The 72089-nt window shown below is 34.8% G+C and overlaps 4 protein-coding genes across 5 annotated transcripts; 1 reads left to right on the plus strand and 3 right to left on the minus strand.

The window, feature by feature from the left end:
- Positions 1-11516: 11516 nt before the first annotated feature.
- LOC136227369 (respiratory burst oxidase homolog protein C-like) lies at positions 11517-20465 on the plus strand. Its single transcript, XM_066016014.1, has 11 exons — positions 11517-12514; positions 12608-12656; positions 13749-13862; positions 13942-14367; positions 14652-15035; positions 15113-15208; positions 15512-15627; positions 15726-15828; positions 15920-15990; positions 18176-18711; positions 19902-20465. Exons 1-11 carry the CDS (start codon positions 11766-11768, stop codon positions 20009-20011), a joined length of 2754 nt encoding a protein of 917 aa, XP_065872086.1. The 5' UTR covers positions 11517-11765; the 3' UTR covers positions 20012-20465.
- Positions 20466-20989: 524 nt separating this feature from the next.
- On the minus strand, positions 20990-26204 carry LOC136227378 (uncharacterized). Of its 2 annotated transcripts, none has more exons than XM_066016032.1 (12): positions 26037-26204; positions 25812-25940; positions 25573-25696; positions 25358-25491; positions 25088-25232; positions 24675-24748; positions 24304-24544; positions 23665-23763; positions 23319-23464; positions 22960-23067; positions 22394-22482; positions 20990-21781 (listed from the first exon to the last, which is right to left on the minus strand). In XM_066016032.1, exons 1-12 carry the CDS (start codon positions 26103-26105, stop codon positions 21283-21285), a joined length of 1857 nt encoding a protein of 618 aa, XP_065872104.1. In that variant the 5' UTR covers positions 26106-26204; the 3' UTR covers positions 20990-21282. The 2 variants fall into 2 exon arrangements, with proteins under 2 accessions (XP_065872104.1, XP_065872096.1); XM_066016024.1 differs by having other exon boundaries at positions 24675-24853.
- Positions 26205-38506: 12302 nt separating this feature from the next.
- LOC136227399 (germin-like protein subfamily 3 member 4) lies at positions 38507-41093 on the minus strand. Its single transcript, XM_066016049.1, has 2 exons — positions 40881-41093; positions 38507-39386 (listed from the first exon to the last, which is right to left on the minus strand). The coding sequence occupies exons 1-2, from the start codon at positions 40975-40977 to the stop codon at positions 38770-38772; spliced, it is 714 nt and encodes a 237-aa protein (XP_065872121.1). The 5' UTR covers positions 40978-41093; the 3' UTR covers positions 38507-38769.
- A 123-nt stretch (positions 41094-41216) lies between these two features.
- On the minus strand, positions 41217-50033 carry LOC136227387 (inositol polyphosphate multikinase alpha). The gene is made up of 4 exons (XM_066016041.1): positions 49914-50033; positions 49594-49672; positions 45331-45459; positions 41217-42560 (listed from the first exon to the last, which is right to left on the minus strand). The coding sequence occupies exon 4, from the start codon at positions 42494-42496 to the stop codon at positions 41570-41572; it is 927 nt and encodes a 308-aa protein (XP_065872113.1). The 5' UTR covers positions 42497-42560; positions 45331-45459; positions 49594-49672; positions 49914-50033; the 3' UTR covers positions 41217-41569.
- Positions 50034-72089: the final 22056 nt, after the last annotated feature.

Raw genomic sequence — 72089 nt, forward strand, 5'->3', positions numbered from 1 at the left:
AACATGTTTGACATTGACTTACATGTAGTCTTATTAAACTCATTGAACAACAAATTACTCAGCGCCCTCTGAATGATAAAACCTTCCGCTCAATACTGAGTAAAATAGAATATGTTCCATGAGCTGACCTATATCTGAAAACTGACCTTAGACTTACTCGGTCAAACCTTTAAATGTTTAGAGTAAAACTAAGTCAGTAGCTCAACCCTTACGGGGGAGTTTGCTAAGTTAGATTAGGTCAACTATCATGGGGGAGCTCAACACTGAGTTCCTCGCTGAATAGTTTTGCCAACATCAAAATGGGGGAGTTTGTTGAAACACCTTTCCACATAATTTTGATTTGACAAAATTGTTTAAGTATAATTGAAAACATATTCTAAACACACTAAGTTTAAATGCTTTGATTTATTCTACTAATGTGTTTGTTCATTGTTGAGTTAAATTGTTTATAAGACATAAGGATTAAAAGGCCCAAGCCCAATACAATAGTCAAAGCCCAAGTCAAACAGTTCAATACAACTCGGCCCGCGTTTATCAAAACGATGTCGCTGTGTACCAAAACGCAACACAGCAAGAGAAGGATATAGAAGACCTTCAGGGAACAACTTCGGAACGAAGCTGCTGAGTTGGTTCGACAAAGCGTACAAGATAGCAGCTGGCTAAGGAAAACTTCCAGACAAAGTATTTCTACTTTGGGTAAAGTTCAGACGACACAGTATTCTTTCCAGTTGACTTTACCATAAAAGGAGAGACATTCTGCCGAGCTGACCAAAAGCTGACCAAGGACAGAAGATACACAAATCTGATTGGCCGAGAGCTCTGAGCAAGTCAGGATGACAACGACAGGAAGCCGTTTCCCTCCAATGGTTATTTCGAAATTCGAAATGACCAATGCCTCAAGACGTCTCTATAAATAGTGCCATCAGAAGCTTCATTACACACAGAACTTGATCAAGCCATTACGCTGACCAAATTTCTACACAAGTTCTGCAAGCAAGAAGCAAAGCAATCTTACACTACATTTCATATATTTGTGTAAAAGTCTAGAGTGATTATTCAATCATCTAAGGTGTCTTAGCAATCATTGTTTAGGACAAACACTTATCATTTCTAGAGATTAGAAAGGAGAGGCTGAGTACTCGGTTATAGTACTCAGCGAGAGATTAGGATTGAGTAGAGGTATAGAGGAAGGTACTCTTGTTATACTCAGTTGCTAAGATTGTAAAAGGTTTGAGGCTCTACCTTTAAGGAGCTCAGTAGAGGATTCGAAATCTCGGAACGTGTTCCGGGGATAGGACGTAGGCTTAGAAGAAGCCGAACCTGGATAAATCTGCTGAGTAACGTATTTCTTACCTTAAACTCCTTATATATATTGCTTGCTTAAATAACCAAAAACTGACCAAGTAAAGAGGTCAAGCTGAGTTGTGCGCATCGAACATCTGAGCTCAGGAATAGACTTTAAGTGCTATCTCCTGACTCAAGTCAAGAAACTGACCTAGTCACCAGTTAACTAAGCCAATATCTTACTGATTACTCAGCGCCGCTGTTAAAACCTTTTCTCTTGAGAAAAGAAGTCTGCCCTAAATATTTAAAAAGTTTAAATAGTTCCTAACCCCCCCTTGGAACTATACTTGTAACGTTATAAGGGACCAATAGGTTGTTCTAATCTCAAACTTTCCAGAAATTTAGAGAGAGAAACTCCTTTTATAGTGAGAAAGTGAAGAAAAAGAGAAGAAGAAGAAGAAAAAGAAGAAGAAGAAGTAGGAGGAGAAGAAGAGAAAGGTATGTTTATACACCATCTTGTACAAATTATTTCATAATTTTGGAAGCTGATTTTGAGGGAGTTGAAGGATGAAAAGTTTTGAGTTTAGATCTTAGGTAACTCCCAAAATTTACTGCATGCAATTTGGTTAAGTATTTTAGGAGATAAGGTATAATCTATTAGACTAGCTCTAAGTTGAATCCTATACTTGAAGCAGTTTTTGTGATACGTTTTTTTAAGACTTTAAAGACTTAATTTGGAGAGGTGTTACAAATAAGAAATGTTCATATATGTGTTAGTTAGTGTTCTGGAAATTTTGGTTATTATTGAATTTGTATGTTAGGATATAACTAGGAAAGAAGTTGATATGTGTTGTGTTGCCTATATGTTGACACAGGGTCAGTTTATAAATTCGATTATAAATTGTACAGAGATTATAAAATTCTGAATTTTGGATATAGTATACTCTTATTTGTCTAGTTTAAGTAGGAAAAATAGTCATACCATTTGGAGTTATATCTTTTGAGTTATGAGTGATTTCGTGGAACTGGTACAGGCAAATTATGATTAAAGTAAGATCCAAAGAGAAATTTTGTAATAAATTATGTATAATTGGACATTCTATAAAACTTTAGTATGGTATGCATATATGAGTCTAGGATAAAATGAAATTAGAATTAGTTCATTTAGAGAAGTGAAAGAGGAGTTATAAGGCTTTTAAGGTTAATAGGTCATACTAGTATAGGTACAAATATCATTTGGTGGAAACAAGTGTAATGAAATGGAAAATAAAAAGTAATAAGTAAATAATTTTTGGGTTTAAAGAGTGTGTAAATTATATTGAATCATACGCTAAATTATATTATAGGTGCTCATAATATTGAAGATATTCCGGAGGAGGGTACAAGCCGTCATCGAGAAAATTAGCGGCTTAAAAGTGAGTATAAACATGATGTGAAGTTAATTCTTAATTGTGTTTGTGATTTGAGAATTGTGGTGTTTGATTGGATACATATTGATGTGAATTGTTGTAATTAACTTGAATAGATATGAATTGATACTTGTTGAACATTATTTGTGATAGTTAGATTTAAATGAGTATGTGTATAAGTTAAATGTGATACGTGTTGAACATTATTTGTGATAGTTGGATTTAAACGAATATGTGTATATGTTAAATGTGATGCGTGTTGAATATTATTTGTGATAGTTGGATTGGAATGAGGAGTATGTGTATATGTTAAATGTGATTTCATTGATATAGAACATATGTACACGATTGCATGAAACATAAATGGATGGCGTTGTGACATACCGGTTCAGTCACTGTTATGACTACTTGAATTTATATGGACTACATGGACCTATACGGTCAATATATGGACTACATGAACCTATACGGTCAATATATGGACTACATAGACCTATACGGTCAATATTTAGACTACTTGGACCTATACGGTCAATATTTGGACTACTTGGACCTAAAGGGTCAATATGTGGACTACTTGATTACATGGACCGAAACAAGATTATGTTATACCTGTTACCTGTTATTTGATCCCGGGTAGTGACTGGCTGGTGGTGTCACAACATTAATAAAACGGTTCATTCATTTGCATTTGTATGACTTGGGTGTGAGACTTGTTTACGTGATTATGTGTGATTGGTATTCATTGAATGTTTATATTCACTGAGTTGCGACTCATATAAATCGCTAAATTTTCCAGCTAGTTGAAGTGAAGGTTAGACTGGGACTTTAGACGCTTAAAGAACTGTAGATTCCATGGATGAAAGATCGGTCTGCTGGGTTCCGTCTCACAATCTCTCCTCTCATTATAAGCATGTAGAATAAGTAAACTTTTGGACTATATAAGTTTATAGACTGTATGTATAGAGATATATATATATGTATATATATATATTAACATGTATATGTTTGATATACCTACGAGTATAAGTTGATAATATATGCTTTTATCTAATAAATTAGTTTAGAAAAAAAAATTATACGTCTAGGGTGTTACAAATAAGGTATTCCCTCTCTAAACTGTAACCACCAATGTCATGTGGACCAATCAAGGGAGACTCCGAGATCATGTACATTATACTATGGCTTACGCCTTGATTTGTGGAACCACAATTATGGTCGGTACAACCTTTTTAGGTTGACAACATGCTTCCATCATTGAACAGCTACCACGTGGACTCAAACTCATTTAGGGTGAATAATTTAATCCATGTATAAATAAAAGGTACATAGTACACTAAAAGGTATCATTCTTCTTGCTCACTTAAGCTACAGTCATTTTAGTATCTTTCTCCTCTAGATTTATTGACTTAAGCATCATAGTATGGTCGCTGGTCCCTAGACCCTCCTTGATTTTTTTTCTATCTTACCTTAGACACTAGAAGGATCCTAAAAAACTCACTTCAGATTATCTCACATCACTAATATTAAAACTCCAATACGAGTTGATAAATTTCAATATTAAAATAAAAATATTTAGTGTTTTAAATTCTTACTAATATATTGTCACTAGAAACTTGCACTCAAATTTTTTCAGCCATTTCAAACTAGGGATAAGTACAAAAAAAATGCCTGTGGTATACGCGTTTTGCGAACTCGAACCTGTGGTATTTTTTTTTTTTGCAAACAGAGGCAAAATTTACTAACGGTGTTAAAATTCAAAGAGAAAAGAGTTAATTTGGTCCTTATATTTATTTATTTTATAAATTAACCCCCCTAATTATCTAATTATCACAAATAAAACCCCAAAATCAAAAATAAAAATAAAAAATACATTCTTCTTCTTCTTCTTCCATTAATTTCTTCTTCTTCCATTAATAAGGAGAATAAAATATTTTTCTCTCTCTCTCTTCTTTCTCTCTCCTTCTTCCATGGTTCTTCTTCTTCTTCTTCCATTAATTTCTTCTTCTTCCATTAATAAGGAGAATAAAGTATTTTTCTCTCTCTCTTCCTTCTCTCTCCTTCTTCCATGGTTCTTCTTCTTCTTCTTCTTCTTCTTCCTCTCTCTCTTCTCTTCTTCTATTTTTTTTTTCGATTCCAGATTTCCGAAATCGGAAATCTGAAAATTCCAGATTTCCGAAATCGGAAATCTGAAAATTCCAGATTTCCAAAATCGAAAATCTGGAAATTTTCAGATTCCTGGAAATTTCCAGGAATCTAGAATTTCCAGATTTCCTTCCTGGAAATTCCAGATTTCTGGAAATTTCCAGAAATCTAGAATTTCCAGATTTTCGAAATCGGAAATCTAGAAATTCCAGATTTCTAGAAATTTCCAAAAATCTGGAACTTCCAGATTTCGGAACTTAAAAAAAATAGAAGAAAGAGAGGAAGGAGAAGAGAAGAGAAGAGAAGAGAGAGAAGAAGAAGAAGAAGAAGAAGAAGAAGAAATTAATGGAAGAAGAAGAAGAAGAAGAAGAAGGTATTTTTTATTTTTATTTTTGATTTTGGGGTTTATTTGTGATAATTAGATAATTAGGGGGGTTAATTTATAAAATAAATAAATATAAGGACCAAATTAACTCTTTTCTCTTTGAATTTTAACACCCTTAGTCAATTTAGCCTCTGTTTGCTAACGGTTTGTAACACAGACCTCTGTTTGCAAAAAAAAATACCACAGGTTCGAGTTCGCAAAACGCGTATACCACAGGCATTTTTTTTGTACTTATCCCTTCAAACTATTTCCACCCCTTTGAGATCAAATTGTTATACAACGTGTCAAGTAAAAATATTAGGTGAAATTAAGCAAAGCTCGCCAATTTAGGCATATTTCTGAATGGAATAATTGAAGTACATTTTTTTAAGTAATGGTAACTTGGTTCATTAATGGAGGTTAAAGTACACATTGATAAAAGGCAAAGAAGTGACTATCCATAGGTGATTGTTAAAATGAGAGTTGGATACTCGAACATCAAAAGGGATATTTGTTCATTAAACATCTAAAAAAAATACTTGGTAGTATCGTAAATGAGCTAACAAGGATCTAAAACCAGACCCTTAAACCGATAAAGAGTCTCCATATTCTGTACTTCGGTAGTAAATCTATTGAGAAGTCCAAGGAAATATATCTAAAGAGCATGCTCGAACAAACCATAGGAATCCCTAGAGACACACCCAACCCTAAAACTGAAATGATTGATAAAACATGCATTACCAAAAATATATTTTAGCCAAAGATTAGATGGAGACGACCAATGGTAGAACAGAGGTACTGGAGCCGAGAAATAAAAATGCGCCTACTATTAAAAAGGATGGAGTATTTATTTTCTCATATCTCTTTCCCACGGTCTACAATCTTTCAAGCTTCTGGAAGACCTTGCTATAGACAAAGTTTCTCATCACATGCTTGAAAATGATGGATATGCTCTTTTACAAAAGATGTCAAATATGTCCTCATCGTGAAACACACATCCGGACTAAGGAGATGTAGATATGAGAATAAGTGAAAGATGAAAGAAAAGAAAAGAGAGATTAGAGAAAGAGATCGAAAACAATTTTGATGAGGAACAAATCACTTATAGTGCAAAGGAAGCACCTATGGTGCAAAAAAATCCATTGATATAGGCACAAATTTGAGAGAGAAGTCGGTCTGTATCTTTCTAACCTATCCTAAGCTTTTTCGCTAATAAATAATTGAAGTACATGTTTTAGTGGACAACGTAATAATAAAATAATTTAGGGTAAAATACAAAAATGGGTTAAATGGGAGGTCCATTTACATATTTAACCATTTACTCAACCTACTACATATCTAGACTGATTTTGTGTGACTTTTCCATAATACCCTCAATATTTACGCGCGTCTGTCTCCCTCCCGTCTGACTTCGCAGATTCGATCTTATGTGAAGCCTGCGAAGCTAATGTTTGGGTTTACTTGATGAATTTAATTAGCATATGCGAAGCCTGCGAAGCTAATATTTGATTTAGTTGATGAATTTAATTAGCATATGCGAAGCCTGAATGTGTTTTGAAGCTAATTCGCGAAGTGGTATATAACAAAAAATACCAAACAACAACATATTCTAACATTAAAATCATAATATTATCAAAATTTACAACAAGGTTGCCACAATAAACTCCTAACAAATCACTTCATAATACATAGGCTCCTATTCAATACCGATGGATGGATGTGTCTCACGGTACAGAACAGGATTGCCACAATAAACTCCTAACAAATCACTTCATTATACATAGACTATTATTCACCACCGATGGATGGATGTCTCATGATACATAGGCTCTTATTCACCACAGGGATGGACGTGTCCCACAGTGTAAGCTCTTATTCACGACCGATGGTTGGAAGTCCAGGCCTTTTGGAATGGATATCTCTTATGGAACCCTAACACGTCCAAGAATGAATATTATGTATTCAACCACCTTCAGAAAAATTTAATCGTGTTAGTCAGAAAAAAGGAAGATTTGGCTTTGCGAAACGATGATTCGCTAAGTATGCGAACATAAATGTACAAGGAAGATGGTGATTTTACTTAGCGAAACAATGATTTCGCGACGTTTGCAAGGTGGAATGTGACGCTCTGACTTCGCGAAACAATGATTTCGCGGAGTCTACGAGGAGAAATGTGACGTTCTGACTTCGCGAAACAATGATTTCACGGAGTCTGCGAGAGAAATTTATCGAATTACCTCGCAAAATTCGCGTAATCATCGTTTCGTGAAGTGAAATCGATAAATTTCTCCCCACAGACCTCGCGAAAATCGCATATGCTAAGTGGATTTATGGGAAAAACGCAGAAAAAACAGTATATACTTATATTTTTCGATAAAATCAATATGATAAACTGGGGAAAACGATGAAAATAACGTAGAATTACCATTTCTTCGATGGTCACAAGAAGAAAGAAACAAAGAAACGAGCAGGAAATGGAAGATGGAGAACCATGGCTTCGTTTTCTAGGATTAGGAAGTTGCAGAATCAAGAGATGAAGAGAGAAAGAAGAGAAATACATTGTGATTTGGAGAAATAGTGCAGATTTCGTGCAATTTAAAGGAAGATAGGAAGATCAAAAGTCTTGGAATCATTAATAGAGGAGTTGCCAACCGTTTCGCGCAACCAAGCAGAAGAGGGGAGAGACCGTTCGCGTTTGGGGAAGTGGAAAGGTTAGGGGAAGTGGAAAGGTTAGGGGTATTATGGGAAAGTCACACAAAATCAGTGTAGATATGTAGTAGGTTGAGTAAATAGGTTAAATATGTAAATAGACCTCCCATTTGACCTAGTTTTGTAATTTTCCAAATAATTTAAGCAAAATTCAATATTTTTATATTAATATTGAATTTTATCAACTCGTATATGGATTTTAATATTATTACCGTGTAAAACATTCATATTAATATTAAAAGTTATTACTATAATATTTTATTAATCTAAAAGTATTAAATAGTGCATTTAAAATATTAAAATTATATTTTTAATTAAATACAAATGAAAATGAGGAGAAAAAATAATGATAAATAAATATATAAAAGTGCATTTCTAGTATAAAACTATTATAGTATCAAAGTGTAAAAAAAAAAAAAATTAAAGTTAAGGTAACATAAATGTAATTTATTTCTAATAAGTAACAATATATTTATATTTTAAATGGACGTAAAGATTAAATTGCTAAATATAATAAAGCTTAAGAACTTTGTAGTATATTTATTGGTGGAGCCAAGAATCCACATATCTTTGGGTACGATTTTAGGAGGGTTTTTAGCGTAGTTTTTACGTATAAGCGAGCAATTCTCGCATTTATATACTTTTGTGTGAGTTAGTTAGAAATTGTATATGTTCTATTTACTTTTCGTTGTTTAGGCTCGTTTTCTGATTACTTTAGGCAAATATGGCCAAATTAGCATGTACGTTAAATTTCAATTATCTTTTATGGCTAATTGATCCGCCAAAAGTCGCATCAAATGGAGTATTTATTCAAAACAAGCGAGTGACGGGTCAATTTAGCCTCAGAACTAATGTTATTTGGAGTTTACGTGCGTATGCAGGTTAAAACAGGAACGAGTTCGGGCGAAAATTGCGTTTCGGAACATCCGGCAGTCGCACAAGGCGTTCTGGGCACTCCCGCTCGTCGAAACTGACCTTTTTGGGCCAGATCGATGAGCTGGCACTGTATTGGTAGACAGGTTCCCTAAAAGGGATTTTTCTTCTCTTTTATATTCTGTCTAGCCTCTGATCCATGTTATGAATCATAGGCTCATTGTATCTTCGTGACAATACTCTTCATCTTTAATATATATTATAGTTTTGTTTGTTCAATTGTTTTATTGCTTAAATATTTGTCTTACGCTTTGTCTGATTGGTTTAACTCATTCGATAATCCCAATATTAAGTTGGCACATATTGCGAGCTGAATCTGACCTAGTCAGTGCCTATAGGATTGACGATCCTATAGATGATTAAGCCCAAATTGCTGAGCCTTAGAGCTAGTTTCGATTTTACAAGGGAATCACGAACTAGGTACCTCAGGAGGATAGGTAGGGTTAATCGCCTCGGACACAAGTGACTTAGATTAGGTTTTAAATCTGTTGTCTAAATAACCCATTTTCATTATTATCGTATCACCTCATGTCCTTTCGGGCAATTACATTGGTAAAAGATCACCTAGGAGTAGAATAATTTAGATAGGAGTAGAAGTAACTTAACTAGGAGTAGTTTAATTTAATCAAACCAAACTCAAACCCCCCAAAGCCTAGATAACACCTGAGACCCAGTAGTTCGGTACTTGCAAGAATAAATCCTGTGGATTCGATACCTGGACTTGTCCAGATTTTATTACTTGATAACGACGGGGTATACTTATCCCTCAGTGAGCCTTCTGTACAGGAGGCGCATCAGTGGAGTCGAGAATCCACATATGGAGAGTGACTAATTTTAGTCTTGTACCGAGTGTTGGAGAGAAGTTTATAGAATTGAGGAAGATTTTTAAAATTGAGCCCATTAAAGTTGGACAAAAAAAATTTGGTCTTCAACACTTTAAAACTTCATCGTTTTAGTGTGTTGGAGGATAATTTTTTTTAAAGGTGATCATAATAGACATTTTTTATTTTTTATAAATCCAATGCTAATTTCTTAAAGATGATAAAACTTTTATCTTTTTATTTTTAGTTATAAACTTCTTATAATTTTCATAGATTAAAATTTAATTCAAGAATTAAGTTTTTTTTTTTAGTTTCTAACAACTTAAAACTTCGTTGTTTTTTATGTGTTGAAGGCTTAAAAATTTAAAGTGCTTAGCTTAAAAGGAGTAAAAATCTGTAATATTTTATAAGTCGAATACCAATTTCTTAAAAATGATAAAACTTTTTTTATTATTATTTCAGTTATAAATTTCTTATAATTTTCATAAATTAAAAAATAAAGTCTAATCTCAAAAATTAAAAAAAAAGATTTTGGAAAAATAACATGACTAAATTATACCATTAGTATTTGAACTATATCCGGTTGACAGTTTGGTACATGGACTGGATTTTGTTCACAAAATATATCTTAAGTAATGGTAATTGGACAATTTAGTACGTTTAGTCAGTCACTAAATGGACAACGCAAATTTTGACTATTTTTAATTAAAATTTTATCTCTCTCTCTCTCTCTCTCTCTCACCCGTTGGCTCAAGGCTGAAGACTTCCCTATCCTTTTTCTGCCCATATGATTCAGTTCGAGCTGTTCCTAATTCGATTGTCCAAAACAGAGTGATTCCTTTCTTCAACGACATTAAAGCAAACTGATTTATGATTTGATACCTCGTGGATTGGGAGTTCGTCGATTGGAGGAAGACAATGAACTGGTATAGGCTGGTAAGCTCGGAAAGTATAAACTTGCTCTGTCATCGCTGGAGAATTAATAGGTCGAACAGGAGCCGCTGAATCATAAATTTGATGCTCTAGTTGAGTAACAGGGGTTCGTCGGAAACGAGCATGAATAATTCTTGAAGTGCGACCGAGTAAAGAAATAACATTTTGAAAGCTACTGATGGTGAAATCTGTTACCGCATAATATTATATGTTCCCATCAAAGAGGAGGAGATATTGAAGAAGTATTGATGTTGAAGGTGATTTTGTTTAAAGGTACTAACATGCCACATCATCATTTTAATAGTTAACTTGTTGTAACATATCATAAATATTATGTTGTCTAGTCATACCAAGTTTGAATATATTATTGAGACAAAATGTAATGAGGTACTAAAATATGAATTAAAATATAGTTCATGTATTACTAATGTAATTTACCACATAAACAGTGCATAAAAATAATGATAATACAGTTATTTAGAAAATAAAATTTTAAATAAATAAAAGCTTTATAAAAATAATAAGAGTTTTACAGAATTTAATATATGAAATTGATATAAGATCTGCTTGAATTTTTAGTTCAATTAGTTTTATGAAATGGTAAAAAAAAAAAAGTTCAATTGAGGGTTCGAGTCCCGACCACCTCATTAATTTACAAAATAAGCTTAAATACTACTCCATGTAGGGCTATAAATGAACCGAACTGCTTATGGTTCGAACTCGTTTATTTTCTAATGAACTGGGGTTGCAAAACTCGAGCAGAATTTGAATAGGCCAAAGCTCGGGTTGATTATACCTAACTCCATGTTTCATATTACATTATTACATGGAGCTAGTATTTTAATTGTCATTGGAATTACATAATTTAAATGCATTTTCATACTTTTTCTTTTCTGTACCTCTCTCTTTCGCAATATTTATGTCACAGATGCATTAACTGAGAGAGAGCCCTTTTATCTTTACTGCAACAACAGACTTCTCTCTCTAATCTCACTTTCTCTGCTCAAAATCTGCCGGAACTATGCTTTAAACAATAATCCATATGTAAAGATTCGACCTTTTCGAGTTAAACAATCTATCTCTACTCTACATAAGAATCTACAAAACCCACATATAAAGATTCAACCTTTTTGAGTTCAGAACCCGACAATTCAAATCCAAAACCAGATGAACGACATGGGTAGTCGTAGAGAACAAGAACACCATCATCAGCACCACCATTCAGACACAGAGCTCGTCGGAGTAGGCGAAAGAGTACCTTACAGCGGTCCATTAAGCGGACCACTTAACAAAAGAGGAGCTAAAAAGAGTGCTCGATTCAACATTCCGGCCGATCAATCAACTTCATCTCAGCAAGACGAACAGTATCTCGAAGTTACTCTCGACGTCCGTGACGACGCCGTCGCCTTACACAGTGTCAAAGCTGCAAACGGCGGAGAAGAAGATCCGGAAATCACACTGCTCACTAAAGGTCTCGAGAAGAAATCGAGCTCTAACATTGTGAGAAATGCTTCTGCTAAAATTAGGCAGGAATTTAGGAAACTTGCTTCTTTTTCTTTAAGGGCTCCTCCTCCTCCTCATCTTCGCCGTCTTGACCGGACTAAATCGGCGGCGGCTCATGCTTTGAAAGGGCTTAAGTTTATAAGTAAGACGGAGGGAGGTGGGGCTGGCTGGGGTGCGGTGGAGAAACGTTTCGATGAAATTACTGCTTCTACCGGCGGATTGCTTCCTCGTTCTCGATTCTGTGAGTGTATCGGAATGAAGGAATCGAAGGAATTTGCAGGGGAGTTGTTTAATGCACTTGCTAGGAAGAGGAATATACATGGTGATTCCATTGGTAAAGATGAACTTCAGGAATTTTGGGAACAGATTTCTGATCAGAGTTTTGATTCCAGGCTTCAAACTTTCTTTGACATGTAATTTCTCTCATTCTTTTTACTTTTTTTTTTTCCTTTTGAATTATAACTTCGGAGCTGAAAACTTAAATTCACAATGAAAATTAATTCCAGGGTTGATAAAGATGCCGATGGAAGAATCACAGAAGAGGAAGTTAAAGAGGTAAAGTCATTTTCTGTCGGTGTAATTCAACCATATTCCCGGAGAAAAATATATCCGATCGGTTAATTACTGCTACTTGCACACATTTCTGTTTTTTTCCTTTTGATCCATCGGGTTTATTACTCTTTCAATTTTTCCCTGCTGTTTTTGGTATTTGCTAATTTATCCCTATCTTGTGAAATAATAAAGTTTTACTTCCTAATGGTTTTTTTTTTTTTTTTTTTTTTAAGAACTTCCTAATGTTTTCAAACAACATGATTTTACTTCCTACCTATTGAAATTTTTTAACGCCTTGATTTGATTATTCTTTAACTACTATGTCGGACTTCTAATCATGTTTGTCGAAAAATTGCATGGATTTTGGCAAATTGTTTCAACATAGTAAACATTTTATGCCGTTATTCATATTTTTTTTATTGAACTTATATGCGGCAGACTCAATTGTTGTCATTACGAGATATAGACCCTGTTTGGTAAAGAGCGTTTTGGGATAAAAAGAGCGGTTTTGACCAACTTTAGAGGTTTGACCACCGAAACCGCTGATTGGAGTGTTAGGTGGAGAGAGTTTTGGGATGAAAACGCTAATTTAGAAAAAGCTCCTTTTAGGAGCTTTTTCAATTAGCGTTTTGCAATATTAAAATTAATGGACTTCTTTAACCCTAATAGATAGACTCCATCTTCTCCTGCGCCAAAATCAATGCCCTTATTCGTCTTTTTGCACAAACCGCTATTATCAATCAGCTAATTTTTACCAAACATGTCTACACAAACAGCTAGTCAAACATCAGCTAATGTAATCAGCTGACAGCTAATGTAATCAGCTAACAGCTAACAGCTAATTCCCAAACAGGGCTATAAATTTTTTTATACATAATTCATGTTTGGAAAATCCGATATGACAGTTAAATAAAAGATCAAATAACGGTAGATCATTCCATTCATTTTTTCCTAATTAAAAGCCTTAAAGAGTAGAATTTTATCATTTGGCAAATTTGTACCTTTATCCCCAAGTGTATGGTAGAAGTTCTGTAATGTAATGCTATTAAAATGAAAGTATCAGTGACTCATAAATTTGATGATTTACCTATACAGATTATCATGCTAAGTGCTTCTGCTAATAAACTGTCAACCATCCAAAAACAAGCAGAGGAGTATGCAGCTTTGATCATGGAAGAACTTGACCCAGAAAATCATGGATACATCATGGTACATATTTTTATGGTCAATTTCAATTTCAATCTCAAACTTTACGTAAAATGTCATTAACAATCCTCCAAAAACACAGATAGAAAACTTGGAAATGCTCTTACTGCAAGGACCAAACCAATCAGTAAGAGTAGGAGAGAGCAAAAACCTGAGCCAAATGCTTAGCCAGAAGCTGAAACCAACAATAGATGACAATCCATTAAGAAGATGGTACAGACACTTGAAGTACTTCATTCTAGACAATTGGCAGAGAGTATGGGTTATGGCGCTGTGGATCGGCATCATGGCTGGCCTATTCGCCTACAAATACGTGCAGTATCGAAACAAAGCTGCATTTCAAGTAATGAAGGCTTGTGTTTGCATAGCCAAAGGAGGAGCTGAGATCCTAAAATTCAACATGGCTTTGATTCTATTACCAGTTTGCAGAAACACTATAACTTGGCTTAGGAACAAAACCAAGTTAGGAGTTGTGGTTCCTTTTGATGACAACCTTAATTTCCACAAGGTACGTGCAGTGGCGGAGCCAGGATTTCATATCTGTGATGAATGCACTTAGCTACCACTTAAACCAACTGTGCAAACTTAATTTTGTGTTATATATTCACATCCTATGTTATAAGTACTAATTTAACTATTTTGGGAGACTGAACCACTATTCCTCAGGCGTGCTGGCTCCGGTCTGTCTCCGCCCCTGGGTACATGCCGGAGCCAGTACTGAACCGGGGGTGCCATCCGCCTCTGTTGTTGACAATTCTATCCTTGTTCTGACAAGTTGTGCTTATTTTTCAGGTGATAGCAGTTGGAATTACAATAGGAGTAGGTCTGCACGCAATTTCGCACTTAGCATGCGATTTTCCTCGGTTACTTTCAGCTAGTGAAGAAAAATGGAAGCTAATGGAGCCATTTTTTGACGATCAACCAACAAGTTACTGGCATTTTGTGTGGTCAGTAGAAGGAGTAACTGGGATAGTAATGGTGATTTTAATGGCTATAGCATTTACATTAGCAGCACCTTGGTTCAGGCGTAACAAGCTTAAATTGCCCAATTTCCTTAAGAAATTGACTGGTTTTAATGCCTTTTGGTACTCTCACCATCTCTTCATCATTGTCTACACCTTGCTCATTGTGCATGGTCAATACCTTTATCTTACTCATGAATGGTACAAGAAAACGGTAAGCAATTATTATCCCCTAATCAAAGGCATAATGACCTTCACAATAAGGGTTTATTAATAGTGTGCTTTTTGCAGACTTGGATGTATTTGGCTGTTCCTCTTTTGCTGTATGCAAGTGAAAGATTGACAAGGGCACTGAGGTCTAGTATCAAGCCTGTTGCCATTAAAAAGGTAAACAACTCGATTCTCAACATAGAGAAATTCTACTGTGATCCGGGACTAACTGGTTGCGAACCATTTTAGAAGGGGGGTGAAGGGTCTATTCAGGAAAATTTTAGGATTCAACCAATGAAAAATGGGAACAATCAATGTATTGTTTACGCCACTTTCAGACAATTTCAATCAATTTCAGTCAATTTCACATGCATTAAAAATTGCTGAAATTCACTGAAACTAACGGAAATTGAGTGAAATTGACTAAAACTCGACATATTACACATTATTTTTGAACTAAAATTCATTTATGGATTGAAGGTGGCTATTTATCCGGGAAATGTGTTGGCACTTCACATGTCGAAGCCACAAGGGTTCAGATATAAAAGTGGACAATACATGTTTGTGAATTGTGCTGCTGTTTCACCATTTGAATGGTAAGAATTACTTACTACTTACTTAATTCCTTAAATTGAGCCCTTTTGGTTATAAGTAATGAAGGAATTGGCAACTACTACTACTACTACTACTACAGGCACCCATTTTCTATAACTTCAGCTCCTGGAGATGACTACTTAAGTGTTCACATTAGGACATTGGGTGATTGGACTAGGCAGCTCAAAACTGTTTTCTCCCAGGCACGTCTCTTTCTCTATTTTTATTACTTTTCTGCCCTTTTTGTGGCGATTATTGTGGCTGATTTACCTTTTTTTTTCTTAATTATTACAGGTTTGTCAACCACCTGATACAGGGAAAAGTGGACTTCTCAGAGCTGATGGCTTTCAAGGAAACCACCCAAAGTAAGTCCTTTTATCTTGCGAAAAATCAAGTTAAATACTTATTTAGTTCTTACTGCAAAATATACTTTTATATTTTTAAAATACTTTCTAATATTTCAAGTCACTTAAAGTATTCATATATTTTAGTTGGGAGAAGATACACTGGAAAAGTGTTTTGTCAAATTTCGAACCGATTAATATGCTAAATTTTAAAAAAAAGATCAAATTTAACTCTAACGTTCTAAGGGAAGTGCATATTTAACCTTAACATATGAAACAGTAAAAATTAACCTTAACGTTTATAAGCAAAATCAACTTTACATTAAGGTTATATTTGCATTATTTGATAGGTTGGAACTAAATCTATAATTCACTTGAAAACGTGTGAGCTTATTCCAAACAATTAAGATAAAATTTTAGTAATTTGGATGGAAAGTCCTAAGAGTTGATAAGAAACAAAAGTCAAGCAGAGTCATGCTTTTTAAAAAATGTATTTATATTATATTTGGCTATAAATAAATAAATAATTATTTAATAAGACTAATGATGAAAAGGAAGGTCATGTTTTCGTGATGAGCATTACACAAAAGGTGAACAGTTGTAATGTAATCGTGGTTAGTTGGGTACAATTATGTCATTGCACTGTGCTACTTGCTTTTAATCATTTGGTTTTATCTATACTTTATTTTATTTTTGGATTGTTGGTGTTTTATAATAGGTAGAAATTGAATAAATAATAGTAAAAAGCATAGGCGCAGAAATAAATCATGTGAACAATAATTTGTTTGAAATAAAGAAAGACAGACAACGACTAAGAAAGTGGACCCACCATCCAATTGCACTAGTTTGGTTTCTTTCAAAATGGGTGTGTTTTAAATTATTCACTCTTAGTTTATACTCTCATTTGTCTGTCCGGATATTTTAATACATTATACTACATCATAACCAAAGGACAAATTTCATAGGATTGACAACCATATACTTAATATTTATATCATAGTAGCCATTAATAGATTTTTTTTAGATTTAGTATGAATGATAAGGAGTTCACATCTTGTTTGGTGGGGTTTAATTCATAAGCAATCTGTAATTTTTAGACTTCCTATTTTTATCCGATTGCATTCAATAACTATATATTCATTGCATTCAATAACTCCAAAATTTCAATCCCATGTAATTATTTATCTATATATATTCTTTTTATACATGACGACACTTTAATGCGTAATTTTTATTTTCTACATCCAACAAATTTTACTGAGAAATAAAGGGTTATTAAATGAAATTGAATAACAACAAGGATCATTGCCTTGAAGTTTTGGGCAAGTAGAAAAAACAAAAACAGATATATTAGGGGAAACATTTATCGTAGATAAAGACATCTAACCAACACATGCACATGGCTTTATGACATGGAGATACAGAATCATGAATTGTATATCCAAGGGTGAAAAATATTCCTAAAATGCAACTATGCAGTGGCGGATCCAGGAATCGACATTCGGGGGGCTGATTTTAGTCCGATTATTGGGAGTAATTTTTTGAAGTCCAGTCTGTTAGGGATGTAATTTTTTTTAAGCTTTTAACACACTTAAACTTTATGGTTTTGGTATATTAGCTAAAAATTGTAACATTTTCACACTTTTGTTATTTTTAGCTATAATTTTTTTATAATTTTCATAAAATTTAATTTAGAAATTAAGTTAAATTGAATCTCAAAATAAGAAATTGATTTGTTTTATAGAAAAGAGATAATAAATTCTTAAAAAAAGAGATATAATAAAAATAACTTCATATAAAAACAAAAAATGAGTTTGGTGTGGTTTGAACCCATGACGTCTCACTTTAAAACAAAGCTCTTAACCAACTCAACTACTTAGATAATACTACATAGGTTAAATATATACTAATATTTGGGGGGCTACACGGGACAAAAATAACGACACTCAAGGACGGAGCCGATGGCCGGGGGGCTTCGGCCCCCCCGAGCTCTGGGCTGGATCCGCCCCTGCAACTATGCCCTTTAATATTTTTTAGGATGCAATTCTACTTTAGTTAAACAGTAAATCCGTCTAGAATTACCGTTTCTTGAATTGAAATTCATCAGTATTCACTTAAAAAGGGCAAAACTGACTTAGACCAAAACGATAATGATGAAACTATACATTTTTCTTTGTTTCTGAACAATGGTGATGAACACATGCAGTTTTCCAAGAGTGTTGATTGATGGTCCATATGGGGCACCAGCACAAGACTACAAGAAATACGACGTGGTATTGCTTGTGGGTCTAGGAATAGGAGCAACCCCAATGATAAGCATACTTAAGGACATAGTAAGCAACATAAGGGCAGTTGAAGAAGAAGAAGAAGAACAAGTAGAAAATGGGACAATGCCAAAAACACCAGATGCACAAAAAAGGAACAAAGAAAGCTTCAAGACAAGAAGAGCCTATTTCTACTGGGTAACAAGAGAACAAGGGTCTTTTGATTGGTTTAAAGGAGTGATGAATGAAGTGGCTGAACTTGACCAAAACCATGTGATTGAGCTTCATAATTATTGTACTAGTGTGTATGAAGAAGGGGATGCAAGATCTGCTTTAATTGCTATGCTTCAATCTCTTCACCACGCTAAGAATGGGGTTGATATTGTTTCTGGCACTAGGGTTATGTCCCACTTCGCTAAGCCTAATTGGAGAACTGTTTACAAGAGGATTGCTCTTAATCACCCCAATTCTAGAGTTGGTAAGTCCTTTTTTCTCATGTCTTATTTTTCCAAACTTAGTATACTACTTCTAGAAATTTCACTATATGTTTTGCTTACTACGTTATTTGGGTATCAGACTAACAATACAATATCAAATCAAGTTACACCTCAACCAATAAAATATTAACACCATGTACTTATATATTTTAGTTAATTATTTATATAAATTTTAGATCTCAAATTATAAACTTTAAACCTAAAATTTGACGAGATTTTAAATTATTGGTCCAGACATATAGTACAAAATTCGTCCTTATTTGCTGATCTTATCTTCTGCACTTTAATTAGTGGTGCTTGTCCTAAAGCGTGCATAACTTTTACACATTAGTATTATCTTAAGAATTAACAAACATTAACGGACACTATTTTCTATACCATCACAATTAGAGCTTGGCCATTAACTTTTTTTTCTTAAATGGTTGATGGTCTCCTTTAGGCTTTAGCTAAATGCAATTTTTCCTTGTGTGGGCCCAGTTGAAAAGGAAATTAAAAAGGACGTACCCCAAAAGAATAATAATGCTTCCTCTTTTGTGATGATAAGAAATCATAAGCAAAACGTGAACATTCACATGGATTCTGATAAAATTTAAGTTGTAGGATACTTTGAATCTCCATTTTAGGATTTTAATCAGTCTAGATTTAAGGGCGAGTGACCAAATTCACGTGATCATCAGGATCCATGTGAACACAATCATTCAAATTTTGGTAGACTAAACTTCTAATATTTCATTTCAATAATATTGAGTTTTTGTTTTTCTTTATCACATGAATCCCTGATCAGAAAAAATCAATTTTAATTATAAAATTCAGCTAACACAAAACACAATATTATTCATTTGTTTACATTTGAAAATTTAATTTTTAAATGTAAAAACTTTATTTCGAATCGTACAAAAATTAATTTAGATATAAATGAAATGAGTAATATTTTTTTCACTTTAGAATTAACAAACATGAGTTTAATGTGACCAAAAACAAATAATAAAGAGTCTTATATCTTGAAACAAAAGATTCAGAGGTTTTCTGATTTTAGCCGAATTAATATTTTGTACATACTCTATAGGTCATTATTTACAGTAACTACCAAGAAAAGGAAAAAAAGAAAATGATGGGTTCATAATTAATGAAAAAAAAGAAAGATACTGATATTTCTGCTCTATAATTGCAGGAGTCTTCTACTGTGGGGCACCAGGGCTAACAAAAGATTTGCGCCACCTAGCTCTGGATTTCTCACACAAGACAAGCACCAAGTTTGATTTTCATAAAGAAAATTTCTAACTTTCAAAATGGATAACGAGAGGAAAAAACAACAGCCACACACCCACTCCCTAAAGTCTTTTGATCTCCACTAGTATCATATTAATATAATATCCCACTTTCTTTCTGTCAAGTTACAAACGCTTTTTTTGGCTCCACTTTGTTGACCTCTTAAGCCATCGAAATATTATTTCTTTATAATTAAATTTTCTGAAAATTCGATAAGTGCTGGTGGCGGAAGATTAGTGTGTTAATTGATGGAAAGAGGTTGCCCCACCACATTGTGCTAGATTGGCTAAGGTAATGTGGGTTTCAGTATATGCAGTGCTCATCTTTAGACTGTACATCATCTTTTCTTTTGTAGAAAATCTTGTAATATTTCAGTTTTGATTATTTGAAAATTGTAATTATAATGTTCATATTTGGTATTGGGATTGCCAGCTATAAATTAAACCATGTTTTATTTAATTATTTATCCTATCATATTAAGTATCCGTTATTCATATTTTTCTCACCATTAATTATAAATCCAAATTCTTGCCTTTCTATGAACCTACAACAATTACAAATAGGCAAAAAGCATCCCAAATTCCTGCGTCATTCTGAACTCATGATTTTTTCATTTTAATATACTATACTCCTGATTTTTATTTTTACTTTTGTCTTTGGTCACATTAAGTCCCTTAAAACTATAAAACTCAGCTTTAACCATAAAAAGAAAAATATTTACCTGTCACCTAGAGAGATAGCAGGATGTATATTTATGGAGTCTGAACTTCAGAGCAACAGCAACTCACTTTAGAGCAACTCTCTTCAATCGCCGGTCAATTTTCACCAATCTCTGCTGCTGCCATGCTTGAATAAGGAACACATTGCATTAGCATATTAGTTTTTGTTGGAATCTGTCACAGATGAAAATACATTTGTCCTGATGTTTCTCTGAGCTCATCTGAAGCAAACTAGTACAACAACAAAGCCTTAGTCCCGAAATGATTCGGGGTCGGCTAACATGAACCATCATATAAAACCGTGAAATCAAGTCGTGTCAGCAAATAATGTTCTGAATTCTGATTGTATATCATTAGTATTATGATAAAAACTAATAGCAAACCCGGGCCTTACTTCCTTACTTCCATACAGCACTACAAGAAAATTAGTAAGACAATAACATGCGTCTAGGATATCATGGAACGTACGCAGTTCCTAGTTTCAGCTTCCATCAAGAAAATCTTTAGGTATTTTACTGCTGCAATAAGTAAAATATTTGTTGCAAACAGGAAAGCAGCCTTCATTCATTTATGTTTCCTTTTCAGCCTCTGGAAACTTGGTTTCATCAACTGGCTTGAGGACAAAGTTCGGTCTGTTGAGTGGTTAGGCTGGAAAGGGATGAGAGGTTTTTTGGTTGGCATACATGTCGGTGAGCAGCTGCTGCTTGCAATAACTGGAGAAGTTACCTTTGTTTTCAATTGTTTTGGTACTTCCAGCCTCTCTAATATCCTTGAAGTTTTTATATCCAACTGTTTATTACTCTCTGGTGACACTATAACCATCTTAGGCTTGGAAATAGAAGTTGGAGAAAATGTCTTTGGGACTTCACTAACAACCAGCTGCTCCCATTCGTCTGCAATAGATGCTGCGGTTTTTTCTTTCCTAATCATGGGATTCAAATGTAGACATTCATCTTCGGCAACTATAGTATCTATTGCACAATTTGATCGTACAATTACTTCTGGAGAATTGGGTTGGTTTGAGTTCTCAGATGTTGTCTCACTTCGTTTAGGTGGAATAGACCTGGAATAGTGCAAACATTGGAATGCATAATCAAACACAAGTCCAACAATGATTATGCTAGTCATGAATATGAAGATAGCTAACCAAGCTCAATTTTTAACTACAAAAATTCTGAAAGTTACTGTACAAACAGAGGATGTCATCCCCATCTTATTAGCAACGCAAGCATATATAAGATCTTTTAAAACAGAAAAGAAGATGAACTCAGGATTCTACAGTAAGAAAAACTGAGAAAATCAGTTGTACAAGAGGACAGACTGGATGGACTATTTTGAACAATCCCGAAATTCACCTCTAAATTTTTAATCAATTAATTTGTCCACAACGGATGACTACAGCCTCAGTTCAACTATTTTATGGATAAAATATGCTAATAACCCTCTTCTTCGAGGAAGAAAAATACTGATAGAAAATTCCTGTTTGAAATTGTGAAATTTAAACAAAGGAAAGTACTCCCATTTCAACAAACAACCTCTTAGAAGCACTTAAAATCCCCAGTTCATGTTATAAGTTCTGAGATATCGACTTGGGACATGGGAAGATAAACATGTACTCGTGCACCTCAATTGTAGGCTAAAGCTAGCAAGTTCAACATTGGTAAATAACTATTACCCGAATTGCAAGCTTTCTTTTACGAGCAAGTTAAGATTTTGGTGGAGGCCTCTCTCATGCAGGAAAGGGTTGTAGTCTCTCAATTCAATCTGTGGGAAGCCAGACAGAAAAGAACTTTAAAGAGAAATTGGGAAAAGGAGAGATTAAATACCAATATACTAAGGTTGTAACGGTTTAATCTAGCAGATAATGCTCTATAAGCATCTATCTTGAAGTTTATGCCATACTTGTCACAGTAGGCTTCTGATTAGTCTACTGCATGATTCCAGAGTCAATAAATCTTGTGTAATAGCTCCATAGAAAATCTTTCTTATCAAATGTCTTTAAAATCTCGCTTCAAAAGTAATAAGCAAGAGTCAAGTCCTTTAATATTCTAATTATTTGTCATATGACATGATTTCTTCTGGCTGATTACTTTGAAAGCAAAACTCAAGCAATTAATGTTACAGCATGATAAAATTAAGGCTCTGCAACCTAATTTACATTCAAGCTAAATCAACAAATAATAACCCAAACAGAAGATTTCCAGAGCAAGAAGTTAGGAAATAGGTAGGAAAAAATTTAACCTTTAACAAACAGGCTTGACAGGACCTCCATATGTCCTCGGAGACAGAAGATTCAATAAATTGGTTGACATCCGGCATAGGCAAGATTTCCTCTAAACCTGCCAGATGCTGCGATGTTCTAGAATAATTGGTTAAAGATGGCATAAAGAAGAGACATTAATAGAAAAGGCATAAGCAAATAGTCTATAACGAAGAGAGAGCCACGAAAGAAAAACAGATTTAAATTATCTCATGAGCCTCACACAGGCAAAAGGACTAAAATTCAAAGGAAGAGTTTGTATGAGAAATTAATAGCATCAGTTGCTTAACGAGAAATGGATATGTAGTTTAGTCAATGGAAGGTAATTATTGGCATTCACCCTGAGAAGCATCGGTCCATTGTCTGACGGAAGAAGAATGTAGTAGCAGCAAAATGCTGTCTCCTTCATGGTTTCCACATTGCAATATGAAGAACATACCAGTCCCTGATCCATTGAATGCAAAGTATTGCAAATCCCTTGAAAAACTGCCAAATTATATCTTAATTTAGAATGATGAAAGAAACATTATATTGTAAGGAATTACACAAAATAATACCCAGGACAAGAAATGAGATAAAGCTTGAAGACAAATTTGGTGGGAATCAGGAACTAAGAGATCCTACTTCTTTATACATTGACAGTCGAAATATAAAAGAACCAAAGTCAAGAGAGGCATTCCACATACGCTGACAATTCAATTCGGACTGGTACTTCTCCTCTGAAGTAGTTTCTATCTCATTGCAAATGGATGGAACTACAATATATGAGGTCCCAAAAATAACACCTGTTTAAAAAATACCAATGGTGGAAGGCCATTAGTGAAGCAGTAATTATTGTTTATTTTACTTATTTACCTAATATATCCTGCAACAGAAAGGGGAAAAAGTTACGCCCTTAATCAACACATAGAGAGGAGGGGCAGAATATGAATAATGGTTCTAATTATCCTCAAAGTCATATAACTCTGAAAATAATAATACAAATAGTGTATTGTATTCTAAATGTGTTGATAACAGGAAAAGACTTGCGCATGCTTGTAAACTAGGAAAACATAGAAGTAGAAAATCCATAACTGAGTTTGTTACCATTTGAACATGAGGCAACAACGCATCCAGCTCAGTGGTATTTGATTGTTTATACTAATATGCTGATGTATGAGACTCCATGATGAGGAAACAAGATTAAGAATAAACGTCAGGGTCCCAGCTATTAGACTATCCTAACAACTGATCTGGGTTATATAGCAATAAAACGAAATGGATAAGCAACATAATATATAGGAAAATAATGGCAGGGGCCAGATGATAGATTTTTCATAAAGTACCTTCACTTAGAGATTTCAAGCTGGTCCTTTCCATAACGTTGAATTCAATTAGTGAAGAAACTTGATGGAGCTTCATTGTGCTCTGGAAAGAGGGCATAAACAAGATTGACTTATCTCCAACTTTCACAGAATTTTTTATCACATCAGCTGTTTCTAGATCATTTCCCGTGACTGGACAAGAAGGCCTCTCAAGTTTATCTTTCACTGCATCATTTACAGGAATACCGTGACACCTGCATGTCTATAATAACCAGAGTACACAATTTTGTTTCAGCACAATCAGGGGAAAACAAAAATCACTTAGAAAATGGAGATAAACAAATGTCATTATACATTGCAGGAAAGGAACATGAAGCAAGACTTATTAGTACCTGACAAGCACTGAAACCATCAATAATTGGACTCACAGATATTGACAAGCTGCAGATGATCTGATTCAAAGAGCCTGCAAGGTTACTCTTAAAGGTAAAACGAGCTTGCAGTGGCTCTTCTGTGTCATTCTTTAAATCCTGTAGCCATTGTTTCACCAGACTATGAAATATTCTGGTTTCTGCAGATTTGTTAATGTATTGTTACAATATAAAAAAAGTTAAATGAAAAGATATGCACTTCCGTTTGTTCTCATATTTCTTGCATAAATAATTATAACAATTTACATCCAAGGAGAATCCAACGCAAGTGCAAAAAAGAGGATTTAAATACCCCTGTCATGCAAACATGTGTTACACTCTAAACAAACTTGAATTGATGAAAAATAAACACCTGGTATCATGTCGTACTTAACCTGGAATATAAGTATGGAATGAGCAATTGTCAAGATCTGATAAACTTCTAACAAAGCAGTTAATATTCTCCTGGATATTGCTGAGGTGACTGGAGCTTTGTTCAAACAATAGAAACTCTACTGAAACACATTTATCTGCTGCATCCTGTTAAGAAAATAAGCCTTTCAAGCTTATGTCATGAAAAAGCTGTAACCTCCAACAGTGAGGAAAAGAAAAGATAGAAAGAAAATAAAAGGAAGAGCAACAATAAGCATGATGTTTTGGCTTACCATTAGAATGCTCTTCATGGCTAAGTCTATGTTCTCAGGTACGCGGGAGCTCAAAACAATCACTTTTCTCATAAAATCTTTAACTCCCCAGGAGTACAGGACTTGATCACTCAAAATGTTTGATAATTTTACATCTATAATAAATTGAAACAAAATCAGCTAAGATAAAACCATGCTCGACAAGAAACACGGGAAAGAAAGAACTAGAGAGATACCGCCAGGTCGGAGAGCTCCAGAGACGTCAATTTCAGGCAGATAGGCATCTATTGGTAAACTATTAACGGCATGATGGAAATCGCGGAGACTGAAATTTCCTCTAGGGACATATGCAACTTTTAGCTGTATAGATTTCAAACATCGTCAATTCTTGCTGCATTTGCTAATTGTGCACCGTTTTGGAATGAAGAAAAAAATGATAGAATTCTGAAAGTACAAAGAAAAACGACACAATTACCTCATGAGATGAGGAAATACGATTCTTTAAGACGTAGCACAAGCCGATCCTGTCTCTGAGACAGTTGGATCGATTCCGCGACAAAGGAGAAGATGAAATCGCGTACAAATTGGCGAGCTGCAAGAGACACTGAGCACAATCCGAAATTCGATGGAGCAATCAAAAACCGATTCTCCGGAGAGATCGAGAAATAGGTTCGGCTAAGAAACAGAGTAGCTACTTCACCTGCTTTAGGTCTCTGAGCAATGCAGGTGATAGGCTACATAAATCCAAAACGAAGCACGCTACTACCATTTCTTCTCTGAGTTCTTCCTCTCTTTCTCCTGTGGATTTACTTTACGAAAACCATTTGGCGCAAATGAGTAATGAAACGTCGATTTTGAAATACTAAGTATTTATACGAACGAAAAAGTTAGGTTTTCTCCCGAGCCACACCTGAATTTCTAAATTCACTTGAAGATGATTATTTTTAATTATTTTAAGTATATTTTATTAATTTTTAATTCAAAATAAAATGATTAATTACAGCAGATAAATAAAGAAAATTAATAATTAGTTTTTTTTATAGAAGCTGGGACGATACCATAGTAATGATCCTGGAATCCTAAATAGGTTGGCACTCCAAGAGCACGCACTGAAAATCCGATATTATTTAAAAAAAATATAAAATAATGTAACACGAGGGGAAACGGAAAAACAAAGTAAAAAATAAATAACAAGAAAAGCAAAAAAAAAAAACAAATAAATCAGCGAAATCTAAAGTGACCAACATTACAGATGTCATAAAAAAGCAGTGAGCGGCAGAATTGCGGAGCCGATTGCCACCACGTAATGCCGGAGGAGGAGACGCCGAAGCGGGCTAAAGCATCAGCAACCCGATTACCTTCTCTGTATATGTAGGTAATCACGACGGACATCTGCGAGCACTATTATAGACATTTTAACCAGTCTTGATGGACGGACCAAAGAACGCTGGTAGATTGTGACTTTAATTTATTGACCACTAACAAGAAGTCTGATTCAATCCAAAACATGTGCCAGTTCTTCTCCCAAGCTAGGTCAACTGTAAAAATTACCGCCTTCAGCTCATCGATAAAAGCATAAGAGAAAGCAATTGAGAATGCAAAACACCCTTTGGAAAACCCTCTAGACGATCGAAATACTCCACCGGCGCCAGCAGTCCCCGGGGAGCCCAGTGCAGATCCGTCAACATTAACCTTCACCAATAAGGCGGAGGGGGAATCTATTTTACCGAGATGATGTTAGGTGCCCGAGGGGGTCTGATCGGGACCTTAATAATTAGTTGTTTACTCTCAACTAATAACAACTCTGAAAGCTTATAAAAAAACACTTAATTGTTACTTTGGGGTTTTAGTTAGCCCGAAAATTAAGACTTCAAAGTTTAAAATACAAATTCTGATGTTTAATTTGCTTCTCCTTCTCGAGTTCTCTTTCTATTTGGCTATCCACACCAACCGTACTAGCAGTTACCGTCCATATGCAACCACATTAACAATAAGGTCATCTGTGATTTGTGAGTTTGTTTTCTCCGACCACTAATAACAGATACTATTCTTAGAGCTCGGCCATGATAAATGATTGTTTATTTCATATAAATCTTTTAAACTCACTTGGATTATGTTATAAGGAGTTTTTTTTTTTTTTTTTTTTGTGTGCCTATTATACTACTTATTCTACGCATGTATAATAAATTTAGTTAAAGTTCAATTCATTCAAAGCTTAGCTTGAGATCTTAACGAGTCAATACCGAGCCTATCCAGGCTCAGTCTCGGTTTCGACTCGTTAACACTCCTACTAACAACAAATACACTTGAATTTTTGAAATTTATAAGCTAATTATGTTAGTACTATGTCTAATGCACTACGCCATCCATACATCAAGTTAATACTTTAATATCACGTCAAATATTTTAGGTATAAAATTTATAATTTAAGATTTGGGTAAATTACACCCATGACCACTGAACTATACTCATTTTCACATTATGGTCACTGAACTAAATTTTTTCTCGGTATGGTCATCGAACTTTAGACTTTGTTACACCGATAGCCATTGTAACCGTTGACTACGAATTTTCAACCTTTGACTCTACTTTTAACCGGCTGTCTCTCTCCTCCTACCTTTCTAAAACCTCAAATTGACCAAATTCATTCCCCCTCAGAGTCCACCACATTGGCAATCCTCCAATTACGGAAATTGCTAGGCGGAGGGGATCTACACACTTTTAATAACGGTTTGTCTCCTAACCAGGTATCATTCCAGAAACTGATTGATTTTCCATTACCCACCTCCAGGCCAACCCCCAAGCAGAATTCTGCAAACACAGCGTTAAGCCCTTTCCAGAGGAAAGAACAATTGACAACTCTCTCCTTAGGGCCCCAAAGTTTTTGTCTTTTCGATACTTGCCACAGAGAAGACGAACCCAAAAGATTATTTTTCCTTCTGACAATGTGGCCAAAGATGTTTTTATTCCATCCCACCACATTTCTTCTAAACCCCTCAGCGGCAAGGAGAACATTAGAATGAGGCTGCCAATTGTCTTTCACAAAATTTTTAAACTCAGGATGGGACTCCTAGGCAACCGGATACCTAAAAGGTCTATTCCCTTTAGGCCGATGACATTTCACCAGCTTAACGAGGATAGGACAATGGTCAGAATGACAGTATAAATACATATGTTTAGGTATATATTCTAAACGGGCCCGCTATCCTCACTTCCTTTAAAAACAAAGTAGGATTACTTTGTTTCAATAACGAATAGTATTACGGCACGTGTCAAATTAATTTAAAATAAAATAAATTATATTAAAAGTTGACCTTTATTACAGGTTATCACTAAATAGGGAAAATTAAAGTTACAAAAGGTAGAATATAATTCTATCCACCAAACCACTTTACGGAAATTGTCACTACTTTACGAAAAATCTATAAAACCTTTACAAATTTCCGTAACATTTGTATAATTTTACGTAAATTAATTATTTTTGGTAAATTATTAATAAAAAAATAATTTTAATTCTATCCACCAAACCACTTTACAAAAATTGACAATACTTTACGGAAAATCTATAAAAGCTTTACAAATTTTCATAATATTTGCACAATTTAACGTAAATTAATTATTTTCGGTAAATTATTAATAAAAAATAATTTTAATTCTATCCATCAAACCACTTTACGTAAATTGACACTACTTTACGGAAAATCTATAAAACCTTTACAAATTTCTGTAACATTTCTATAATTTTATGTAATTTAATTATTTTTATTAAATTATTAATAAAAAAATAATTTTAATTCTATCGACCAAACCACTTTACAAAAATTGACACTACTTTACGGAAAATCTATAAAACATTTACAAATTTTCGTAATATTTGTACAATTTAACGTAAATTAATTATTTTTGGTAAATTATTAATAAAAAATAATTTTAATTCTATCCACCAAACCACTTTACGTAAATTGACACTACTTTATGGAAAATCTATAAAACCTTTACAAATTTCCGTAACATTTCTATAATTTTACGTAAATTAATTATTTTTTATTAAATTATTAATAAAAAATAATTTTAATTCTATCCACCAAACCACTTTACGAAAATTGACACTACCTTACGGAAAATCTATAAAACCTTTACAAATTTCTATCATATTTGTACAATTTAACGTAAATTAATTATTTTTGGTAAATTATTAATAAAAATAATTTTAATTCTATCCACCAAACCACTTTACGTAAATTGACACTACTTTACGGAAAATCTATAAAACCTTTACAAATTTCCGTAACATTTCTATAATTTTACGTAAATTAATTATATTTTTTATTAAATTATTAATAAAAAATAATTTTAATTCTATCCACCAAACCACTTTACGAAAATCGACACTACTTTACGGAAAATCTATAAAACCCTTACAAATTTTCGTAATATTTGTACAATATTACGTAAATTAATTATTTTTGGTAAATTATTAATAAAAAATAATTTTAATTCTATCCACCAAACCACTTTACGTAAATTGACACTACTTTACGGAAAATCTATAAAACGTTTACAAATTTCCGTAACATTTCTATAATTTTATGTAAATTAATTATTTTTTATTAAATTATTAATAAAAAATAATTTTAATTCTATCCATCAAACCACTTTACGAAAATTGACGCTACTTTACGGAAAATCTATAAAACCTTTACAAATTTCCGTAATATTTGTATAATTTTACGTAAATTAATTATTTTTTGGTAAATTATTAATAAAAAAATAATTTTAATTCTATCCACCAAACCACTTTACGTAAATTTACTCTACTTTACGGAAAATCTATAAAACTTTTACAAATTTTCGTAACATTTGTATAATTTTACGTAAAGTAATAAATTTTTGTTAAATTATTAATAAAAAATAATTTTAATTCTATCCACCAAATCACTTTACGTAAATTGACTCTAGTTTATGTAAAATCCATAAAACCTTTACAAATTTTCGTAACATTTGTACAATTTTATGCAAAGTAATTAATTTTTTGTTAAATTATTAATAAAAAATAAGTTTAATTCTATCCACCAAATCATTTTACGTGAATTGACACTATTTTACTTAAAATCCATAAAACATTTACAAATTTTCGTATGATTTGTACAATTTTATGTAAAGTAATTATTTTTTGTTAAATTATTAATAAAGAATAATTTTAACTCTATCCACCAAATCACTTTACGTAAATTGACACTATTTTACTTAAAATCTATAAAAGCTTTACAAATTTTCGTAACATTTGTATAATTTTATCTAAAGTAATTATTTTTTGTTAAATTATTAATAAAAAATAATTTTTAATTCTATCCATCAAATCGCTTTACGTAAATTGACACTACTTTACATAAAATCCATAAAACCTTTATAAATTTTCGTAACATTTGTAAAATTTTACGTAAAACATTTATTTTTCTGTAAAATATTAATAAAAATAATTTTAATTCCACTAAACTATTTTAAGTAAATTGCAATACTTGACGTAAAATCCGTAAAACCTTTACAAATTTTTGTAACATTTGTACAATTTTACGTAAAGTAATTTTTTTGTTAAATTATTAGTAAAAAATAATTTTAATTCTATCCATCAAATCACTTTACGTAAATTGACACCACTTTACGTAAAATTCATAAAGTATTTACAAATTTCCGTAACATTTGTACAAAATATAAAGTAATTATTTTTTGTTAAATTATTAATAAAAAACAATTCTAATTCTAGCCACCAAACCACTTTATATAAATTGACACTACTTTACGTAAAATCCATAAAACCTTTACAAATTTTTATATAAAGTAATTAGTTTTTTTGTACAATTTTACGTAAAGTAATTAGTTTTTTGTTGAATTATTAATAAAAAAATTTAATTCTATCCACCAAATCAGCTTATGTAAGTTGACAATACTTTATGTAAAATCCGTAAAACCTTTACAAATTTTCATAACATTTGTACAGTTTTACATAAAGTAATTATTTTTTGTAATATTTTTACAAAAAATAACAACTTTACGTAAATTGAGTCTTACTCTACATAGACTATGTCTATCAGTATGTGATTGACGTAAATTTGAAACATATTATGTAAATCTCATACTTTCGTGAAATTGGAAATTTTGTTTTGTAAAATAACAATTTTACATATAGTAACTCTCACTTTACGTAAATTGACACTATTTTACGTAAAATGAATAAAACCTTTACAAATTTCCATAACATTTATAGACTTTTAAAAAATATTTTTATTTGTTAATTTATTTATTTTTATTTTTAAATTTAGTAAATAACACTAGATAATTTTTGTAAAAGGCAAATATGTTTTTGTTGTAAAATAACAACTTTACCTAAATTGCGTTCAACTTTACATAAATTATATCTAAATATAGAATATTTTCCAAATATTGACAAACAAAATTGTGATTAACTTATATGTGGCAGACTTAATTGTTAAAATTTTAACAGTTTTTTTTTGTAACTGTCTTAATAACACATTAAATATCTTAGACGTAGTTGATATTTGAAATGTTCGATGATATAGTTAAATAACATTGGAACCAAAATTTTCCAAAATTTAGGTAACATAAGGCTATAATTGATTTTGCTTGGAAACTTTAGGGTTAAATTTGAACCATTTCGTACGTTAGTGTTAAAACTGCACTTCACTAAAATTGTTAGGGTTAAATTTGAACCATTTCGTATGGTTGTGTTAAAATCGCACTTCACTAAAATTGTTAGGGTTAAATTTGAACCATTTCGTACGTTTGTTAGGGTTAAAATCGCACTTCCATAAAACCTTACAAATTTCCGTAAGATTTGTACAATTTTATGTAAAGTAATTTTTTTTGTTAAATTATTAATAAAAAATAATTTTAATTCTAACCAGCAAATCACTTTACGTAAAATCCATAAAACCTTTATAAATTTCCGTAACATTTGTATAATTTTACATAAAGTAATTATTTTTTGTTAAATTATTAATAAAAAATAATTTTGATTCTATCCACCAAATCATTTTACGTAAATTGACAATATTGTACTTAAAATCCATAAAACATTTACAAATTTCCGTAACATTTATACAATTTTATGTAAAGTAATTATTTTTTGTTAAATTATTATTAATAAAGAATAATTTTAATTTTATCCACCAAATCACTTTACGTAAATTGACACTATTTTACTTAAAATCTATAAAAGCTTTACAAATTTTCGTAACATTTTTACAATTTTATGTAAAATAGTTACTTTTGGTTAAATTATTAACAAAAAAAATAACTTTAATTCTATCCACCAAATCACCTTACGCAAATTTATACTACTTTACGTAAAATCCGTAAAACCTTTATAAATTTCCGTAACATTTAGTAAAGTAATTATTTTTTGTTAAATTATCAATAAAAAACAATTTTCATTCTATCTACCATACCACGTTACGTAAATTGACACTACTTTACATAAAATCCATAAAACATTTACAAATTTTCATAACATTCGTACAATTTCATAAAAAGTAATTATTTTTCAGTTTGCAAGGTTAAACTCAAGTATCTGGACTTCTTTTACTATGGCAATAAAACAGGTAAATAATTTATTATTCCCCTCATGTTTACTTAATCCCCCTATTTAAAAAAAATATGTTATAAGGTCCTTATCATTTGTTACTAACCCTTCCGTCATTTTGTATATTTTTTTTAGAATTTTAACCGTTAATATTTGGCATAAACATTATTTGGCATAAACAGACAGACAGAAAATAACAGAGTAACATGATCATTTTGTATCGTACTATAGCTGTTCTAAAAGCTAAGATATTTTCGGTTAAAAATCTAAAAATAATAGATAAAAGGACCAAAAAGTTAATATTGACAAAAGATAAAGACCTTATAATGTGTTTTTCAAAATATGAGGACTAAATAATGTGTTACGTAAAAAGCTAGGGACTAATAAATTATTTATCCAATAAAGCTTTTTTTTTTTTGGTACAAACAGGAAAGGAAACAAACCAACACCGAGACAAAAGCTAACCTGGGATCAGCCTAGGAAAGCTAACCCCAACTCTGTCCTCTAAAAGGAGAGAAGAAAGATAGATAGGAGGATCAGAAAGGGTGGAACCACTGAACATCCCCTCGTGCCCAGCCGCCGCCAAGCGATCCGCAATTCGATTTTGTTCTCTGTAGATGTGGCTGAACTCTAAGGACTCAAAGGAGGAGCCAAGACTTCTTATTGCTTTGATAAGGTTCTGGCTACTAAGACAAAAAGCATGATTATTAGAGATCATACTAATAGCCTCCATATTATCAGACTCCACAGCAAGCCTTTTAATACCCAGATTTCTGGCAAGCTTGACTCCAGAAAGAATACCCCAAAGTTCCGCTGAAAAGGATGAGCCCAAACCCAGGTTATGGATGAATCCAGACAACCAGGCACCTCCCGCGTCCCTGAGCACGCCTCCAGCCGCGATCCAATAAAACTTTTAACTTCAATAGAAAATTATGTAATTACAAAAATAAATGGTTTTACAGACAGAAACTGTAGCGACGGTTATAACCGTCAGTACACATACGGTATCTACAACCATCGGAAAAGTGTTGTTATTGCTGCCGTTTCTATTGTTACCGTCGGTTTTCTAGGGCGTCGGAGTAAGGTTTTTTTTCTTAGCGAAACTCTTCTACGTGCGGTTTTAACCGCCTCTACGTATGATTTTCAAACACGTACAGAAAGCAGTTACGACTGAAAATCTGTCGGTGATCCACTGCCAAAATCACAGCGGATCTCAAATTTACTGACGAAATATTTTTGTCGGTAAATTCCATAATGCAATTAAACTAATTTTTTGGGCAGAAAAAGGTTATAAACATAATCATTTCATTGAAAAAAATATGAGTACAATTAGGCTCATCTTGGCACCAAATATTTGCAAAATTAAAACTACAATTAACAAAATCCAAAATAACATAACTAACGTGACTAAAGTTTTAATAATATGTTAAAAAATGTCAACATAAAGAAATCAACCTCATATTGTTTGTTTACCACGAGTAACTTTCCAACGAATGAATTTTCGCTAAAATCAAGGAGGCTTTGATTCCGATAAAGCTGAAATCAAGGAGGCTTTGATCTTGCTGTATTAATGCTTCCGTTGCTTACCAACGATTGAACACCTTTGACAAGTTCTTCCTTGGCCATGAACAAGACAGCAACAGCAAGAACGCTTTGTACTATTTTCGTGCCCATGCCTTTGTAAAAACCATAGAATCCTTCGTAATGAATCATCTTGAGGATAGCATCAAGAGTGCCTAAATTGAAGGAAATGAATGAAAGAAAACATCGCAAACATTAGCTTCAATGTCAAAACAAGTTCATATAGAAAGAAAGTGGATTTCAAAGCAAGTTTGAATGGGAACTGCTCAAGCTCTGGAAAAATAAATTATATGATACACTTTTCTGATATGCATCAATAAAGGTACAACGACCCAACTATAGATATAATGGCCAAGAATCATGCAGCAAGTTATCACAGCACCTTCTTTTATCATGTATATATATAGTAAAAATTGACTTGTTGCAATGGTATACACTTATATAATAATGTCCACATGGTATGTTCATTACTTGGTTCTTTAATTTGTTCTTGACGAATCAATGTAGAAAAAATCAACTTTGCTTAATTTTCAAAAGAAAGACTTTAAAAATTTTGATTTTGCTAAACTAGAAGTACACCTATGGAGTTTGACTTTTCAAATACTAGATGACGTATGCTCATCACTCCTCCTTGATCAAATGAGCTGTACAATAGCTAGATAGATGTATATGTATGTTTTCTCTGCTTCACCAGAGGCAGAGCTTGAAAAATATGATAGATTGAAAATGCAGCCATTCTATTTCTAAGAGATAGATAGATTGAAATATCTTATTCATTCAATTTTAATAAACAGAATATCTGATTAAAACGTAACTTGTACAAGTACTAGAGAGAAGATTTTGGTTTTCAAATCTTCTAAACTGTTGTCTGCCCTGTACATTAACACAGAGAAGCATGTTGGAACAGTGTATATATATATGGTCATCACATCTATATCTTCTTTGTCTTCCAATCAAAATCTGTATGAAATTTCAACGTGGTGAATACTGAACATCTTTTTATTATTAGTTGTTTGGTTCGTGTGATTATTGGATGGTTTTACTTTAAAATAGCTATCAAGCGACTGTTTCTCAATTCTAAATAAGCACTTTATATCTACGGGATGGAATGAAACAGTTAAAAGGAGCTATACAAAAAGGATAATCAATCGGGTTTGAGGAGCAATGTCCCAAGGAAATCAAGTACCTGAGCTTCTCGAGTGGAGAACATCCTAAATTGATATTACACACTGGACAGCTATCATACTCCTCGTCATTTAGCTTCTGGTATATGCACTTTTCTGCAAACTGTTTTCAAATTAAAGAGACAAAATATCAGATGTTTTTATTTTATATATGCACAAAGGGTTAATCTTTCATCAAATTAGTCCATAAATGACAAGCATTTGATCATGCAAGCCCAAATTGACCAAGCCCTTGAACAAACTTGGAACTTAACTGAAGTACATATCCCACTTGCCATTATTCTAGTAGGTGAAGTACACATCTGGTACATGTTCAACCTTCAAATAGTCTTGATCTTCTCCATTAGGATGCAGTGTCATGATGAATTTCAGAGGCATGTTGAAAAACTCCACTTGTTTGAGCTTGGTCAAGTATTCAATGCCTAATGGAAATCTCTATAGTGATTGGCAGCTCTGAACAATCAGAAATAGGCAAAGTTGAGTGACTTTTATAATGTTAATAAATGGCAAATTTAAGTGATAATTAGTGTCATCTACCTGCTAAATATATAAGGGATCTCCATGTCCAAAGAATATCAAGAATTAAATTAAACAATGACATTGTCAGTTTTGTTCTTAGATAGAGATATTCACACGCATACGAAGTAGAAGAAACTTAACTCTTTTCAGAATCTTTTGTGATCAATAGGGTATTTATTTCATTTTTTTTTTCTTTTGTTGAATGTTTTGATGATTTAAGGTTCCTTTTGTTGGTTATATTTACATGTAAATAAGAAAAACCAATGGATAGACAGAAAAGAACAGGAAGAAATAATATGTATTTCCTTCTCTTTTGCATGACAATACACCGTACATATAAGTTGCGGAAGCCATTTGCTTGTGATTTTGTTGTCACCTCTAGCATGGTTTATGACACTGTTTATTCAAAGGTAGTATACTGTTCACTGTTTAGTGTCTTATTAGGTTTATATGGACGAAAGTCAAATGGTTCTCATTGCAAGAAGGCACTTCATATGTGGAAATTCTTTACATATCATATAATACCAACACAATGATAACATAATAACTCATTTTCACACTCATAAAATTTATAGAAATTCATGAACCACATCAATATATTCCTCTCTTTTCTTGACTATATTAATAACATTACTCATTCCCCTCATTTTTTTCCTCGCATACATCCACAGAGTATCGAAACAGTTCACTATCCACTTCATTAACAATACCCCCTAATTTCTCAGAAGAAAACAACACTATATTGAAATCTCCTTGAATGAGCCAAGGATCAACAACCATAGATTTAAAGAGAGGAACTCATTCCCCAGAGTTATCCTCTCCTCAACTTGATTATGCCCATATACTACATTCTACCGAAATTCCCCCCCCAAAACTCTAACCATACATATATTATGTGTATATATATATTTAAATATTAGAGCTTGAACCTTATACTATCTAAAATCTTGATATGAAAATCTCCCTGTCCAAATTCTTTATGTTCTATGTACAAAATAGACATGGAAATCTAGACACACCAAATGAAAAGTGTATTGTTGATGCTGATTTAAGTTAAAAGAGGCGCAAATTAAGGGTAAAGAATTGAAAGATAACCTTTTTTTGCGGCAAGTTTAGATTAATGTGGATGTATTCCATGTTCCCTCTTTCAATTTGGTTGTTGACAAGTTCTATTCCCAGCTGCCCTTTATCTCCAGGACCAAATGTTACAATTTCCTAGATTCAGTTAGAGCAAATGTGTGAGCATTCCAGTATATGGAATTGGTCAAGCTGGTCTGCAGACACTTTCATTCACCTCTTTCAGTGATGTTACGAGTTTTAGGCTTGTTACCTTATGAGAAAAACATCCATTTAGACTTAAGAGTTACTTAAAAAAATTAAGTCAATCTGACAATGTGCAAACAGAATGACAATATTTATCCATTGAGATAATGTAATGAGTGAATTGTTAAATGTAATATTAGGTCATCTCTACAATTATACTCTCTATTCATGCATCTATTTCGATATAGCAACAAAATGCAGAGAATATGAAAGAGTTCGGAAATTTAAAACAATCAAATTCAAAGCAAGAACAAAAAAAAAAAAAAGTACCCGCACTGCAACAACAGAAAAAAATCTAAATAATTGCTCCCTAGTTAAGATGATACAAAAGCTCAATTAACACTTAATCACAGAATCCAAAATAATTAAAAACTGAAATGAGTTTGAAAAACAATTTATAAAAATTTAAGTTAGTCACTGTTTACCTTAATTGTTGAAGAAATTCTCACCCATGAATGCAACTGGAGAGGGTCCAATAACTTGAGTGCGGGTTGAGTCGAAACTGACTCGTCAAGTCAATAGAGAGCGGCAAAGAAAGTCCTTTCCCTTCGTAGATTCTCTACTGGTCGGGCAATGGCGTTTCTTCTTTAGCAGCGACAGTTGTGATGGACCGACCCATGGAGGCTAGGTCGTCGGAGCATTGATGATCGAAGCAGTGATGAACGAACAGTTAGGACAAAGTAAGGATAGCGGACACCATTCTAAACTCTCTCTTATTGTATAATCATGAGTGTATTTTAGAATTTTGTGAAAAACTGCAGGGACTATATCTACCAAATTGAAGTATAAAGGATAAAACGATAAATTTTCTCACATACAATAAGCTAAATGTGTCAAAACTGTAAGGTCAATTTAGCAAAGTACAATGCCAAACATTAATCTTAATATTTTGCCATTCTGTGTTTTCTATGCCAACTCAAACTGTATAGTACTATTTTGGTTTACAATTCAATTATAATCACAAGCAGCATAAGACAATTGTATGAAAAAGAATAAACACATTATTTTCTTGTTATATGATCATAATCAGTGGTGGATCCAAATTATCAAAGGGACAAATTTTTCTATCACGTCTATTACAAATTCTAAATAGATATTATCCACATAAATTATACATTTAACGACGGATTTTCATCGGTAATTCTAACTTTTTTTTTCCCTTCTCTCTAGAGTCAGAGAACAAGGGACCCTCCGTAACCCCTCGTCCCTCCAACTCTAAATCGTAATTAATGGCTATAAAGGGATTGAAGGCCGAATAGAGTGAGAATTTGGCTGCCATTGACTTGTGATGCAGTAAAAGACTTAACTTCCCTTGCTAGCCGTTTCAACAAATCTGGATCAGACGGCTCAAACATGGCACCACCAATACTCATTATTCCCGGATTCTGGCTATTGAGTACAGAATAAACTACAGCAGGTTCATTCCCAGCATTCACAAGGAAATGGAGCAAACCCCGGGGAATCACAAACACTTCTCCTTCCTTGAAAACCTTCTGAAAAAGTTGGTTTTGAGAGTCTACAAAGCCAGCAAGCACAACCCCTTCGCCGATAAAGAGTATCTCAGAGGCTCTTGGGTGCATTTGTGGCAATACAGAACCATCCACATCAAGGTCTGTTCTCGCAATCGAAAGGCCAAGTGTATTTAGGCCAGGGAAATCTGAGGCAGTGACAATGTTTGTCGAAGAACCGAAGAAGTTGTCTGTATTGCCGGGCTGACTCAGTTTCAATGACTTGAAATCTGAAGACGTAATGTTGGCTGGATTCTTGCAAGGTAAACCATTGATGAAAACACTCTGCTTGCTTGAAGGAGCTGCTGGACAAATATCCTGGAGGTTGTCCGAATCTGCCAAGCATATTTGGATGTAAGCACAGAAGATTATGCAAAACATGAGAAAGGAAATCATCTTTGTTTCTCTGGGGAAATAAATGAGTTGTTATGCTTTGTTATTTATATACTTAGCTGTTGCAGGAAATCGAAGTCATCTTTTGAGGCTTGAATTTCACTGCTAGATTTGAAATTGATTATCGTGTAAGCAGATTTCAAATTACTTAAAAGAAAGACTAGCTAAAGTAACATTGTTTTTCAGCTGATATTTCCCCTTCTGACTGATTGCTTGTGGATTTCCTAAATCTGAAAGCTTCCTTGCCATAACAGGAAAGCAATAGAATAGAAGACACTGAATATAACATGTGACCTAGGAATATAAAAATAAATTTACATGTCCATCAATGACCAGTACCTCCATTATCATGGTTGCAGCATTTCTAAATTGTAAAACTAGGCAGCAGTGACAATGAGCAAGAGTAAGCCTTAGCCTTACCAGTTACTCTTCTCTTTTATTTGTGACTCCATTTGTTCATTTAAGAATTAAGGGTCAAATTGACCCCTAAATAAGATCATTTTAATCCAAATCAAATTTTAAGTATTAGCTAAGCTCTCACGTTGGTAAATTTTGACAAATTAATCCAAATTTTAAATATTAAAACTGATTGTATTTAGTCCAATTTATCAAAATTTACTTTGACTTTAAAGTAGTCTTAATTAGTTTATTTAACCTTATGAAGTCAATGATTTCAACCACAACTCCACCTCTCACTATCGATTCTAACAAGACCTTGGTTGTACTCCATGTTTCAGGAAAAAGGGTGTTCAGATCTCAATCATTACTGCAAACGTAACATAACACCGACCTTACTTTCACACAATATTAAGGCCATTAAATTAAACTTTCTACACACAGTGCGACTTGGAATTTCCAATTATTGACCAAGAATAATTATCCAAACAGTGCACGAGTTTCTCTTTTTGTCCTTGGCCAAGTACACAAGAATAGCAATTGAGAAGCTTTTTCGTGTCCATTCCAAGATTCAATCTGTTTCAATGGATAAATTAGGATCCCAAATAGCAAATGGATAAATTTGTAACATGGTGAAGGACCTAATCATCTCCAGGAAATAGCTAATACCCTCTTCTTCTTCGAGGAAGAAAAATACTGACAGAAAAATCTTGTTCAAAACACTATGGTCTGCGAAATTTAGACACAGGAAACAAGTTTAACGAACAACCTCTTGAGGCACCTAAAATCTGCAGTTCATTTTTTAAGTTCTATGATCTGGACTTGCAACATGGGAAGATAAACATGTACCCCTTGCATGTCAATTATAGGCTAAAATCCACAATGAGGACACAAGATTAAGAATAAATGTCAGTGTCACGGGTATTAGAGTATCCTAACAACTGAGCTGGGCTATATAGCAATAAAGTGAAATGGATAAGCAACATAATATATAGGAAAAATAACGGCAGGGGCCAGATGATAGATTTTTCATAAAGTACCTTCACTTAGAGATTTCAAGTTGGTCATTTCCATAACGTTGAATTCAATTAGTGAAGAAACTTGATGGAGCTTCATTGTGCTCTGGAAAGACGGCATAAACAAGATTGACTTATCTCCAACTTCCACAGATTTTTTTTTTTTATCACACTAGCTGTTTCTAGATCATTTCCCGTGACTGGACAAGGTCTCTCAAGTTGAACTTTCACTGCGCCACCTGTGTGTCTATAATAAGCAGAGTACATAATTTTGTTGCAGCAAAATCAGGGGAAAGCAAAAATCAACTAGAAAATGGAGATAAACAGATTCATTCTACATTGTATTGTACTAAGAAGCAGTGATATATGCCTTTTGTTGTACTCCATGTTTCAGGAAAAAAATTATTCAGATATCAATCATTACAACAAACATAACATAATACAGCTTACTTTCAAATAAACTTTTCTGATCAGAGTACGAATTCAAATTTCCAATACCATTGACTAAGAAAAATAAATTCAAATGGGTTTGCAGTGCACAAGTTTTCTCATTTTTCCTTGGCCAGAAATACAAGAATAGCAACCGAGAAGCTTTTCCCTGTCAATACGAAGATTGTCTGTTTCATAAACCTCGATGTATAAATTAGGATCCCAAATAGCAAAGGTAATTTAATCCTAAACCCTTCACTCCTTCAGCGCTGCAAATGCTCTGTTCACTCTCTGCTGTTGTCTACAGTACCAATACAGCTCTTCTGAGAGTCTTGCAAACAAATTTTGGTTCCACAGTCATCTGGACCAGTAAGCATCTCGGAGATAAACTTTATCAAAGAGCAAAGTCCGCCCAAGAAGTTATGATCAATAATACCTTTGGCTTCCCCAACGTGTGCAAAGTCGATAAGAGTAACTCTGGCGCCTGAACCTCCTCCAGCTAGAAGCGAGTCCTTTTCATAGAACATCAGAACTGAACAAGAATTGAAATGGTAGATAGTTTGATCTTCAAACCAAGCCTTTAGCTCCAATAACTGGGCCAATATCCCACTAGAACCACCATACACACTTGATGCAAAAGTACCATCTGGTTCCAGATTTGATTCACCAGATAAGTTGGATGACACAAACTTCCTCAGAACCTTCCTAACCCCATCGACACTAAGATTCTGCACTGCTTTCCTCTCAGGTTGCCAGAATTTCGATTCTTTGTCATTATACAACTGCAAGCCTGATATCCTAAAACCCAACTCCAAGCTGCTGGTTTCTCTATCTTTCTTAAGGCACCGTTGGATATACTCTTCAGCTGCTGCTGGGTACCACGTTCTGGAACCAATCTTAACATCCATGATACATGGGTACACAATATTTGCGATGCAATCCTGCATGACAAGGTGGGGCCGCAATCCAGATTTATTAGACGCCTCTAAGAGTTGAGTGCCATAAAATTTCGGAAAGAATTTGCGGATGTGAGCTGGAACCCTTGTATTGGAAGAGAAGGATGTGTAGAAGGCCACCTCCCTAGAGCCACGATCATCATCCTGAAGAGGCTTATAGAAGCGCCCTGAATCATCTATTTGAGGACCAACCAATCCATCACAGGCTCTGTGACCTGCTACCTGATGTTCCGGAATCTTAAGCATGTTGTCCATGTATGAAGAATGCCACAGCCAATAGTATGTCTTCACTTGTTTTCTATGTGTTCAAAAGAATAATCTGCAAAAAATCATCCACAATTATGCAGTGTTAACTCTCTATGCTTAAGTTTTCAAAATATGCAATGCTGAAAAGAGGCGCAGTTTTATTAACTACATATAGAGAATATGATACCAATCACCAGTCAGCTATAGACACAAGACAATTAAGTTCGCCACATAGAAGCAGGGGCCAATTAACTTACCCAAAAGGCATGGTATCAGATCTTAACTGGCCGATTGCTTTCTTGCAGTTCGCATGTTCAGAATTGGTAAGAAACATTGCAGTCATGTCATGTAAATTAACATATGGAAAAAGTAATTCCAACTATTAAACAAGACTATTGCATGTATAGCACATGAATAGGAATAAAGATATGCAAGTCACAAGGCACTAGCTTATACACGTGCACATTTGGAACTAAGTATGTGCAGCACAGAAAACGAGGCCAGTAAAACTGATCATAATTAGCAAACTCTGAAAACCCTTGCCATCAGAGAATGTGGACTCTCCGTCACATTTGCTAGCATCCATTCACCTTTGACACCTTGGCACAACTAAAATTTCCACTTCATGTTTAACAATTTTCTCTCATCTCTTGTTTACCTCCAATTTATGTATGTTCCTCACCTCTGATTTCTCCTGCTTTTTGAATCTTTGTGTATTAACACCTGCATTCACATTTGGTTTCTCTCTCTTCAAGCCATTTTCTCATGCAAGCCTCCTAGAGTCTCTCTCAACCTAAGTGATATCTCTTCCTCATCAAACGCTAGGAGCATCAAAACAGGTTAGCAGGCCATAAACGGGTCGTGCTGACACTGACAAGATCCATTTAATAAACGGATTGACGCGACCCATTTAATAAACAGGTTGACTCGTTTAACCCGATTAAGTAAATGAGTAAACAATGAACTAAATGAAGCAGAAAACTCAGCAAATTGAACACCAGGAAACAACAGCAGCGGATTGAAAGAAGTGAAGCAGCTTATCAATATTCATAAAAACAATCATCAGCAATAGTAACTTCAATTAAAAAAAGAATAAATTTTGCAGGTAAACAATATTAAAAGCTCACACTGGAGTTACTAAGTCCGAGTATATTGGAACTTGGAAGTTTTCGTTTATGAACCACGCCTGCAAAACTAGGGCATTACTAAATCTCTAAAAACTCAACAACCAAACACAAATTCCACGAATTCATGGGAATTCAAGAACCATAGAGAATCTCAAACTCTCCCATATTAATGAACAAGCAAAGAAACCCGGCATGTGATTTAATTGAGAAAGATAGTAATGATGAAACATAGAATCAAAAGCATTTATCTTAAAAGAAATCACCTCCAGAAATGTATTTTCCCTTCTGTGTGCGACAGTGGAATGGAAGAATGGATCTTATAAATTAAATCGGAGAAGGGCAGCATAACAAAGAAGATGAAGGAAGAATGGATTACAAATTAAAATGGGTTGAAATGGGCAGAGTGGCGGAAAGTACTAAGAAATTAGAAAGGAAAACGGCAACATTAACATAAAATTCAATCAGTCCATGAAGGAAAAAAATGTGAAATGCACCTAACATCGATAACAGAAAGATTTGGACGGGGCTTGAGGGTTAACCAGATGGAGGAGAAGATATTGAGTAAATCACATAAGCAGACAGGTCGGAGGTGGAGGACGAGATGTTTGCTCAAGTCCAATACTAGCACTCATTTGAAAGATTAAGAAATGGAAATTTAAAAGCTAAACCACTCATGTGGAAATCAAGAATGTTCCATTAAACCATAAGAGGAATAAACCAAGAAGAAAACCAGACGAATAAGAAGCCAGACGAAGAAAATTATAAAACCAAGAATCTGAATTTCTTTCTTCAAAAAAAGAATCTGAATTTCTGAAAATTGAAAGCAAATTCAGAAACTTACCCTTACCCAAAGGCAGCGGCCATGGAGAATTAGTTAGAAGAAGCAAATCAGAGAGGGGATGGAGAGAAGCAAGAAGAAATTGGAGCAGGCATTGAGGAGAGAACAAGAACAATCAGGCACCGGCAGAGACGAGGATTGAGGAGAGAACAAGAACAAACGGTCATCTAACTAAAAAGGTGGGCCTGACGTTTAAAAAGGTCAGGCATTTAGTATAATTTTTTCTTTTTCCACGAAGCATCCGATTCTCCATTTAATCAAATGAATGATCGTGGGAAGTAAATGGCACTGACGTGTCAATATTTAAATATAAATCATGCTCTTTTCTTTTTTTTAAAATATAAATTATGCTTTTTCAAAAAAATAAATACTACGTATAAATTATGCCACAATATCACTTAACCGAAGCTGAGTTCACAAAAATTGATTTCATGGCACAAAAATCGAAGACGCATGGTTTCGCACAAATTAATTACTAGTTCTCTACCGGAAAACATTCTCTACAGTTTAACTCTCCGGTGTTTTAGCCCCCTGTGCCCTAATTATAAAAAACACAGTAAATCGTCTCAGATTTGAACAATGAACTGCACCAAATGATAAGCAACAACTTGGTTGCCTTTTCAATCAAATGATTCACAGAGCATTTTGCTCAAAAACTTCTGGAAACTAAACGAGGTACACAGGAAAAGAAGAAAGACATTTAGAATAAAAAGATGATTACCGCGGTTAATTGATGTATTACTGACAATCACATCTAAAATTAGATAGAATAGAACTGAACATATATATAAACACATCCACCATGACAGAATAGAAAACCCTAAAGAATATAGGCATTGGTGAACATTAACGACACCAAATCAAGGAATTCAAGTTACCTTTCAGGTCATCGGAAAATCACTCACTCAGGATTCTGGACAGATCGGTTTTCAGCCTGAAAATTGCCTGAGAAATACGCATATAATTTCTCTGATTGAAGATTTTAAGCTAGTTTTTGGGTCCCAATTCTAACATAGACAAAAATATCAATAGTGAGTGCGTAGATTGCGGTTGGATTGGAATAAAGTTTTGGATCGGCAATTAGAGCGTTCGATTGAAATTGGATTTGAAGATTGAAAAATAATCATGTACATGTAGGTCCAGAATATTAATATATGCCAAGTCAAAGGCTGAAAAGCCTCTTTTGTTGACTTCTTTTCTAAGCCAAATAAGTTAGAATTTTATTTTATAAAATGGCAAAAAGCATTTCATCTTTCCAAGATTTATTATTTAACTAATTAACTAACAGTGTTAGTAGTATTAATTTATTAAATAACAAACAAACTGTTCCACAACTAATTGAATCTTAAATATAATTAACATTTTATTTAGTATCAAAGTCAAATAGTCCAATAGAATTTTTTTTTTTTTTATCTTTTATCATTTACTAGAGCAAAGTCTGCTTCGGGTAATCAGAAACTATAATTAATATAAATTTAAAAAAAAACATATGAAAAATAAAGGTTATTTTGCAAAGTAATGAGTTTGCATATTTGGTGCAAAAAAAAATGATTAGTTTTATTATTAGTTATCTAAGAAACGCCTTTCAAGTACATGAGAAATCTTTTAGTATGTTAGAGACGCCAATTACATGAAATTGATATTTAATGTGATTTACTAAACCCAGCCCTAATTTTACACTTCTAGCCCCGTGAATAGACCGAAATACCCTTTGCACTAAATTTCAAAAAACCCAAAACCTCTCAAGAAGCCGAAACGATTTTTGCTCAAATCCGGACAAATTAGTGAGCCGAATCATGGATGGTGATAGAAACCGTAAAGGAAAAGCTAAAATGGTACGATTTACCGCTTTATTTCGTTGATTTTTGCATCGAATTGAATCTGTTGTGCTTTTTAAAAATTTCGGCCGGAATCGCAGTCGGGCGTATGAACATCACGCCCGATCTGCGGTTCGGGCGTATGAGTATCACGCCCGACCAGTGGTTCGGACGTGATAGCCACATGCCCGAACCAATGGTAGGGCGTGATGCTCATACGCCCTAACCACTGATAGTACGTGATGTGCATACGCCCGACCAATGGTTCGGACGTGATTCCCTTACGCTCCCGTTTTTTTTTAATAAAAATTAATATTTTTTAAAATTTTAGTAATTTAGTTTAATTTTAGTAAACATTTAGTATAAATTTTAGTATAAAAATTAATATTTTTTAAAATTTTAGTAATTTTAGTAAACATTTAGTATAAATTTTAGTATAAAAATTAATATTTTTTAAAATTTTAGTAATTTAGTGTAATTTTAGTTTAATTATAGTAAACATTTTAGTAATTTAGTGTAATTTTAGTATAATTTAGTATAAATTGAGAATAATTATATTATAATTTTATTAGTTTAGTAGTATTTTAGCATAATTTTATAATTTTAGTATAATTTACATTATTTACAATTTTTTTAATTTAGTGTTTTTTTTGTAGACGGAGCGGCCTACTAGGGGTGGGAAATCCATCCCGTCATCTGCTCGTCGTCTAGATATGGACGACGAGGATGATACACCACAGCATACGAGATTGCGTGGTATAGATATTTCTGGTCGTAGGAGAGGGGCTGCGACGGAGCAGGTGAGGAGGGGGCCGATTGCGGATCAGGCCGATATTCAAGGATCAGAGGGGGCGACTGATTTTGATGACAGAGAGCCCGATAGCGATTCTTTTCAGGACTACCTGGATGTGGCAGCCCGGTCAGTGCGACAGTCCGCTGTTGCACATGATCGCGAGGTTGAGGAGAGCGATGAGCAGCCGACCCCGGGGAGACAGCCGACCCAGCGCGTAGGAGGTCGTTTTGCGAGTACATGTATTTTAGTATTGTTTAGTATTTTTTAATATTATTTAGTATAATTTTAGGATAATTTAGTATTTTTAATATACTCAGCCTATCCCAGCTGAGCATATTAGACCTGATAAAGGAGTACGACCATGGAAGTCGTTATCGTACAGGCTCACGCATTCCTTAGTCACAGTTGAGGACACCTGGCGGAGATTTCCATCAACTCGGGGCATTGATCGGAGGAGATGCCGACCAGTTGGATACGATCCCACTGCCTGTGATCCTGCTTATATGGATTGGTATAGGCAATATTCGCATCCCCATCTCCTTCATGCACCACAGGCTGGACCGGTACAGCATGCTCGCGCCAACAGCGAATTTGTAAGTTTATTATTATTTAATATTATTATTTAGTATTAGTTTATATGTGTTTAATTTTTAATATTTATTTATTACTTTTTTTTTTGCAGTGGGTTAGCTGGTTGTGGCGTGTCACCCAACTATCGGCTACCCACCGATCTGACGAGGATGTTCCACGCATTAAGAGGGAGATGGATGAGTTTATAGATGTGTGGCGTCGGGCGAGCTGATTTTTTGTTGTAGACATTCATACATTTAAACACTTTTTGTTGTAGATATTAAATTTACTCTATTACGTTTATATAAATGTTTATGTTTATTTTAATTTTTATGTTTTTAAATTTTTTTTGTTAAGTACATTTATGTAGTTACGGGCTTAACGGACTATTTACGGGTTTAACGACCTATTTACGGGATTCATAAGCTATTTTTTTTTGCTCTCTCGATACACGGGCGTGTGAACATCACGCCTCCCCGTGTGGTCGGGCGTGATAGCCCTACGCCTCACCGTGTGATCGGACGTGATAGTTCCACGTCCGACCACACGGTGTGGCGTGGGGCTATCACGCCCGACCACACGGGGAGGTGTGATGTTCACACGCCCCACCATGAGGTGAGGGGTGATGTCCATACGCCCGTGCATCGAGAGAGCAAAAAAAAAAAGCTTTTTCCACCCCAAAACCTATGAAAGGGTAATTTCGTCCTTCCACGAGGCTAGGGGTGGGAAATTGGGGCTGGGTTTAACAACACCCTATTTAATTTGTATAGAATAAGATAGATCCACTTTGGTATCTTATTGAACAAAAATGATGATATTATTCCTCCATTAATTAAAAATTGCGATTTTTGGGGACTCTTCTCAAAAGTTGGAATCAGTCCTGTGAGGAAAAAAGCTAGATGTCGTCGTTACACCTTTAATAAATATATTCAAATTATTAATTTATTTAATTAATTTATATTAATAGTTAAAATTGAAATTTAATAGAAAATTAAAAAATTAAATAGAATATTGAAATAAGAAATAAAGCAAAAAGCATTGGTAAAATTGTACGCCTTTATCCCAAATTTCATATCATATTTCCGGTATTCTTATACTTGGATCTCTACAGAATTATATTTTCACAATTATACATCTTAATTGTGAATACATGATAATCGTTCCCGTTAACTATGTTCTTTCCATCATAAATTAAAGTTTGCTTATCCATTCTCTCCCCTTCCGAGCTAAATTATCATCTAGCCCATAAGAGAATCCAACCAAAACAAACAAAACTAAATTATACTTCTAGAATAAGCAAAGGTTTTAAGGATAAGAGTTTCGAAATCCTCAATGATTTTATTACGTGAAAAGAGTCTTACATTAAGAAAAGTTTTTTTACTCTACCCTTAAAAATCTTCACGTTCTACTACTATCTTACTCACTCAAAAACTCTTAAACCCACAAAAAGTCTTACTCTCCGCTCCCTTTTATGCGCTACACCCTTCTTCTTCTCCCTTCTTTTCACGTTTCCTCTCACTAAGGAATAATAAAGAAAAAACCTTCTCACCTTTATTTGTCATCAAATGGATAAGTTTTCCTTCTCTTCTTCTCCATTCTTTTCATAAGAAACTTTAATTCTTAAAAATTTTCGTTTTGAGGTCATTTAGGTGTTGTTTTGTTAGGAGATAGAGTGGATTTTTAGAGAGAGAAAACTAAAAAAAAATTGATTTTGAAAAATAAAAAATACGGTTTCATGGTAAATGTTGTTCTGAACAATTTTAATTCTTGAATATTTTCATTTTGAGGTTGTTAACGGTCACCTCAGAGTTAGTTAAAATTTAACGAGAACATTGGATCCATTGGAAAAAAGACAGATCTAAAAGATTAAGATCATCAGATCCGGAGAAGAGCCAAAATAAAATCATACAAAACTCTAAATCTAACACATGTGAAATCATAGATCGAAAAATTTAAATTACCTGATTGAAGAAGGAGCGCCGACAGAAGTTAGGAATCGTCCACTTCATGTATGGAAAACCCATACGAAAATGAAATAAACTGAAAAAAATACTCACCAAATAAACAAAGAACAAATTAGAATGAAAGATTGGCATCATGTAACACATTTACAACCCTTGACTAAAAGAGAAAGAAAAATTAAATTTACATGCTGGAAGAAGGATTCAAGAATCCAACTGTAGGGAGATCGTTGGAAAAGAAATAATCAACACACAAAAAGAAAAAGGATCTAAAACCAATCTCATAAATAAAAAGAAGACAGGAGATTCAAAGAAATTACCCAGGCAAGAATCGTGAAGCGGGTCTCCATAGATGTGAGAAGAGTAAAAGGAGAGAAACCCAAAATAAGGAAATGATTACGCAGAGACAACAGTTATTCAATAAAAGCTGTTAATCAAACTACGTCGTTTTGTGGAAGGTTAGGTTGTAATTTCTTTTAGCATATAAGACCATCTCCAACAACCTCTTAAATTGGTTCTTAAGTTAAAATTTGAGGAGGGAGAATAAAAAATCAGCTCCAACAGTCTCTTAGTGGCTCCTCAAATCACTAAGAGACTCTTCATCCTCTCTATTAATAGAGAGTCTCTCTCCACCTCTTAGTGTCTCTTAATTCACTTTTTATTAATAATTTATTATTGAGAAGTCTCTCTCCTTACACTATTGGTAAATATAACAACAATTGATAATTTTAATGATAAAATAATAAATAAGGAATTGATATAAGGAGTATTGTTGGAGATAATATGTCTTAGTGACTCTTAAATCACTAAGAGTTAATTATTTATATTATTTTTAGAGAGTGCACTAAGAGTCTCTTGGAGATGCTCTAAGGACATAATATATAAGGAAATAATAGGTATCTTAAAAGGTTGAAATTGAATTCAATTTTACGGGTTAGAATTGAAAAACAATAATTGATAGCTATTTTTAGAAGCAAAATCAGCTAATTTCTACTACCTATTCAACCACTACAGATAGCTATTTCGGAAGCAAAATTAGCTAGGATGCGAGAATTGCGAGTGAAAATTTGACACTTCAATGACAAATTAAGGTTCGGAGTCGTTAATTAGTACATTAAGTTTGTTTTAATTATATATTACTTGATTAATATAAGATAGACGATAAATTTCAGTAAGTTTGTTCAAAACGACTGAATTTTACTTTTATAATCCAAATCTAGCTTAATTTTGAAAACGTTTACATTGGTACGTAAAAGTTGGACAAATTGATTTGTGAACCATGTGCTTTTTTGCAGAAAAAGTAACTAATAGCTACCAACAACAACCAACAGCAAACATGAACAATTGAAACAAAAGCGTCCTAAGATTACATCATCTATTCATTGACTGCAACAACATTGGTTCCTAATTTGTTCATGCCATTACAACAAAAATCACTGTGTTATGGCATGATTCTTGAACAGTTCTCTTAAATTGTTTGAACCAAATTCTCATGATTGCAGTCAAACTGGATATTTGTCTATCAATAGTATTTCAGAATCAGAACTTAAAAATTATACCGTATATGATATTTCAAGGGACATTGCGCAAGCATGTAGCCAGGGGCGGATGCAGAGGGTCAAAGGGGGCATTTGTCCCCCTTCATCCATTAAAAAAAAAAATTAAATCCAAAAATAAGGGTTAAAGTGCAAAAATACCCCTAATGTTTTGGGTCATGAGCAATTTTATCCTTAACGTCTAAAGTGGTACAATTTTATCCCTAATGTTGGAAGCCAAGAGCAGTTTTACGCCTAATGTTGATAAATTGGGTCAATTTGAGAAATAATTCATCAAACTGTCTTCTCGGTCATGAATAATAGTGTCTGAAATTGATCCAATTTATCAACGTTAGAGGTAAAATTGGTGCAAAATAATAAAAAAAATGACTGTATTTTATAATAGTGTCTGAAATTGATCCAATTTATTAACGTTAGGGATAAAATTGCTCTTGGCTACAAACATTATGGGTAAAATTGCACCATTTTAGATGTTAGGGGTAAAATTGCACCTGACCCAAAACGTTAGGGATATTTGATACGTAATAACCTGAGAATCCCGGAAATGGATGATTACGAGTCGGAAACATTATAATTTACGTTTTTTATCAAAAAAAATCATGAAAATAATGCATGACAATTGAACGATTTTGCTTTTTTCGTCACCAAAAATTGAACAATTTTGTATTTTTTGTCATAAAAAATTGAACAATTTTATATTTTTTGTCTAAAAATTTTTTACGTAGAATTTTGTCCCCTGCTCCCTCAAATCCTGGATTCGCCACTGCATGTAGCAGATGTAAATAGCAAAAACATGTTCCAACTACCATGACTACAGTGAATTGAAATCTCTTGCCACACAAAATAGAACTAATATGATAAATAATTCGTAAATACTAAATAGTTACCATGCAATGCAACAGCTTGAAAGATGTATGTTTCACAACTCAAATAAAATGTTCATGCAACATCCATTTGCTTCTTCTTTTTTCATTTGAAACAAACACAATCAGGCATTATAACTTTCAAAAGAGGGAGGAGTCTGACTACTATATCAATTTGGTCTCAGTAGTATCAGTTGAAGTTACATATGCATCATCAATTGGGCAAGTGGCATGGAGGAATGCATAAATGATGCAAAATTGAAGAAAAAGCACCACATCAAATCATATTGTAATGAAATGAGCAAGAATATATCCTCTAATAACATTAATAATGATATAAAACTAAGTTGGGGAACTTTGTATCCAAACTTTCACATATGTCAACTTTTCCTGTGGGGTTTTTAGAGTGGCAATTGTACATCATCCAATTTATTCTGTGAAATCAATTTCTTGAATTTTTTTTTAAAAACAAACTTAAACTGCAATGGTAACTCACCGGGAAAAATGGTTGTACCTCAGTTCTATTGTATGTAATTATAAATATCATTGGTACTAAAACACCAATTAACCAAGGTTATTATGAGATCAGAAAAGTGAAATATAATAAACTCTCTTATTTATGATATTAAGGTACAAGTATTTATACTACTAATTACAATGTTGATTTACTATTCTATCCTTAATATATTAATACATTAACACCCCCTCCTCAAACTGGAGGCTGTGAGGAAACGAGACCCAGTTTCGGAAGAAAGAAATGAAGCGCCGCTGCAGATAAAGGTTTAGTGAGTAGATCGGCGAGTTGAAGTTTAGTAGAAATATGTGGAGTGGACAGAAATCCGGAAGTAATATGATCACGAACAAGATGACAATCGATATCCAAGTGTTTAGTTCGTTCATGAAATACTGGATTAGATGCAATATGAATAGCGGCTTGACTGTCACAATGTAGCTGTATAGGTAAGAGAAGCGAAATTTGAAATTCGCGGAATAAATATGAGATCCATTTGAGTTCACAACTGGTGGTTGCCATACTGCGATATTCGGCTTCAGCGGAAGATTTACTAACAGTAGGTTGCTTCTTTGCCTTCCAAGAAATAAGAGCATTCCCAAAAAAAATACAATAACCACCAATGGATCTTCGTGTTTCTTTACACCGACCCCAATCAGCGTCGCAATAAGTCGTGAGTCGAAAATCCGAATTAACGCCATAAAATAAACCATAATGAAGCGTGCCTTTGAGGTAGCGCAAAAGATAGAACAATGCCTCAAGGTGATTAGAGCAAGGTTGGTGCATAAACTGACTAAGCTGTTGAACAGCAAAACCAATGTCAAGGCGAGTGAAGTTTAAATAAAGTAGTCTTCCAACAAGCTTGCGATACTGATCGGGAGTGGGAATAGGAGTGCCAAGAGCAGGGTCCAAATTAGTACAAGATTGCATTGGACAAGGGGAGGAATGAGCGGAAGCTAATCCAATATCAGAAAGCAAGTCAGAAATATATTTTTGTTGGGATAGAAAAATTCCCATTTTATTTCGAGCAAGTTCAATGCCTAGGAAATATTTAGCAGGGCCTAGGTCTTTAATAGTAAAAAGAGAGTGTAAATGGTCTTTGATGTGACAAATAACATCCTCGGAATTACCCGAAATGAGTATATCATCAACGTAAACGATGAGGATGATAAAAATGTCAGGTTTGGTATACGTGAATAAGCAATGATCACAAGATGCTTGAGTAAACCCAAATGCGAGAATTTTAGATGTAAATTCTTTATTCCATTGTCGACCCGCTTGTTTAAGACCGTAAAGAGATTTACGGAGTTTACAAACCTGACCAGGTTTAGTCTTTTGATAACCCTCCGGAGGGTGATTATAAATGTCTTCATCCACAAAACCATGAAGATAAGCATTATTTATGTCAATTTGGTGAATAGGCCAAGCTTTGGCAACCGCAATGGCAAGCATGAAGCGAACGGTAACAACTTTTGCAACCGGAGAAAAACTCTCCAAATAATCGATACCTTGAATTTGATTATAACCACGGGCTACTAAACGAGCTTTGTAACGGTCAACTGAACCAACAGGTTTATGTTTAATACGAAAAATCCATCGAGTAGAAATAGCCTTCTTACCATGAGGTAAAGAAGTAATGTCCCATGTATCATTGTCTTCTAATGCTTTTAATTCAACATCCATGGCTTGAAGCCATTGAGGGGAAGAGGCTGCCTGTTTGTAATTGGTAGGTTCCGTGCATGTATTAATAGTAGAAATAAAGGCGGAATGCAAAGGACTGAATGGGGGTAAAATGGGAATGGAGGCAGAAGATACATGACACGAAGAAGTAGGAGAGTGTGTAGAAAAGTCTTGAAGCCAAAATGGAGTTTTGAGAGGTCGTCCAAAACGAGAATTACGTTGAGGAGGTGGAAGTGTATTTGGAACAGAAGTAGAGGAAATGGAAACAAGTGGTGTAGTGGAAATATGATTGTTAGGAACTGAAATGGGGGTAATGGAGGTGCTTATTGGAATAGGTAAAGAGGATTCCTCAAGAGTTTGAGTGATGGGAGATGAACTCGAATCAGGAGAATGAAAAGGAGATGAGTGAGATTGAGTATGATTAAGTGGGGTAAAAATAGGAACCTCATTAGAGAGAGTAGGGGAGAAAATAGTTGGAACATGAATTGTTGGGGAAGAAGTAACAATAGGTGTTGTGGAATGAAGTATATTTGTTATGGGAAAGATGGAATTGGATGGGGAAGCCGTAGCTTTAGAATCAGAAGCGTGAGAAGTGTATGGAAAATGACTTTCGTTAAACACTACATCACGAGAAATGATGATTTTATTTGTATTAAGATTGTGATAACATAGAGATATTATCCCAAGGACTAAAAGGGATATTCACCTCAAGAACGCCGCGTATTGATCCCCGAAGGAGAGCCGGCAGGCGGATCTCCACGGATCTACTCGGAGAGATCCGCTGGCGGACCTATGAGGTGAATCTCTTCATTCCCCTGATTCGCCACTGTAACGGCTGGTCGCCGACTCGGCCATAAAGATCATTAATAAGTTATCAATTAGCTAACCTCCAGGTTAAAGATAACTTGTAACCGCCATTAATGAAGCATTAAAGGAGGCTTTCTAGTTGCCTGAAGGTTACGACTTCCTAGCTATATATAGCCTGATTCCCTAGGCTATCAAGGTACACATTCTCACAACCTTTGTCAATTCAGTTTGTTTCCTTGATTCACTTTACTGACTTTGGCATCGGAGCTTCCCCCCATCGAACCCAACGACGCCCCCACAGGGACGGACGTTGATCAGAATTTCACTACTTGTTATCAGATTGTAAATCTTATATGCTTTATGGTCAGAAGCATAACCAACAAAAATACCGGGAAATGCCTGAGGATCCAACTTATCACGACAAGGGTGTAAATTAGAAAAGAAACAATGACAACCAAAAACTTTAATAAATGAGTGATTGGGAGATTTGCCATGTAATTTTTCATAAGGTGATTTCCAATCCAGTAAAGGAGTTGGAAGTATATTAATGATATGTGTTGCAATTAGAAGTGCTTCGCCCCAAAAAATCTTAGGAAGCGACGCATGAAATAGTAATGCACGTGTGATTTCGAGCAAATGTTTGTGTTTACGTTCAACAATGCCATTTTGTTGAGGTGTATATACAGATGATTTTTGATGAAAAATGCCCCTATTTTTGAACAAATCTTGACAATTGTGATTAAGAAATTCAGTGCCATGATCAGTTCGAACTTGTTTAATTTTTGTGTTAAATTGATTTTCAATTAACAAAATGAATGATTCAATGGCAGAAAAAACATGAGTTTTATCGCATAGCAGTATAGTCCAAGTAGCACGTGTATAGTTATCCACAATGGATAAAAAATATTTTGCTCCCGTAAGGGTAGCAAGTTTATAAGGCCCCCAAAGATCCATATGAAGTAATTGAAAAGGAAAAGTAGTAGATATATCTGTGCGAGAAAAGGACAAGCGATGTTGTTTTGCCATGGGGCAAACATTACATGGTATATTGTTGGAAACAGAAGAAATAACAGAAATATGTGCTAATTTTGCTGCCGAAGCATGGCCTAAACGATGATGCCACAAAAATACAGAATCATTGTTAATAACAGCATTAGTAAGTGGTAATGTCGATGAAAGAGATGGAACAATGTACTCTTTATTACAAACATAGCGAGCTGTTATGGCAGGATCAAAAGATTGAGATGTGAGGTAATATAGGCCTCCTTGAAAAAAACCAACAGCAATAACAGTATCAGAATGACGGGCCTGAAATAAGCAAAAATTGGAAAAAAACCGAAGCACAATATTAGAATCATGTGTTAAGCGTCCAACAGACAACAAGTTGTGAGTAAAAGTAGGTATGTGTAAAACGTCCTTCAGTATGAATTCAGGACGAATTTCAATAGAACCAATATGTGCAATTTTATTTTTAGATCCATCTGGTAAATGAACCCAATTAATTGCATTAATAGAGTTAATGTGAGTAAAAAGACTAAGCTTATTACTCATATGAGATGTAGCACCAGTATCACTTATCCAAACAGATAATGGAGTAGTAGTAGAATGTGATGTAGAAGAGGTACATGCGAAACCAGAAAAGTTTGCCAAAGGCATATGAGAAGTGGATGGTTGGTCATCTCCATATTGTTTTGGATTGTTGTTCTTCATCACTCTTTGAACTTCAGATTGAACCATTTGAGCAAAGCCATGAGGCATGGGAAAGTTGGAAGTGTTGGTGTGCCTTAGTTCATAGGCATAGGTTCTTATAAAATGTATTTGTGTCACATTAATAAAGGCATTAATCTAGTTCATTTATATCTTGTGCTATAATATGAATAGAGAATCCATTGATTGATAATCGTAAAACCATATCCCAAGTCTATTCTATCATGGGAATGATTAGGACCACAGACTTGTATATTCGACGACTGTATGGTAGTTATTGATACTAGCCATAGCACTTGATAAGTCAGTTGTGAATATGGGTACATGTTGTATACATGTGACTGGATCGATCCGCCCGAGAAAACTACATGGTGGTTGTGTCATTAGTTTTCTTGAGTAGGTCTCTAACTGTCTTCAGACCAGATTTCATTATAATATCAATACGGGATCCGGTTCACTTTCACATACGCCTAACAGGTCTGTAACAGGATGCCAAATACGGGTATGATTGGGTGAACATGTGAACACATTGGCATTGATAGTGAAGTGATGGAATTACCACTCACATAACAGTGAGATGATATCACATGCCACTTGATAAGTGAGATTGATAAGTGTGTGGCCACACCCTGATAAGTAGTTTACTTATCTGATTCATTAATCTACTTAAGATCAAGAAATATCATAAACATCAGAGAGGATGACAGCCGCCATGCCTCTAGTTTATAATATCGATATCAAATGGTAAAAGAAGTTAAGAGATAACTACAGGGTCTCTGCATCTTTAGACTGCTGAAACTCTGTCTTAGTTAGGGGCAGTAATGGTTTGCTAAAACCCACTTACTGTCTGTGAGCCATAAGCCCACTGCTAGCTAAGGACAGTCCCATAGGATCGTGCACATCGAACATCTGAGTTAGAACTTATAGAACGGTACATTGAAGAGATAGAATTAATTAATTGGTTGACAGTAAAATGTCAAGGTAATTAATTGGTGGTTAATTAATTGATTAATTGATACTTTGTATCAATGTAATTGATTAATAGATTTAGGCGTTGAGTATTTAATTGGTTAATTAGTTTACGGGATGTAATTAATTAATTTGTAAATTAATGAAATTGCATTCGTGAATAATTAATCAAACTAATATGTCAATTTATTAATTAGTGTTGTTTATTTAATTGGAGTAATTAAATTTAATCTAATTATAACTAATTGCATAGAATAAATACTATTGGTATTTATTTAAGTGATTATGTTAGGATTAGATTAGTTTTGTAATTAACCCTAAACCAATTAGGTTTAGAAATAACTACACTATATATAATAAAAGCCTAAAACCTAAACCTAACCTAATACATATTGCGGCCAACATTATTTTGCTTTGAAGAAGCGATAATCAAGATTTCCGCCACCACACATTTAGCAAAGGATTTTGGTCAGAATCAATAAAATTTAAGATCGTGGGATTTTGGCAAAGTTCCTTTTCTCTCCAGTTCATCCTCCGTTCTTTGGCTAGCACCGGTTCTGACTCAATAGATGTTCGTGCACCTGACTACGGAGATCTTACTACCTTGTGGATTCTTCAGCCGTCTCTAGAAGAGACATTTCGGGTATGTTTATATCCCTAAACGGATCAAAAGGTTTTATTCAATCAATGGTTAACGGACAAAGATCAAACTCAAAGGGATTAGAAATAAATTTTAAACCGCAATTCCGCTGCGCTACAGTTGATTAACTGGCAATAATCCCTAACAGTGGTATCAGAGCCATGGTTTAGTCCGTTTTGATCGATTGAAATATTAATAAGATTTGGTTTTAATATTTTTCCAAATCAGTTTTAAAATTCCTATTAATTCCTATGTTTAGTAATTAGTTTAGGAAGTTTGGTTTATGCTTTTTTTTTCTGTTTCGTTTTTTATTTGTTTGTGTTTTTTTTTTAAAAAAAAAACAATAAATAAAAATTGCAGAAAATCCATATACAGTTAAAAAAATGTAACGGACACGAACAGCAGTCGCGGGACTGCTGTCCGCGAATAGCAGCCCCGCAGCTGCTGTTCGCCAGACAGCAGCCACGGGACTGCTGTCCGCGGACAGCAACCCGATTGCTGTCTCGAGTCCGTTTTGGATCTAAATTTAGTCTAAATTTAGATTATAGGGACTGATTTTAAGTTTTAAAATTTTTAACGGGTATTTTATTAAAATCAGGGCCCTAATACCGTTTAATTTATTAAACGTGTTTTGAATAAAAATTAATTGGTATTAAAACGTTTTTTATTGACATGCATATTTAATTTTAATCGAATTGATAATTTGTATAAAATTGAATATGATTAATTTGTGAAATTGGCCCAATAGACCGTGACACCGATTTAAATTGGGATGGCTAAATTTTAGATATGTGACGACCCTAAAATTCAGTGGGAGCGAAATTGTAATTTTGCATACAAATGGATGTTAACCGTTTGGGCCTTTATGAGCCTTAGTCACATATGGTAAAATTGGCGATTTCACCCTAAGTAACTCGGCTTAACTTTATTAGATGTTTTTGGAATGCCATGATCATGCATTATATTTATATGTCTTACTGTGCAGCAATTTGTTATAGAGTTCTATGGGCCCTAAATTAAAGTCGGTTTGTAATTTAATTTATTTTGAGAAATATGGCCTGCGTGCCATTCTTTCATTAATGTAATTTTAGAATAGGTTCTATTCATAAAATTGTAATTGGTCGTGAAGAAGCCCAGATGGTCCAATCCCATGGTGGGAGCCCAAGGAGACTTGAAGCAAGCACGTGAAGATTAGATAGTATATCTAGTTTCACTAGGATGTATTATAAGGCCCATAGAGTCTCTATGTTTATTTTGATTATACAATTGCTTAGTATAACATGAAATATAAGTAGCAACGATCACCAGATCATCACCCGCGATAATTATATGTTAAAGTCGTATCACTTAATTAATTCGGATAATGAAATATTGAGTCACTTAAAAGTGCTTTCCAGATTCACACCTCTTCCTCCCAGGTAGTGCTATAGTGTATGACGTGCCCTAGCAGGTATGCTGTAGTAATTAGTGGGGCGTCGAGGGTTAGGATACTTCGGTATGGCTAACACGTGTATGGTGGTTGGACTCAACGTGGGTAGCATTAGCTCAGAGCGGGCCCTAAGCACAGATAGGCTAAGTGTCACAAAGCCCATCAAACCAAGAGTCCTTGTAGAGGATTGGATAGTTTATCCTACCAAATCGCCAATGGTCGATGGCGGAGCCCTAGCTCGGTCGATTGTTGATGGATTGTGGATCTTGGTCAAGACAGGCAATAAATATCACCAATAACGAATTAAAATGGATTATTAATTTGATCTTTGGCTTAAGCCCTTTATTCTAACTCTAATGTAATTTTTCCACGTAGATTAAACTCCACATCAAAATTACACGAAAAGAAAATTAAATGGCTGCAACAAGCAACAACTCACTCATACCACTCCTGGAAAAGGAAAAGCTTTCAGGGACTAATTTCCTTGACTGGTCCAGGAACTTGCAAATAGTTCTTAGACACGAGTCGAAGGAATATGTTGTTGAAACACCTTTCCACAGGATTTTGATTTGACAAAATTATTTAAGTACAATTAAATATTCTATAACACACTAAGTTTAAATGCTTTGATTTATTGTTACTAATGTGTGTGTTCAATGTTGAGTTTATAATTGTTACAAGACATAAAAATCATAAGGCCCAAGCCCTATATGAAAGTCAAAGCCCAAGTCAAACAAGGCCAAGATCACTCAGCCTGCGTATTACAAAACGCTGCCGTTGAGTATTGAAACGCAGCTCAGCAATGAAGGATCCAGAAGATCCACGTAGATAACTTCGGTAAGAAGCTGCTGAGCTGTCTCGACAAAACGTACAAGACAGCCGCTGACCATAAAGCAACTTCCAGACCAAGTATTTCCTCTTTTGGTAAAGAACAGAAGACGCAGGAAGCTGTCTGTTTTACATTACCAGATTTGGAGGAACATACTGCCACACTGACCGAAGAACAGAAGATGCTAGAATCTGATTGGCTAAGAGAACTGCTGAACAGACTGAGTGAAAACGACATGAAGCCGTTTCCCTCCAACGGTTATTTCGAAATTCGAAATAACCAGAAGCTCTCACAGCTCTCTATAAATAGAGCATTCAGAATCCTTATTCCATACAGAACTTTGAGCAAAAGCCGTTACGCTTATCAAAAGTATACAAAAGTTCTGCATCCAAAAGCAAAGCAAATCTTACACGACAATTTTCACATATGTGTAAAAGTCTAGAGTGATTGATCCTCAATCATCTAAGGTGTTCTAGCAATTGTTGTTTAGGACAAATCTTAATCATTTCTAGAATTAGAAAGGAGAAGCTGAGTACTCGGTTTTAGTACTTAGTGAATTAGAGTAGAAGTGAGTAGAGGTATAGAGGAAGGTACTCTTGTTATACTCAGCTTCTGATTTGTAAAGGGTTTTTGAGTCTCTACCTTTAAAGAGCTCAGTAGTGAATTGGAAATCTCGGAACGTGTTCTGGGGACAGGACGTAGGCTTAGAAGAAGCCGAACCTGGATAACTCCGCTTAGAAGAGCTCAAGATGACCTTCTTCCGGAAGCCAATTCCTTCTGCACCATCTCCTCAACCTTCACAAGCAGCAGAAAAACAAGCCTCTGTCTCTACTCAGGAACAAGCCGAACAACTTAACTCTGCAAACCCACCAATCCAAACCGAGCAAAATCTCAAAGAAAACACAGCACCAGTCAGCTCTGAACCCATCCAACCTGACTATTCCACTGAGGTTGAACCTGCTAACCCAACAACTATCCAATCAACACTTGGGCAGAACCCAACAATAACCCCAGTCCCTGACCCAGCAACCTCTTCTCTATCTGGTCAAACTGCCATCTCTCAGGCCACAATCAATGTTACTGAGTCCAGTCAAAGAATCATTGACTCAGTGCAGGCTCTGATTAGAGATATTCAGCATTCAACTCCTCCTGCTGCTGCCATTTCCCATATAGAAACTACTCAGCCTTCTCAAGTAACTCAACTTCTCAATGAAGTTAAGGAACTCAAGGACCTGCTGAGTATTCTACTATCTTCACAAACACAGCAAGCTAGGCAGGATTCGATTGCTAAGTTGGTTGAGATCCAGTTGACAACTGTATAGTGTCTCATTTCTTTATCTTCCCAGATCCAGAACTTGTCAGCTGCGAACCCAAATCTCGCCACTTCCTCTGAGTTAAAGATGCTGTTTGCTCAGCTCCATACTGAGCAAAACAAGACTAATGCACAGCTTGCAAACACATCTCAATGCTCAATGGAGCAACTTAGTGAGGCAGTTCGTCTACTTAATCTCCACAAGGAAGAAATGGACATCGACCAGCTCAAACAGGATCAAATACTGACCAATTCCCAGAAGATATTCGACCATGTCAGACACACGAATCTTCAGCGTGAGCACTATGATACTTCACTTCTCAAAACCTTCCACAACTCCTTTGCTGCGCTGACAGACACAATTACATGGCTGGGAAAAGGACAAGCTTATGTACTCAGTATGCTCAGTGCTGCTGATATCCGTATTAGTCCTGAGGTCCTCAGCAACGGTGCTCCTATCTTTGATGGCATAGACGAAAGTGCTGATCGTTTGAAGACCTTCTCTGTTGAGCTCTCCATAGCTGTTCTTTTGGATTCCTTCAAGTTGCCTCCATCCGGTGCTGGAAAAACGGGGGAGAAGAAAGATCAGCGCAGAACTCAAGCTGAAGGCAGTCAGCAAAAGAAGAAGAAATAGATAAAAAAAAAACTTAGTTTACACTTAGCTTATTTCTTCCTTCTTGTAACATGTATTATGTATGCTGACTATCCTATGTTATTTAATACAATACCTGCATGCATTGTCGACTCAACTTGTGTTATTTATCCTTTCATGCTAAGTATTATGAATGCATCTTCTAAGTACAAATTGAACTCAGTAAACGAGTAAAATACCTGCTGAATGTATGCTGCGTAAAAATTAATGTTTGAACTTGTCTAAAATCAACCATTGAACAAATTAATTACTCAGCGCTCTTTTACTATACTACACTTCCGCTAAAACTGAGTAAAATAGAATATATCCCACAAGATGACCTATACTTGAAAACTGATCTTAGACTTATTCAATTAAACCTTAAAATGTTTAGAATAAAACTAAGTCAGTAGCTCAACCGTGATGGGGGAGTTTACTTAGTCAAATAGGTCAACTATCATGGGGGAGCTCAATGCTGAGTTCCTTGCTGAATAGTTTTGCCAACATCAAAATGGGGGAGTTTGTTGAAACACATTTCCACAGGATTTTGATTTGACAAAATTATTTAAGTACAATTAAATATTCTATAACACACTAAGTTTAAATGCTTTGATTTATTGTTACTAATGTGTGTGTTCAATGTTGAGTTTATAATTGTTACAAGACATAAAGATCATAAGGCCCAAGCCTATATGAAAGTCAAAGCCCAAGTCAAACAAGGCCAAGATCACTCAGCCTGCGTATTACAAAACGCTGCCGTTGAGTATTGAAACGCAGCTCAGCAATGAAGGTTCCAGAAGATCCACGTAGATAACTTCGGTAAGAAGCTGCTGAGCTGTCTCGACAAAACGTACAAGACAGCCGCTGACCATAAAGCAACTTCCAGACCAAGTATTTCCTCTTTTGGTAAAGAACAGAAGACGCAGGAAGCTGTCTGTTTTACATTACCAGATTTGGAGGAACATACTGCCACACTGACCGAAGAACAGAAGATGCTAGAATCTGATTGGCTAAGAGAACTGCTGAACAGACTGAGTGAAAACGACATGAAGCCGTTTCCCTCCAACGGTTATTTCGAAATTCGAAATAACCAGAAGCTCTCACAGCTCTCTATAAATAGAGCATTCAGAATCCTTATTCCATACAGAACTTTGAGCAAAAGCCGTTACGCTGATCAAAAGTATACAAAAGTTCTGCATCCAAAAGCAAAGCAAATCTTACACGACAATTTTCACATCTGTGTAAAAGTCTAGAGTGATTGATCCTCAATCATCTAAGGTGTTCTAGCAATTGTTGTTTAGGACAAATCTTAATCATTTCTAGAATTAGAAAGGAGAAGCTGAGTACTCGGTTTTAGTACTTAGTGAATTAGAGTAGAAGTGAGTAGAGGTATAGAGGAAGGTACTCTTGTTATACTCAGCTTCTGATTTGTAAAGGGTTTTTGAGTCTCTACCTTTAAAGAGCTCAGTAGTGAATTGGAAATCTTGGAACGTGTTCCGGGGACAGGACGTAGGCTTAGAAGAAGCCGAACCTGGATAACTCCGCTGAGTGAAGTATTTCTAACCCTTAACTCCTTAATACATTGCTTGCTTAAAACAAACTAAAACTAACCAAGTAAAAGAGGTCAAGCTGAGTTGTGCGCTGCAAACGACTTAGTTCAGGAATAGACTCTTAGTGCTATTTCCTGACTTAAGCAACGAAACTGACCTAGTCACCAGTTGACTAAGCCAGTGTCTTGCTGATTGCTCAGCGCCGCTGTCATATACTTTCTTCTTAAGAAAAAGAAGTTTGCCCTAATTATATAAAAAGGGTAAAATAGTTCCTAACCCCCCCCTTGGAACTATCTTTGCAACCTTACAAGGGACCAACATATGTGCTGACTGCTGCTTTACCAGCACCTCATCCTACAGGTCGGGGCGTAACCGCTGATCAAATGGCGGAGTACGACCGACATGTTAAGGATGACAGAGATGTGTCATGCATTATGCTGGGTACCATGGTTCCTGATCTTCAGAAACAGTTCATGGGGCAGCACGCCTTTGAGATCATGGATCAACTCAAAAAGATGTTCCAAGATCAAGCTCGTCAGGAAATATACTTGACAACAAAGGCGCTATGCAGCACTACGATGCAAGCAGGGACTTATTTTAGCACACATGTGCTAAAGTTGATGGGTTTTATTGACACATTGTCAAGGCTTGGCTCACCAGTGCCTGCACAACTAGCAGTCGACATCATTCTTGGATCACTTCCGGCATCCTACAATCAGTTTATCATGCACTACCACATGCAGGGCATTGATAAGTCTGTAGTAGAGTTGCATGGCATGTTGAAACTTGCTGAGCAATCCTGCAAGAGGACTCCAGAAGTGTTGCTGGTTAACAAAGGGAACGTGTCTATGGGAAAGGCCAAGTCCAAGTCCAAAGCGAAGGCCCAAAAGGCCAAGCCCAAGGTTAGGAAGGCGGCAGCTTCTAAAGGTAGGTTGGCCTCAGCAGATGATATCTGCCATGAGTGTAATGAGAAGGGACACTGGAAAAATGTGTGTCCAAAGCTAAGGGAGAAACAGAAGGACGAAGCTTCTGGTTCAGGTATTTATGTTGTTGAATTTAATCTGGCTATTTCTACATCTTGGGTTGTAAACACTAGATGTGGTACTCACATTTATTCAAATGTGTAGGGACAAAGAAATAGGAGATTGCTAGGATCTGGTGAAGTGGATCTTCGAGTCGACAATGGTGCTCATGTAGAGGCCTTAAAGATCGAAGATTATTCTTAGAGATACCTAGTGGGTTAGTTTTAGAAATTAGAAATTGCTATCTTGTACCTGCAATGCGCAGGAATACTATTTCAGTTTCTATGTTGGATATTTATGGTTTTAATTTTTAATATTGGATGTGGTATGATTTCTATACATCGTGGCAATATTGTTTATGGAACCGCATTTCTAGAAAATGGTTTGTATATCCTTGATCTAAAACATAGTGAATCAATCTATAACATAAAAGCTAAAAGGATTAAGACTAATGAACTGAATCCTACATATATCTGGCACTGTCATCTTAGCCACATAAATGAGAAACGCATAACTAGGCTTCACTCTAGTGGAGCGCTAGGGTCATTTGACATGCAGTCTTATGACACGTATGAATCTTGTTTAAGAGGGAAAATGACAAAGGCGCCTTTCACCAAAACCGGTGTAAGGGCCACGGAGCTGTTAGAGATGATACACTCAGATGTATGCGGTCCAACGAGCACTAGTGCTAGATCTGGTTTTCTGTACTTTGTTACCTTCACAGATGACTATAGCCGGTATGGGTATGTGTATCTGATGAAACATAAATCTGAAACTCTTCTGAGATTCAAAGATTTAAAAAATGAAGTAGAAAATCAACTTGGCAAGAAAGTAAAAGCGCTCCGGTCTGATAGAGGTGGCGAATACTTGAGCCAAGAGTTTGTCTCATTCTTGAGAGAGTGTGGGATCGTGTCCCAACTCACTCCTCTTGGTACACCCCAATGGAATGGAGTGTCAAAAGGAGGAACATGACCCTGCTCGACATGGTCCGCTCAATGATGAGTCAAGTTTCTCTCCCTATCTCCTTTTGGGGATTTGCTTTGGAAACTGCTACTCATATAATTAACAATACACTGAGCAAGGCAGTTGAAGGAACACCATATAAATTATGGATGGGCCGAAAGCCCAACGTTTCCTTCATGAAGATTTGGGGCTTTGCACATGTCAAGAAATTGATAAGTGGCAAACTAGAGTCCAGATCTGTTAAATGCCAGTTCGTGGGTTACCCTAAAGAAACTAAGGGTTATTACTTCTACAACCCAGCTGAGAATAGAACATTCATGGCTAGGTTTGCAATCTTTTGGAAAAGGAATTTCTTTCCAAAGTAGACAGTGGGAGTGATATTGATCTCGTTGAGATTCAAGACTCACAAACTCCTGCAGCTTATGTTGAGGATGCTTTGGGAACCGATATAGATTCTCAAAACATTGAGGAGGCTAAACCGGTTATACAGGTGGTGTTTCAAGTAGATTCGTACAGAATTCTGATGAACCCTGTGTGTATATGAAATTCAGTGGGAGCATATCCACTTTCCTAATATTGTATGTCGATGACATACTGCTCATTGGAGGCAATATATTAACACTGCAAGATCAAGCAGTGGTTGAGTAAATGCTTCACGATGAAAGACTTAGGAGAAGGCGATCAAGATCTACAAGGTTAGATCCAACCGACTTCTAGGCTTGAGTCAGGCATCGTACATAGACAATACTCCATCATGTACTCTATGTTATGTACAAGGCCAGATGTTGCGTGTTGCACCAAACATGACTAGTCGGTGCCAGTCAGATCCCGATAAGGAATACTGGAAGATAGTCAAGGCAATCCTAAAGTATCTCAACCGTACCAAGGATGTTTTTCTTAGTATTTGATGAGTAGGAGGAATGGCAATATCAGGTTACACTGACCAAGGTTTTAAGGATGATAACCAGTCACATACTGGGTATGGATTTCTCTTGAATGGCGATACCATTAGTTGGAGATCCTTAAAGTAGCCAGCCATTGCCGATTCTATGATGGAAGCTAAGTACATCGTTGCATGCGATGATGCAGAGGAAGAAGTTTGGATTAAGAAGTTCATAACTGATTTAGGAGTAGGTCAAACTCTCTTAAGATCAGTTGATGCTTTCTATGACAATACTGGGGTCATAGCACAAGCACTGGATCCTATGTCACACAAGAGATCCAAACGCGTACTTAGATAGTAACACCTTACCCGGTGACATTACATTGTAGAGGGTTGACACGCAGGTCAGTTTACCAAGGCAATTGGTAGTACTAGATCTATAGTGTTTAGGGCAATACCCGCTTGGAACTAGTTCAAGTGGGAGATTGTTGGTGTGCCCTAGTTCATAGGCATAGGTTCTTATAAAATGTATTTGTGTCACATTAATAAAGGCATTAATCTAGTTCATTTATATCTTGTGCTATAATATGAATAGAGAATCCATTGATTGATAATCGTAAAACCATATCCCAAGTCTATTCTATCATGGGAATGATTAGGACCACAGACTTGTATATTCGACGACTGTATGGTAGTTATTGATACTAGCCATAGCACTTGATAAGTCAGTTGTGAATATGGGTACATGTTGTATACATGTGACTGGATCGATCCGCCCGAGAAAACTACATGGTGGTTGTGTCATTAGTTTTCTTGAGTAGGTCTCTAACTGTCTTCAGACCAGATTTCATTATAATATCAATACGGGATCCGGTTCATTTTGACATATGCCTAACAGGTCTGTAACAGGATGCCAAATACGGGTATGATTGGGTGAACAAGTGAACACATTGGCATTGATAGTGAAGTGATGGAATTACCACTCATATAACAGTGAGATGATATCACAGGCCACTTGATAAGTGAGATTGATAAGTGTGTGGCCACACCCTGATAAGTAGTTTACTTATCTGATTCATTAATCTACTTAAGATCAAGAAATATCATAAACATCAGAGAGGATGACAGCCGCCATGCCTCTAGTTTATAATATCGATATCAAATGGTAAAAGAAGTTAAGAGATAACTACAGGGTCTCTGCATCTTTAGACTGCTGAAACTCTATTTTAGTTAGGGGCAGTAATGGTTTGCTAGAACCCACTTACTGTCTGTGAGCCATAAGCCCACTGCTAGCTAAGGACAGTCCCATAGGATCGTGCACATCGAACATCTGAGTTAGAACTTATAGAACGGTACATTGGAGAGATAGAATTAATTAATTGATTGACAGTAAAATATCAAGGTAATTAATTGGTGGTTAATTAATTGATTAATTGATACTTTGTATCAATGTAATTGATTAATAGATTTAGGCGTTGAGTATTTAATTGGTTAATTAGTTTACGGGATGTAATTAATTAATTTGTAAATTAATGAAATTGCATTCGTGAATAATTAATCAAACTAATATGTCAATTTATTAATTAGTGTTGTTTATTTAATTGGGGTAATTAAATTTAATCTAATTATAACTAATTGCATAGAATAAATACTATTGGTATTTATTTAAGTGATTATGTTAGGATTAGATTAGTTTTGTAATTAACTAATTAACCCTAAACCAATTAGGTTTAGAAATAACTACACTATATATAATAAAAGCCTAAAACCTAAACCTAACCTAATACATATTGCGGCCAACATTATTTTGCTTTGAAGAAGCAATAATCAAGATTTCCGCCACCACACATTTAGCAAAGGATTTTGGTCAGAATCAATACAATTTGAGATAGTGGGATTTTGGCAAAGTTCCTTTTCTCTCCAGTTCATCCTCCGTTCTTCGGCTAGCACCGGTTCTGACTCAATAGATGTTCGTGCACCTGACTACGGAGATCTTACTACCTTGTGGATTCTTCAGCCGTCTCTAGAAGAGACATTTCGGGTATGTTTATATCCCTAAACGGATCAAAAGGTTTTATTCAATCAATGGTTAACGGACAAAGATCAAACTCAAAGGGATTAGAAATAAATTTTAAACCGCAATTCCGCTGCACTACAGTTGATTAACTGGCAATAATCCCTAACAAGAAGCACCGGTTTCTGTGTTCTCAAAATCATATCCTTCAAGAGGTGTATCAGCCGAAGCACAATGAGCACGAGGGTTAGGATTCTTATTCTTCTTCTTTTTGAATTCCTGAAACCACTCAGGATAACCATGCAATTTAAAACATGATTCCTTCTCATGCCCAAATTTGTTACAATGAGTACAAAACCGATCAGCTTTGTTACTAGAATCTCGTTTCTGACCATGAGTATGAGGAGATGTAGTAAGAATAGATGTCTTAGAAGCAAGAGCTGCAATCTCCAATGAGGCATGGTCAGAAGTAACCTCTTTTTGTTTTTCCACATTTTGTAACATAGAGTATGCTTTATGCAAATTAGGTAAAGGATCCATCAACAACATTTGATGCTTGATATGAGAATATTCAGAACGTAATCCCATAAGGAATTGTACAAGCTGATCAATATTGTGAGATTCATGTGCCTTTTGTGTAGCAAAACAAGTGCAAATATGTGATGCTTCACAAGAACAGACAAATATAGGGCATAAGTAAGCCAACTCGTCCCAAAATCTTTTGAGCTGAGTAAAATAGAGAGCAATTGATAAAGTACCCTGACGAAAGTCATTAATCTCACGTTTTAATTTGTAAATCAGCGGACCATTGGAACCTCCAAACCGCTGTTCAAGTTCTTTCCATAATGCTCTTGCAGAGGAAGAAAATACGAAAGCATCTGCTAGTTCCTTAGTAATAGAATTCAGAATCCATGACATAACCATACAATCAGCCCTCTGCCACTGATGATAATCAGGTGAAGTTTGGGAAGGGGTAAATTCATTACATAACACAAAATTCAGTTTTTCCTTAGTAGATAGAGCTAAGATCATAGCCCTTCGCCATGTAACATAGTTATTGCCATTCAAAGGCATGGTAACAAGAATAGTACCAGGATTATCAGCTGTAGTTAGCTGTAAAGACAAGGCATAATCGTCTTGAACATTCGAAGAATGATGAGTATGAGTATTGATATTGCGAAAACGCTCAGTGTTCATGTTATGAATTGGTGTAGGAGACGGAAAATGATCATGTGAAGTGGAGTGGTGTACCTGAGAATATGAAGGAGATGCATGTGATCTACTGACTGGCGGAGTTAAACGAGGCATTTTGGAGGTAGCATCAAGCATTTGTGCCTGACCAAAAGTTACATGTCGTTTTGATTTCGTATTAGCAGGAGCATTAGAGACTGGCTCAGGAAGAAATAACGTTGGTGGATTCACTGGTGATTTAGCCAGTATGGATGGAGTTGGAGAAGAATCAGATGATACAACTTCAAAGTCAACAAATCCTGGTTCAGCCATTACAATGAATAAAACTGAGTGAGAACAAAGGAGGAATTGCAGGTTATCACCTAAACCAGATGAAATAAACGCATATCACCAGAACACCAGAGTAAACACCACACACTTCACTGATTGAAAACCAGAGTTAACAGTTGCATATGATTGAACATCGCAACAACTGGAAAAAGAATGAAGAAGTTCTGAATCGAAATTTCAGAAAACCGCAAAACCACAGGAAGAAGATGACCGGTGAACTGAAAACGCAAGAACTGAAAAAATAGTCAGTAATCGCAAGAATCAGATGGCCGGAGGTTCGATTAACTGGAGAAAGAAGGAGAAAACCAGTGCAAATTTCCGAAAATAAAAGATAGAACAAATCGCTGCTGTTGTGAGATTTAACGACTGAGAGAAAAAGAGAAAAATGAGTTCCCAAGGCAGGAAAGGCGGAAGGATTGGACTGTGGCAACTGTTGAGAGCGGTGTAATTTGTTGTATGTGCAGAGATGATTTCATTCTCGAAACCACGCACAAGATGTAGCGGCTCTCCCAAGATACGATACATACAGCAGGATTTAGGGAAAAGTAACTGCTTCCATCGCATTCAATTCAAATTTAGAGATAGGAATGTAAAATTACAGAATAAGTCCAACAAAAATAATAAATTTTTAGTAGAACTGAGAGTAAAGAAACTTTTGCTCTGATACCATATGAGATAAGAAACAAAAGTGAAATATAATAAACTCTCTTATTTATGATATTAAGGTACAAGTATTTATACTACTAATTACAATGTTGATTTACTATTCTACCCTTAATATATTAATACATTAACAGTTATCATCTTATTATTCTAAATTTATGCTTCATGCATACAGATAAAGAATGTAAACTGATTGAGAAAAAATAGGTCAAATTCACGAAATGGAAAAGAGCCACCAAATCACAAACATCCATATAATCTCCAAAGCAATCAGATTTAAGGTTGATGCATACAGATGAAGACAAAATAGTTCAAACTTACGGAAAGAAATCTAGGAGAACATAAATTGAAAATCCAACGAAAAGAAGAACAAAACACAAAGAAGACTTACTTTTACAACCGGTTCAACTCTTTCCACAACCTCAAAACCCACTTCAAACCCTAAACCATAGTATCACCAACCTAGAAAACAAACATAATTTTTTTTTAATCTATGAACTTTTCAAAACAGTAAAGAAAAGAGAAGGAAACCATAAATAACCTATGTAGTCTTTAGATCTGGCAGCAGTGAGTGAAGATAAACGACCAAAAAAAATTGAATGGGCGACCGAGAGAACGGAAGAAGAATCAGCAAAAGAAAGAGAGAGAAACGATGAGAGAGAAGGAAGAAAACATGAAAGCTGAGAATGCACATACAGAAATTATTTGAAGCGGCGTCGTTTTGGGAGTGTGGATCTTGTCTATCCAACTGTGTGGATTGATTTTGCAATTACTTTACCTAAAATTAAGGTCCGTGTGTTGATAAGAAAATACAAACAAATTCAGATATAAAACCTCAACAATAACCTTAATAGAAAGACGCATAAAACTACTAATACTAAAATCATATAAAAAAAATAGAGTAAAAGAAAGATCAATTAAAAAATGAAAGAAAAACCCATAAGAT

This window comes from Euphorbia lathyris, chromosome 1 (assembly GCF_963576675.1).
Source record: "Euphorbia lathyris chromosome 1, ddEupLath1.1, whole genome shotgun sequence".
NCBI classification, from domain to species: domain Eukaryota; kingdom Viridiplantae; phylum Streptophyta; class Magnoliopsida; order Malpighiales; family Euphorbiaceae; genus Euphorbia; species Euphorbia lathyris.

Excerpts from the sequence above, each read along its gene's own strand:
- LOC136227387 (XM_066016041.1), bottom strand. The coding sequence starts at position 42,496 with ATGGACAACATGCTTAAGATTCCGGAACATCAGGTAGCAGGTCACAGA.
- LOC136227369 (XM_066016014.1), top strand. The coding sequence starts at position 11,766 with ATGAACGACATGGGTAGTCGTAGAGAACAAGAACACCATCATCAGCAC. Across the intron at positions 14,368-14,651 it reads ACAACCTTAATTTCCACAAG|GTGATAGCAGTTGGAATTAC; the intron begins GTACGTGCAGTG and ends CTTATTTTTCAG. Across the intron at positions 15,036-15,112 it reads ATGAATGGTACAAGAAAACG|ACTTGGATGTATTTGGCTGT; the intron begins GTAAGCAATTAT and ends TGCTTTTTGCAG.
- LOC136227378 (XM_066016024.1), bottom strand. The coding sequence starts at position 26,105 with ATGGTAGTAGCGTGCTTCGTTTTGGATTTATGTAGCCTATCACCTGCA. Across the intron at positions 25,233-25,357 it reads CCATGAAGAGCATTCTAATG|GATGCAGCAGATAAATGTGT; the intron begins GTAAGCCAAAAC and ends TTTTCTTAACAG. Across the intron at positions 24,545-24,674 it reads ATGGTTTCAGTGCTTGTCAG|ACATGCAGGTGTCACGGTAT; the intron begins GTACTAATAAGT and ends TGGTTATTATAG.
- LOC136227399 (XM_066016049.1), bottom strand. The coding sequence starts at position 40,977 with ATGCCGTCTTTCCAGAGCACAATGAAGCTCCATCAAGTTTCTTCACTA. Across the intron at positions 39,387-40,880 it reads CTTGAAATCTCTAAGTGAAG|ATTCGGACAACCTCCAGGAT; the intron begins GTACTTTATGAA and ends TATGCTTGGCAG.